This window comes from Furipterus horrens, unplaced genomic scaffold (assembly GCF_987537825.1).
Source record: "Furipterus horrens unplaced genomic scaffold, mFurHor1.1.pri manual_scaffold_2, whole genome shotgun sequence".
Taxonomy (NCBI): Eukaryota; Metazoa; Chordata; class Mammalia; order Chiroptera; family Furipteridae; genus Furipterus; species Furipterus horrens.
In genome coordinates, this window is record NW_028327172.1 from 44,986,703 (window position 1) to 45,057,197 (window position 70,495).

The following is a 70,495-nucleotide window of genomic DNA, read 5'->3' on the forward strand; positions in this document are numbered from 1 at the left end:
AAGAAACAAGGAACAGGATTCCAAGCTCCCAAGACCTGCACCCAGGCCTCCCCACTGAGCTGAATCACGTGAGTCAGGTCATGTGACCCATCTTCCATCTCTTTGCCAGCCCCACTAGCTGAGTCTGAGGCTGGGAGGTCTGCCTGTCTGCCCACTGGGCCCCTGGAGAGAGGCCGGTAATCAGACTAGGCAGAGGCAGGAATGTGGTGTCTGGCATCTTCCCAGGGAGTCCCAAATCCATCTCTGAACAGCTCCACTTGCCAGGACATTGTCTTCTTGGAGGACATGACCAGGAAGCGCCTAACGAGGACAGCTCCCTCAGTGGAAGGCAGGGCCCACAGGGGCCAAGAGTAACCTGAGGCCCTTCTTCCTACTTTAATAAAACTCCTGTGACCCCGTGACCTTGTGTCTCAGAGAAGCTGGTGAGGGGTTGCCCTGAGTCACTGACATGCCACACCTAGGCTTCTGTTCAGGAATAGGGGCTCAGCCCAGATGGGGATCTGTCTTGGTCAGGACCAGGACCAGCACAGGAGCACTGGTTGTGGCGTGGAGTCAGGCTGAGGCTCTGCCAAGAGCAGGGCCTACAGGCAGCAGAGCCCAGGTCCCAGGGCTGCAGGGCACTACACTCACTTCTGGGTCTCCCGACCTTTCCTACACTGGAACACCAGAAACCCCCAACCAATCACAGGCCTCACAGCAACATAGAATAAAATATACAGATATATTTATATTATCAAAAGGTCCCCAAAGTGGGCAAGGGGTACCAGGCAACCTGGGCCTTCCCAGTGAGCCCAGACCAGAAGGTAGGCTGAAGTCCCCAGAGTCCACCAGTTGGCCCTGTAGAAAATTACCCAAGAGCTCCCTTCCCACCCCAGCTGAGTGTTCCTTTAGAGTATCCACTTTTTGCTGTTCTGGAGTTCGTGGCAAGGGGGGGGGGGCGCCCTTCCAGCGGGGGCCCCAGAGCTTTGAGCCTCTGGAAGGATGATGTTCCCCCAGAGTTCCTGGCTGATGCCCATCTCGCCATCCTCCCCAACTTGAGGTGGTGACCCTGGTTGGGAGTAGAGCAGGCCTCCCGGGCTGAGCACCTGGACGGAGCAGGTGAGTGATTCCTCTGCAGTCAGACCACGCTGCACCCACTCCCCAGCCAGGGAACCCTGTGCTGCAGTCTGGATGTGGAATGTGGGGGTGCGGCTTCCTCATGTGCCCCTACTGGCTCACAGCAGGCATGCAGGGAATGAGGGTGTCTGAACAGAAAGGCTTCCAGGCAGCAGAATCCCAGAGCCAGGGGCTGGCTCCTGCACTCATGCGTTTCTGAGGAGCTGTAGGAAGACACAGAAGCCCAGATTTCATAAGCACTTTGTGAAGGCTCACAGGGGCCAGGTGGGGAGGGGGCTCCCATGACCCAGGTGAACCAAAGGGGCCTGTCAGGACTCCTACTGAGGACAGAGGAAAGGGGTCCAAGGGCATTCAGAGAAGAGAAACAAAGAGGTGAGTTGGTGAGTCAGGTGAAAGGAAGGCTCCAGCCAAGACCCTAGCCCCCTGCCCACAGGGGTGGAGGGCCACTCACAGAAAGGGGGTCTGCAGTAAAGGCAGCCACGCTCCGGCGCATTTCGTTCTCAGTGCCACGCAGGGGGATCAGCGACACGCTGCCCAGCCGGACCTCGGGCACCGCCCGGGACACACGCGAGGGCTCTGAGGGCCACACCAGGCCATCGTGCTGGGGAGAGGGGAGAAGAGGGGCACTGGGGCCTGGCCCAGATCCTCAGCTCCAGATCCACCCGCTCTTCCCAGAAATGACTCCAGCTAGGCTATGAGGTGACACCCTCAGCTTTGATCCCAGCCGATATGAAAAGCAGCTGTTAGGAGAAATGACTGTATTCCTGGCAAAACCCAGCCACTTACGTTACCCAGCAACTCTCATCTCCCAGTCCACAAACTGCCCCAGGAATGCAGCACTGAGACAACAGCCAGCCTCCTTTCACCAGGAACCCAGGAAACGACTGAAGCTACCATTTCCCTTTAGACCTGGACCATTGAAAGGTCTCCCTTTTCCCTAAATAATTCTGAGCTCTCATATAAAAACCTCTGTTTTAAGTCCAACCCCTCTGGCCTTGCTCGAAGTCCCCAGGCTGTGCCCGCCTGGCCCAGTGCAGCAGCCACTTCCCTGGCCTCATGTCCAGGCTCGGCCCAGATGTCCATCCTCCCCCATATGTCTCACCCAGAATGCACCCTCAAACTCAAACTGACAATATCACTCCTTCTTGCTTAACACTCTCCCTTAAAACTGCCGACTAGGTCAAGTTCTGCTTCCTCAGCATGGCCTTCAAGGGTCTTTGAGATTTTGCTCCCAACTCCCTTTCTAGTGCCAGCTTCCGGCACTTCTGGCTTTTCCCTTTACGCCCCAGGGGACAATCTGTAGTTCTCTTGCCATGCCTTTGGGTAAACTGTTCCCTTTGCCTAGAAGCCACCTGCTAGCCCCTATCTTTGCTTGAACATTCCCTCCTCCTCCATGACACCCTTTCCTTAATGCCTTCCCCCCAACCAAAGACAGGGGTCTGCACCCTGTGTTTCTAGCATGCCTGGCTCTGGGATGGACCAGAGTGGGCACTGGGAAGGGTTTAATGGGTAAAAAACAAACAAACAAAATGAATTAAAAGCAACTAAAAATTTCCTTGAAGTAATTGGTAGCCTCAACAGTGAAGAAGCAAACATCCCATTCACTACTATGAAGGCCTCCTTGGGACCCCAGCCCACCCCCCACCCTCTGTACTCTGCACCTGGTACCTGCACAAAGAGAAAGGTGGCGAACCACTCCCGGAGCTCCATCTGCGTCTCACAGCAGAGGTACCTGCAGGGTGAGGCACAGGCCTGGATGCTGCCAAGGGCCCAGTTAAGCAGGGAACACCCTGCCCATCTCCCCAGCCCAGGGTCTCAGGGCAGCGCACAGATCTGGGCAGGGCGGGGGTGGGGGGGAACCCACACATGGGGGACAGGCTATCATCTCTCCTTGGCCTGGGGTCTCAGGACAGGGCCCTCGCTCACCACTGCTGCTTCTCGTGTTTCTCTGTCTCGTGTACCACCGTGAAGCCCCAGCTGCAGAGGAGGGGTGCCTGGGGTCACTTGACAGCCCCCAGAGGCCTCAGAGCCCAGGTTCCCGGGTTGGAGCCCAGAAGCATGGGCCAGAGCTGGGGGCAGAGTTCAGTGCCTTCTTGCGAGGGTAGCACATCCTGGCTGCTACCTCTCCTCTCACAGCCCCTCAGGCCCATGGCTCCCCTACCCCCAACCCTACCCCATCCCAGGTCTGCCCTAGTCCCACACATAAAACCAGGCACAGCTAGTAGATGAGAGGAGAAAGAACACCAAGCCTGGTTATTGTTATTAATATCAATAATAACAGCTATGCATTACTTTTCAACTTTTTAAACTTACAGCCACCCTATGACACAACTATATAATTATTTTCCCCATTCTACAGACATGGAAAGTAAGGCACAGAAAGGCCCCAGTCAGTAACAGGGTTTCAATCCAGGCCAGTGGTTCTCAAACAGGAGCAAGCATCAGCGTTCCCTGAACGGCTTGTTTTGGCACAGACTGCTGACCCCACCCCAGGTCCACAAGTCAGCAGGTCTGGGCGGTACCCCAGAAGTGATGTTGATGCGGCTGGTGTGGGAGCCCACACCGTCCAAACCCATCAAGTTCAAAGCCCTAAGACGAGCCTTCCCCCATATGCTCTGAGCCCCCACAGGCCAAAGATGCAGACCTATCTCCCCAGGTCCAGCTCACCAGGTGGGTGGCCGGAGTTTTTTCTTCACTCCCAAGTAGATTTTGAGGCTCTTCACAGGCCACTCTTTCTCAGGTCGGTGACTCTGGAGATGACAGAGGATGGAGGGAGAAGGCACTTCAGTGCGTCAGGGTGGGTGTTGGGGCACTTCTCCCGAGGAGGGACCTGCCTTCCTCCCCCCTCCCCCAGCCCCCTTTGCATCCCAGCACCAGGAAGCCCTCCTGACAAAGCCCTCCTTGTTCACCATCCAGCCCAGGGAAGTCCCCAGGCCTCTCCCCCTGCAGAAGCATCAGACAGTCAACCCTCAGTCCCCCAGGCAGCCGTCCCAGTGGGAGTCCAGAGCAGTGAGACCACCTCCCACAGGGAGAAGTCTGCACATCAGTCCCTGGCACCAAACTGAACAATTGTGTGACATCCGGGAACTTCGGCTGGTTGCCTGTGTCCATCTGTCTCAGTTTATTTATCCCTCACCCCCGCCCCATCCCACGAAGGCTCCAGGGTTGACTGTGTGAACAGAAGGCTGTGGGGCCAGCAGTTACTAGCTCTTTGATTCCACGAGGGGAAGGCTAATGACTCAAGCTAAAGCGGAACAGCTGTTCAGTAGACCAAAGGAAGAAGTTCCCAATGGCCTAGGTCAGGATGCAAGAGACAAATGTACTGGGGAGGGGCTCCAGATCATTACATGCTCACCTCTGGCCCCCACCTCTGCACATGAGTCTGGGCTTGGAAGGAGCAGGCTAGCTCCGAGGCAAGGGGATGGGAGCAAGGCCTCCTCACCCCCCCAAGGAAGAGGTTGGTTGGAGGTCAAGCTAATGAGCCTTCCTCCTGCTCTGGGAGCCACTTGCTTGAAGCCCTGCCTCCACCAGGCACCCCTGGAGCCAGCAGTGGTGCTGGGGTGAATGGCAGGGGAAGCGGGGGCTCACTTACAACCAAAACTGGGGGTCAAAGATTGAGCCTTCTCCACTGTGTGCCCCACCATTGCTCCTAGGCACCCCCAGGCATGGGTCCTCAGCAAGGACAAAAGGAGGAAACTAGGGAGTGGCCAAGGGAGGTGGACAATTTCGGGAACCGACAGACTCCTGTGAGATCACAAAAGAATGGGCTGCCTAGGAATTGGTGGACTTCAGTGCTGTCATAAGTGATGACTTAAGAGGGGCTTACTAGGGATCCTTCATCCTGCTTTCACCCCAATGCCCCCTAATGACCACAGCACTGACAGAGAAGCTCTATGTCTCCTACACATGGCACCTGACCTGACAATGGTCATGTGCCGAAGAGGGCCTGGGCCAACCCGGGCTGTAGGCACAGGGCCATCCAAGCTGTGGGCCAGGAGGAAACTGGGCAGTGCGGAGGGACGTTTCTCCCTGTGGGAGAGACACGTGAGCAGAGAAGACAACAAGGAAGAAACCTGCAGGCAGGCAGGGAAGCAGAGCTGAGAGCACTGAAAAAATTGGACTGCAGGGTCAAAGACAGCAAGACGCAGCAGTGGAGAGACTGAGACAGGCTGTACAAGAAATCAGGCTGCAGTCACAGGCTCCAGGCATGACAGAGGCAAGGACGCAGGGAAACGGAGCTGCAGGTACGGAAGGCATCAGGACAGAGGACAGGGAACGCAGGGCAGGCTTCAGGCGCAGCAGTCAGGCTGTGGGTACGAGGGGAAGTGAAGTAGAAGCAAGGAGTGAAGTCAATCAAGAGTGAAAGGAACCAGCCCATGGGTGTGACAGGAATGATGGTTCCAAGAGGGTGTGGAGAGAACTGTGGGGATTGAGGAATTCAAGCCAGGCTATAGATCCTTGAGAATCTGAAAAACAATCCCCAGGCCTTGGCTTCCTCAACTCCGGTGCGTGCGGCGCATGTGTGGTGTGTGCGGTGCATGTGTGGTGTGTGCATGGCTGAGGCAGGAAGGTTGAGCGGGGTTGCAGGGGGAACAAGGGGAGCCTTAGTCAATGTAATCTTCTTTGGTCCCCAAGGAGTTCATTTCTAGTCAACCAGCTCATGTTTCCAGCATCTCTGAGGTCTGAGGTCACTAGCAGAGAAGGAAGTTCACCCTTTGATGCTCAAAAACATCTGCTGGAACCAAGATCTTTCCAGAATGTGCCTTTCCCAGGTGCCTGAGGGTCTTGAACAATGGGAGACTCCCAGGACAAGGCGAGGATTCACATATCCTGAATGCCAGGGACTGTCCCAAATATTCTGTCCCATTGCTCCATAAACGAGCAAATACCAAAATTACCATCACCTCAGTAGCCAAAACGCCTTCCTGGGGCTTCTGTCACGCCTGAGGTGCTGGCTGCCACGAGGGAGAGCACCACTTACCCCTGCACTTAGCCCCACGCTGCAGTCCTTGATTCCTATACTTCAAGGAATAGAAAGCTCAAGCTTGATGCTAACAAGTCTGGGTCTGAATCCCAGCCTACCACCTAGAGATGGCCTCAGCAAGTCACTGTGCCTGCTTTCTAACCTGTGAAATGAGAATAGTGCCCCTCCTTCCAGGACACTAGTGAGATTACATGTCCCGCAGGTGAAGGGCGGTTCACAAAGCCTGGCCTGACAATATATGTTTCCTTTTTCTAGTTCTCCTGCCTTCTACCCTCCATGCTGAGGGATCAGCTGTTGCTTCCCCAGGTGCCTCAGCCATTCCCCCTCCCCCTGTCCATGCTGACGGGCTTGGTCAGCTCCAATGGGCTAGTGCCCCTACCGGGAGGGGGACAGGGAAATAACATCCCAGAACCAAGGGGGACTGACTGGAGGGCTGGACAGACCCTGAAGTAAGGATGGGATCGTAGAAGAAGGCAAAGGATAGAAGAGGAGGCATTCCCCACAAAGGTCAGCAGAAGCCCAGGCTGCATTAATAGAGGTATAATGTGCAAAGAAAGGGCGGTGAGGGTCCTGCTCTATCTGCCCTGCTTCCTCCATGGCAGCCAGGACTGTCTAGATGTTCTCAGGAGATGAAAGGGCAGGAAGGGCTGGAGACACTGGTGGGGACGGCCGTGGGAGCTCAGGCTAGTCCTCTGGGCTTGGGAACACATTTCTGCTGTCTGTCTCTGCAGGCATCTATGTCCCGTGGCCCCTGAGGCACAGCTGGGACCCACAGGGGTGTTACAAGAGGCATATTTTCAGCTGAATCTGAGCAAGGGCCTTCTCCCAGGCAGAAGTACCCCTCTAGGTCTAGGACAGCCGCATGCGAGGCGTGGATAAGCTCTCCTCCCAGGGGTATGTAAACAAGGGCTGGCAACTGGCCAGGGAGGCAGACAGGGAACTCCTAAAGGTTGGGAATATGTCACAAGCCTCTGCAGCTCCACCCTGGCATTTCAGGATCAGGACAGTAGCAAGGACATTCTCACAACCCTGGGATTCTCTCCAGGGTTATAAAGAGGGTGGCTAGAGGTGATAGATGAGGATTAGTACTCTAATTCAAACCTAAGGGGCCTCCGTTACTGGTTCCACAGCTGCCACACTGAGTCCTTTGGAAAATTCTAGCACATCATAATGATTGGGGACTCCTACCTTGTGGAAAGGACTCTGGGACAGAGTTGGGGATGAAGGGCAGGAGTGCCGATAGGCAAGGGGGCAGAGAACCATGCCTGGAGATGGCCAGGAGCTCTGGCCGTGCCGCTATGCTCCCACCAGGCTCACTTGGCCCCCAGGCGGTGTAAGGCAGCTGGCAGCTGGCCCACAGCTACTCACGGTCTCAGGGACCCCGCTCCTTGGCCTCTGGCTCTGTTTGATAGAGGATCAGGGTTATAGAAGAAGGGGGCCCAGGTCCAGAGCCAGGATGGCGTGTGTTGTGGTGCATGGCAGGATGTGGCATGTGTGTGCAGAAGATGTTGGGGGAAAGGTTGCCAGGATGGAGTCTGGTCAGGGAAGACCCCAGCATGTGGACAGAGTGGGCCAAGGGGATATGACCTGTGAAGCTCCAAGACATGCATGGGCCACAACATGGGTTGTCACCATGTAGTATGTTCTTGTGTGTGCCATACGAGGGACAGGCACAGGTAAGAAGGCACATGCCTGATGTGATGACATCCAGGGGCCTACTGGGACTACAGAACAGAACAGGGTAGCCACTCAGGGCCACAGCAGGTGCATCCCTGAGAGACTGCAACTCTTCCCACTGCTGTGTTGGCCCAAGACCCCTCAATAGGGATGCTCCCACTGGCCAACCCAAGGGAACAGCTGTGCATGCGTGTCTGTGCACACTCAGGTACGGGTGCCCATTGCAAGGCAGGGCCCAGCGGGGCCACTTACCCGGACCTCCTTGTAAAGCCGTAGGCAGCTGGTGTTGAGAATGAAGTAGCGATCGTGGAAGCCACCTGAGGGCAGGCCCAGGCCCAGGAGGCTGCGGTCCTCTCGGAACTTCATCATGCCGTGCTTGGTGTCACCCACGTGGCTGGCTGGGGGGGTGGTAGGGGGTGGGGAGACTAGAGTGGGCATGGACTACACTAACCCCCTCCCCATGGGCCCAAACACCCAGGGTAGGGTCCCAAGATGAAGGGAAGCACCCCACCCAGCCCCAATCTCCAAAGAAGCCCACCCATCTGGCGCCCACTGCCTGAGCAGCTCTTCCCTGGCACCATCAGGTTCTGCCCCAGCTCTGGATGGAGGGACCCCCAGCCTGCCTGGTCCTGCAAGTACCACCTACCCATGCACACCACCTACCCAGATACAGCAGCATGGCCTCCATGGACTGGTGCTTCTTCACTACCAGGTAGCTGTCTGTGCCCAGCCCGTGTAGGATGGGCAGCACCTTCTCCGCAAAGTGCAGGGGGCGCTCTGGGGACAGGTCACATCCACTGTCACCAGGGCCACGAGGCCTAACAGCAGAGGCTGGCCCACGGCCGCACATCACCCACATGTCCACCTGCACCGCCCACTCTCGCCACCTCCTAGCACCATCACACATCACACCATGGCCACCTCCCCACACCCGAGCTCCAGGCATGGCACGTCCTGGGGGAACCGAAGCTGCTCCAGCCCAGCACGTCCAAAACCAAGCCAGTGAGCTTTCCTGTTGGCCTCAGAGGAAACACAGCCCACCCGCCAGGCTGCCCCAGCCCCAAACCACCCCTCTTCCCTCTCAGCCTCCCTCTACAGGTCGAATCTCTATGCTTTTGTCCATCTCCATTGCTGCTTCACAGCCATGCTACCACCTTCTCCACTCCTTCCAAGTGCTCCCCTGCACGTGTTCTCCTTCTGCTGTTCCCAGCTCTCTCTACTTAGCAGCAAGGAGCCATCTTTTTAAACTCCGAATGGCCAGCCCTTCACTGGCCTTGCAGCGTTGTCAGGCCCCAGGCCCCGAGTGGCACCCCCACCTCTGCATCACAGCCCCACTGGCTGCCATAACCCCTCACTGCCCTTATATCAAGGGCGCTGTCTCCGGCCATCACGGGGCCTTTGCCCCTGCTGTTCCCACTGCCTGGAAGCACTTTCCACCCACTCTTCACCAAGTAACCCCTTTCTTCCTTCACATCCTAGTGCAGGGACCCCAAAGCCAGAGACCCTGCAGTAAGTTCTGGTGGCGTGGCGGCCCTTGCCTGCACAGCAGTTGGCACAGCTGTAGCTGTACGTTTCTTGATGTGGTCACAGCATCAACGTGTCTATTCCATCCCAGACTAACCCCGAGGAGGGTAGGGACTGTGTGCCTGCCTCCCAGCCCAGTGCCTGGCACTCCACAAATAACAGAACAAAGGAACAGAGACCCTCACCCTCCACTGCCATCAAGACCATTCTTCACCCTAAAATGCCTTTACCTTCCCCTCTTCACTACATGGCCCCTTCACAACAGCATCACAACTATCCCTACCTACACCACCAGCCCAGCCACTGCCCCCATCACCACCAACGGGGTCACCTGCAATTCCATTGCCAAATTCAGCAACAGTACCCTTGCAAGCAGCACCATTTTTAAGGACACCTGAGAAAACATCCTCACAGTTGACACCATCCACCCACTTCACTGTCCCTCCCATCAGCAGCACTTACAACCATGACCTCAGGCACCACTGGTACACTGTTACTACCATTACTGAGACACAGTGTGACAGCAACATCTGTCATTGAAAGCCACATTCACACCACTGTCCCCACTTCAGGGGAGGGGAAGACAAACTGGGGCTGCAGTCCAGACGAGGACAGGCTGGTACCATATACTGCACCAAACATGGTAATCGCCCACCTGTCTCCTCCCTCTCATTGACCTCAAAGCAGGTCCAATAGTCCTTCTCCCTGGTGCTCACACTCCTGCGATCCAGGATCTCCAGGGTAAGCTCCTCTGCTGTCATGGATGCTGGGATCTGCAATGACCAAGGAGGGGAGATCAACCTACCCTATCTCCTGCCCCCACAACCTTGCTGTGTGATCCTACCCCTCTCAGGGCCCTCTGCAGTCTGGCATGCAGAGGGTGTCTCTCAGATGAGATGGGGAGGCAGGGAAGAGACAACAGGCCAAGCACCACCCAGATGTTGGTACCAAACCGGGCTCCCTTTGGGATAGAAGTTCTGCTCTCCCAGTCACATGAGCCTGGGCCTGGCGCAGCCTGACTCTTCTGGCCATTTGACTTGTAGGTTCCCAGCCCCCACCTTGATATGCTGCTCAGCCTCTGCCTTCTTCTCCTCCAGGTACACTGTGCAGATGAAGTCACCGGCATGCTGTAAGGAGATAGGGCTGGATACCTGGGAAGTGGGTGCAGGTGGATGGCCTAAGCTCCCCACCCCAGGCCCTGTCCTTCACCTGGGTCCCACTGGCAGCGCCAGCCACACGCATCTTTACAATGGCAGTGATCTCCTCCCGCTGCTTCCTCAGCTCCTCCTCGTCCACCTGGGAAGGGGGAAGGGACAGAGACAGATGGTCACTGACACCTAGGAGGCTCAGCCCTGCCCTCCATCACCCACTGGCTAGGGACGCACACTAAACACCACCACATAGTGGCTGATGAGGTCTTCCACCACACGGCCAGCCTTGTAGTCCTGCCCATCTGTCTGGAAGAGCGTGGGCCCAAACACAATAGCCAGGTTGTGTGTATTCATCTGGTTCGTGTCTGAGAAGCACTGGACGCTGGACAGAGGAGGATGGAGGCTCTGAGTAAAGAGTCCAGCCCAGAACTTCCCCACCTCACCTTCCCAGTTCCTGACAGGTCCATGACTGGAGTGAGCCCAGGAAAGGTCCTAGTCAGAGTAGACTACTAATTAAGGGGAAATGGGGACAATCTTTCTGTCCATGTCTTGGGTCCTTGGAAAGAGTAGGACCAGGAAACTGGGAGACCTGGCCAATGTCCCCTGGCCCCTAGCAGAAGTCTTTTCTATTCTCCCATTTGCAGAAAGTAAGTTGGAAGGCAAAGTGTCCAAGATTAGGGTACATGATACATTAACACTCAGTTCCTAGGCCTACCTGGTTCCCACGGGAGGGCAGCCAACAGGGCTGGGAGTAGAAGAATCTTCTCTACCTCATCCCCCCAGAGCCTCCCAATAGTACCGCTCCTCACCAGTACAAGTGGCTGATAAGGGCCTTCACTGTGGCCCGGTTGACTGGGGGCAGATGTGCCAGGAGCTCTTGGTACCTGGAGACCTTCTTCTCTTCATCCTCAATCTCTGGGAGGGGGCAGATAGGTCAGATCAGGACCCTCACCCTCACCCCATAATTACCTCCCCATCCCAACCCTCTGGCTGCTCAGCCTGTCGTCCTAGGGAACAGTACTCCCTGCCACCCTCCAGGTCAAATCCTACCAGCTACGCATGGAGTTGCAATAGAATGAGAAACAGGAGGGAGGTGGACTGGAGCCTGCCTACTGGGGCATGTTTAGCCCAAGTACATAATGGAGAGGGGCTAGAATCCTGAGATAGGAATGGACAAGTCAGCAGCACTGGCCTGGATCTCAGGCTAGACATGGGACACAGGGCCCACCTGAGGCCTCCAGCCAGGATAGTCGCTGGGCCCGAGTGAAGAGCCCATCGGGCAGGTCTCGCAAGAAGCGCTTGAGCGCCGAGGAGACGTCGTCCACATGCTGCTCGCCCTCCTTGAGACGCACAGAGCGGGCATCCTGCCTCAGGCTCTCCAGCAGCCGTTGTGTCTTTGAAGTCTGTCCACACTTGCGATAGATACCCTCGGAAGTCAGGCCTGGAGACGGGTTGGGGCTGAGCTGGGGGTGAGGCAAAACTGAGGGGCCTGAGGAACTGGTCAGGGGGTGGGGCCTTGCAGCTACTTTCACAGGGATCATGGGAAGGCGAGGCAGGGGATGAAGTCACCCTGGGCCGGCCAGAGCCTTTAACATGGGGGCAGGGCTCACCGCACTGCGTGATGTAGTCCACACAGCGGTACACGATCACTGGGATGTCCGAGTCTCCCAGCTGCTGCTCTGACAGCGTATCCCCCGAACTGGCTGCTGCTTTCTGGATGGCCCCCAGCCAGCCTGCGAAGTCCAGCCGCCGCTCTCCCTGGATATATAGTGTCCTGGGCCCAGGACAGTCAGTCATTGAGGGTCTACCCCTGTCCCACCCCTCCCAGGCCAGACTGCCACAGGCTTCTCAGAGCCCCTCAGGGAGGCCAGGACTCACCTCCTTCGCTCCACCAGCACCAACACCTGGTTCTCGCTGTCCCCTTGGACGGCTGCGGAGGAGCCAGTAGAAGTGAGGCCCAGGCCTTGTTCATGGTGCCCGACCTGCTCCCTCCTGAGTCTCTTTGAACACACATCCCTGGGACCCACCCACCAAGGGCAGGATAGAACATGAGAGGGCGGGCTGGCTATGTCTAGCCAGGCCAGGATAGCATTAAGACCTCTGCAGTGGCGGTGTGGGGGGTGGGGGGCTGGGGGCACGGGAGCCAGGATATGGTGCCCTGGAGGTTGGGACCCAGGTCTGGACCCACGTACAAAGTTCCTGCAGTTTCCGCAGTTGCAATGGCTCCTCAAAAAGCCCCTCTGGGAAGATGGCACGGAGCTCAGAGCCGGTGAGGGAGAACCAGCCCTCCTGGGCCTGCTGTAGGCTCAAACCAGCTTTGTAAGGTAGGCGCCCAAGCCGCTCAAAATCCCGGCCCAGCAGATCCTCAGCCAGGGGAGGCACAAACGCCTGGTGGGAGAGGCCAGAGACTGCATTAGCCATCAGCACTACCTGCCTAGACACCTCTGTCCTTGGCTTGTCAGTGTGTGTCCACTGCCCGCCCAGCTGCCTTCTCTCTTCCCCAGGGCAGAACCCAGCAGAGTAAATGAAGTCACGTATATCATGCCCCACATCATGCCCACTCAGGTGTTCCCTTCTCTGGAAAACCTTCCCAGACACCAGAGAAGGATGTCCCTTCTCTATGCCCCCAAGGTGCCAAAGCATTCTCGCCCTCTGTTGCAGCACTGATTATATTGTCATTGCTGTCTGGACCCCATCTGTCTCCCCCAACAACATGGGAGCTATTGAAGAGCCAGGGCCAACACTGATTCATCTGGGTCCTCAGGGCTCTGAGGAATGACCATCAGGAGCTGCACAGATGACGAGTGAACAAGGGAATGATAAAACAATCACAGGCCCTCATAGCCCAACGGACCCCAGAGGGCACCTGGCTCTGGTCCCTAGGGCAGAGCTCTCCTCTGCAGGCTCTTGCCTCCTTCCTCCAGGACAAGGAGATCATGGCTCCTGGAAGCAGCACTGTCCATCCTAATATGGCTGTCATTCATTATTAAACATGTATTGAGCACCCGTGGAGTGCGAGGCTCACATAGTTGAGATAGGTCTCCTGCCCTCCACCCAGACTGCTGCAGAATACAGTAGGCCCTTGGCCTGAGGGCCTGCACTGTGTCAACTGCCTCCATCCTGGGGGGAGCTGGGATACATGGGATCTGCCAGGAGGTCCCACCATATGCTCTGTAGGACTCTCTCCACACCCTCCTACTAAACCAGGCCCACCTTAGCAATGCACTTGACCCACTCACGAGCCAGATCCGCACTCTCCAGTCCAAATAGGTATAGTCGCTCTCCTTCTGTGTACACCTCAAAGGTGTGCTCAAAGCTGTAAATACACAGGCCAGGATTCAGACCCACTCCATCCAGCCCTGCCCTCCCCATCACTGCTGTTCTCTGCCCCACCTCCACAACTATCATTGTGAGTATCCTCACCTGGCCCCCTAAGAGCTGGTGGGGGAGCCCTAGGCTGGGCCCTCGGGGATACTGGTTCAGCCCCTGTACAGTCCTAGTTTGCTGTGTGACTCTGGGGAGGTCCTGCTCCTCTCTGGGCCTGTTTCCCTGTCTTCCCAATTGGGGAGGGGACAGAAGGGTTGAATCTTACAGCAATAATAGTCTGAATCTGCCCAGGGGTGCTCACCCGTGGAAGTCAGGAGGGGGCACTGCCAGGCACACGATCTCGTTGGTCCGAATCTCCCCGTTGGGGGTCACTGCCCGTTCATTCTCATAGTAGCTCAGGACCCCATCACTAAGGACACACCAGCGTCGGCTGAACTCTGGGGAGAAGTTGGTCAGGGGAACCATAAGGAAGCCAGCCACGCTCACCTGAAAACCACCTCTGCATCCTCCCTGGGCTCCCACACCCATTTGACCCGAGTCCTCTTCATTCTAGTTCACAAGCCCCAGCCCCCAGTTCTACCCTCCTCCCTGCAGCCCCGCCAACCCAGCCCAGTCCATGCCTCTCCCCTGAAACACTGCAGCAGCCTCTTCATTGCTCTCCCAACCTTGATTCTTCTAAGATTCAAAAGTGATCTAGCAAAACCAAATTCTGTTCTTCCTCTGCTCAAAACCCCTCCATTACTCACGCCCTTTGTCCTCAGGACAGTTTATGCCCCTCAGCCTGGCATTCAAGGCCCTGCTGAGTCTGTTCCTACCTCTCCAGCCTCCTCTCTGACCATTCCCGGCACATACCCATCCTCCCTGCTTCTGCTCACCCCGTTCCCTCCCCATACCCTTCATCCTTCAAGGCCAGTCCAAAGCCATTAGAGCCCTAGCTGAGTAGCTTAATTGGTTAGAGCATCATCCTAATACACCAAGATTGCGGATTTGATCTCCAGTCAGAGAACACATAAGATCAACCAATGAGGGTAGTTAAAAGGATTTCTGGTCAAGATGGCAGCATCGGTAAATATGGCTTGCCTACTCAACCACAACAAAAGTACAACTAAATTGTAGAACAATCATCACTAAGAACCATCAAAAATCAAGTAGAATGGTATGACAATTATGGAATTAAAGAAGCCACATCCATCAGGCTGGTAAGAATGGAAGAGATGCAGAATGGGCTAGTCCCACATTCACATGTGGTGATAAAAATTCAGGAGGGATATCTCGGGATCAAGGAACCCAGCCCAGGGTTCCAATGCCAGGAAGATAAGTCCCCATAATTTTTGGCTGTAAAAACCAGTGGGGAATGAGTTGGTGAAAGAAACTGGGGTCCCAAGCAGTTTCCCTTAAAGAAGCCACACACGGACTTATACAGACTTACTTCCTCTGAGCTCTAGCTTTGCGGCAGCAGCTTGAAAGGCACCAGTGGCATACAGGGAGGAACCAGTGTCTGGCGTCAAGGTGAGAGCTGGGGGACAGCTTTTTCCCAGACAGAAAGGCGGGGAGCGGGCAGAGGCCACTGTCCCTTTTCTGAAGAACCCTTCCCTGACAGAGCCACAGAGCCAGCAGGTAGGTGCCAGATCTGAGACTCCATCAACCTGGCTAACACTATTTGCTCTGCCCTGGATACTCCTGAGACTCTGTCCTTCCCACCCAACTTACAAGCCCACTCAAGCTGTTAACAGAGACTTTTCTATATAAATGGTTGATCTTGGCTCATGGTTCACAACTTCCTAAATCCTCTCAAACAAGCAATAGCTGGCCTCAGTGATTCCCTAAACCCCATACCACTTGTTAAGTGACCCCAGTCCTGGCACTAGCAGAAGCCAGCCTAGATTCACAGCTTGGCTTTGCCTGAGAATCTCCAAGCCCAGAACGAGTAGCAGCCATCTCTGACTGCTTTATAGCCCAGGCAGGGCGACCCTGGGCAAATCACAGGTGGGGGTTTACCTTGGCCTGCACCACCAAGGAAATGGGTACAGACAACAGTGGAGCACCACCACCCTGCCCCCACATAAATGATCTTCCACAGAGTGTGGAGGTTGCTAGTCAGTGGTCACATTAGTCTTTGCAGTTGACTAGTCTGGGTAAATCCCTCCTATTGACTTGCCAAAAGCAATCAAGGCTCAACTACAAAAGAAGGATGTACTCAGCCTCAAGAACCCAGCTTGGGGGATAGGAGAGACTGTGCCACTGGACCCTACAGGACACCTACTACATTAGGCCACACTACCAAGATAGGGAGTCATAGCAGTTCTACCTATTATGTAGAAACAAACACAGGGAGGCTGTCAAAATGAAGAGACAAAGAAACATAGCCCAATTGAACGAAGAGATCAAAACTCAAGAAAAAATAAATAAACTAAAGGGATATAAACAATCTATCAGATGCAGAGCTCAAAACACTGGTTATAAGGATGCTCAAGGAACTTAGCGAGAACCTCAACAGCATAAAAAAGATCCCGTCAGAAATGAAGGATTCACTAATTAAAATAAAGAACGATGTACAGGGAAACAACAGTTAGATGGATGAAGCCGAGAATCAAATCAATGATTTGGAAGTAACAAAAAAGTAAAAAACAGCCAATCAGAACAAAAAAGAATCCAAAAAAATGAAGATAGTGTAAGCAGCCTTTGGGACAACGTCAAGCATTCCAACATTTGCATCAGAGGGATGCCAGAAGGAGAAGAGAAAGAGTAAGAAATTGGAAATCTATTTGAAAAAATAATGAAAGAAAACTTCTCTAATTTGGTGAAGGAAATAGACATGTAAGTCCAGGAAGCACAGAGTCCCAAACAAGATGGAAGCAAACAGGCACACACCAAGATACATCGTAATTAAAATACCAAAGGTTAAAGATAAAGAGAGAATCTTAAAAGCAGCAAGAGAAAAGCAGTTAGTGATCTACAGGGGAGTTCCCATAAGACTATCAGCTGATTATCACAAAAGAAACTTTGCAGGCTAGAAGGGATTGGCAAGAAATACTCAAAGTCGTACAAAGCAGGGACCTATAGCCAAGACTGCTCAATCCAGCAAAGCTATCACATAGAATCAAAAGATAAAGATAAAGAGCTTCCCCAAAAAGAAGAAACTAAAGGAGTTCATTATCACCAAACCATTACTATATGAAATGTTAAAGGGACTTATTTAAGAAAAAGAATGCCCTGGCTGGTGTGGCTCAGTGGATTGAGTGCCAGCCTGCAAACCGAAAGATTACTGGTTTGATTCCCAGTCAGGGCACATGCCTGGGTTTCGGGCCAGGTCCCCAGTTGGGCGCATGTGAGAGGCAACAGATTGATGTATCTCTCACACATCAATGTTCCTCTCCTTCTCTTTCTCCCTCCCTTCCTCTCTAAAAATAAGTTAAAAAATGTAAAAGAAAAGAAGATAAGAACTATGAACAATAAAATGGCAATAAATACGTATCTATCAATTAATTGAATCTAAAAAACTAAGCAATCAAGAAAAAAAGACAGAATCATGGATCAGAGAGTGTTTTGATGGCTGCCAAATTGGATGGAGGAGTGGGGAATGGGTGAGGAGGTGAGGGGATTAAGAAGTACAAATAGGTAGTTACAGAATAGCCATGGGGTGTAAAGTACAGTATAGGAAATGGAGTAGCCAATGAACTTATATGCATGGACATAAACAATGGTGCGGGTATTGCCTGAGGGAGTGGGGATGCTGGTTGGATGGGGGCAAAATTGGAACAACTGTAATAGCATAATCAATAAAATATAATTAAAAAAAATATCAACCAATGAGTGCATAAATAAGTGGAAAAACACATCAATGTTTCTCTCTCTCCTTTCTTTTCTCTAAAAATCAATAAATAAAAAAGCCATAGGAAGCCTTCCATGTGCCCCTCTCCCTGCTGTATCCCACCCTCATTTGCCAGAAGCACCCACTGCTCTACACTCTGCCTCTTGAATAGAGACTTCTCCAAAGAGGACATACAGATGGCCAATAGACATATGAAAAGATGCTCAATGTCACTAATCATCAGAGAAATGCAAATTAAAACTACAATGAGATAACATCTCACACCTGTTAGAATGGCTACCATTAAGAAATCAACAAGTGCTAGCAAGGATGTGGAGAAAGGGGACCACATGTGCACTGATGGTGGGAATGCAGACTGGTGCAGCCACTGTGGAAAGCAGTACGCAGATACCTCAAAAAATTAAAAATGGATCTGCCTTTTGGCCCAGTGACCCCACTTCTGGGAATATATCTGAAGGAACCCAAAACACTAATTCAAAAGAACATAAGTTCCCCTACATTCATGTTAGCATTATTTACAATTGCCAAGATATGGAAGCAGCCCAAGTGTCCATCAATAGATGAGTGGATAAAACAACTATGGGACACTTACACAATGAAATACTACTCAGCCATAAAAAAGGAGAAAATTTTATCTTTGTGACAACATGGATGGACCTAGAGAACATTATGCTAAGTGAAATAAGCCAGTAAGAGAAAGACAAATACCATATGATTTCACTCATATGTGGAGTCTAATGAACAAACTGAACTAACAAGGAAAACAGGGACATACTCATAGATAGAGAGCAGGATGACAACTAAGAGGCGGAGGGTTAGGTAGGGGGTAGAGGGATTGAGCAAAAAGGAAAAAGGAGTCATGGACATGGGCAACAGTATGGTGATTATAGGGGGGAGGGGTGTATAAGGGGACTAAATAGTAATGGAAAAAAATACTAGACTCAAAAAACTAAAAATGGAACTGTCTTTTGATCCAGTGATTCCACTGCTAGGATTATACCCAAAGAGTCCTGAAACACCAATTCAAAAGAACCTATGCACCCCTATGTTCATAGCAGCACTATTTACAATAGCCAAGTGCTGGAAACAGCCTAAGTGTGCTCATCAGTGGATGAGTGGGTCAAAAAATTGTGGTACATTTACACCATGGAGTACTGTGTAGCAGAAAGAAAGAAGGAATTCCTACCTTTTGTGACAGCATGGATGGAACTTGAGAATATTATGCTTAGCAAAATAAATCCGGCGGCAAGACAAATACCGTATGATCTCACCTAATACAGGAAACTAATGAACAAAACAAATAAGCAAAATAGAACCAGAGGCATGGAAACAAGGAACAGATTGACAGTGACCAGAGGGGAGAGGGGAGAGGGAAAAGGGAGGAAAGAAGGGGAAGGGTCTAGTCAAGCAACTAGTATAAATGACCCATGGACATGGACAGCTAAATGGGGACTGACTGTGGGCGAGGGGGGAGATGGGCGGGGCAGGGGAGAGCAAAGGGGGAAGAAATGGGACAACTGTAATAGAAAACCAATTTTAAAAATACTAGAAGAAAATAAAACAAAGAAACAAACTCTGCCTCCTCTTATAATGGCTTTAAGGAGTCTAACAGGATTCCATAAAGAAACAGAAATAAGAATTCATGCCAGGAAAGGTAGGAGAAAGAACAGGATGTCAAGGCCATTCAGACTCCTTTAGTTCACAGCACTGAGGCCCACATTGGCTGAGGGCTTCCCCACACCCAGGACAAAAAGGATGACTCAGGCAATTACATAAATGACACCATCAGGTAGAGAGAGGTAGACTGGGACAGTGTCCCAGGGGCAGTGAGGTGATGCACAGCACAGAGTTCCAAAGAAACCTCTGGGAGTTGGAGGGCTTCGTGTATGAACGCTGAGGGATGCAGTGAGCAATGGTCCTGGCAATGTCTCCACAGCAGACACTGTCTCTCTCATCCTATCTATGAAAACCGATATTGCCCTCTGACAGTGGTGTGTCCCAGAACCTGCCCCTCATGCTGGGCTCTCTGTAGGAGAACCAGCCCTGCCCCGGTCACTCTTTATCCTGTAGACATTTGACAAGTGCCCACTGTGTGCTAGGCACTGTCCTAGGTTCTGGGGGCTACAGTGGCGACCAAGAGCAGCTTATGCTTCAGCGGGGCCCAGAGAATCAAACAGAAGTACAAACAGATTAATGTTAGGTAAAGGGTATGAAAGTAGGGTACATAGGGAGTGCTATTTTGGATAAAATGGTTGGGGATGAAGTCTCCATGGAGTGACATTTAAGAAGAGATCCGACTGAAGCAAGGACTAACCAGGCAGAGATTTGGGGAAAAGTATTTTGGGCAGAGGGTACAGTGAGTGCAAAGGCCCTGGTGGGAGTTAATTGCATGTTTGAGAAATAGCAAGGAGGCCAGCAAGGCTGGACTAGAGTGAGTGAGGGGAGCAGGGTCAGAGGGGTAACGGGGTAGGGCAGTGACATGGAGGTCCTTGTGGGATGTGGTAAGGACTAGAGTCACTCAGAGTTGGGGAGCAAATTGGAGGCTGAGATGAGAGAGGGGCAGTGCTTTCAGCTTAGTCCTCAAAATTCCTAGCATCCACCGCCTCCAAATACCACACTCCCACCCAGCACAGGGCCCACACCCAGTAGGTGCTCAATAAAGGCTCCTTTAGTCTAAAGGAAACAGGCAGTGATTTGTTCTGCAGTGCCATGCCCCACTCACATCCTGACCATCTCATTTATGAAGTGCCTACTATGTACCAGAGATCGTATCCAGGAAGCCCTCCAGGGTGACAGCCACAGTGTACATGGAACCCTCACGAGCCCACCAGCCTGGCCAGCCCTGGTTTCGCTGGCCCTGCCACCATGCCAGAATGCCACCTTCCCGGGCACCCACCTTCCCGAGCCCGACGGTCCTGCAGCAGCCTGCCAGCAGAGGCGGTCTTGTAGAGAAAGCCGCTGTGGCTCACGGTTGGCATGACAATTGAGTAGTGCTTTTCCAGGGGCTTCATCAAATCCAGCCGAGGTAGCTCTTTGGGGAAGGTGGGGGAAGAATGGTTGGTCATGCTTGCCATCCAAGGGTGCTTCCCCTCACCCCCACCGAGGCTGGGCATCCAAGTTTGCATTTAAGTCACCAGCCCTTGTTCCCCTGACTAGCACCCTCAGGCTCTCACTGCCACACCCAGGATTTGGCCCCCACCATTCTTCACCTCTCCCCACAGACAAATTCCCCCCTGCTCCTAAGGCCCAGCTCCAGTACCAGGAAGTCTCCCTGACTCCCTAGCCCAGCCCAGCCCACTCTCCCTACTGTCTATTGAGGCAGAGGGCCAGCACACTAGAATGAGGGGGGCCTTGGGCAAACTCGATAACAATCCCCAAAGGGAGGTTTACCCCAGATGATGCAAAGCCTAAGGAAGCAGTCTGGCTTCAGCCTTGCTCCCAGTGGTCCCAAAGCCCAAGCTAGCTGGGTGGTCTCATGTGCCTCCCTGGACACCTGGGCTCTCTCCAGCCCTGCGCACCCCACCCACCCATGGCCACGAGCCCAGAGCCCTGGCTGCGGGGCTCCACCCTCAGTCCGAGGATGTGGCCCCAGAGGCCAGCTCTGGGCCATGACCGGCACTGTTTGCTCTCACCCACCCCAAGAGTGGGAGCCAAATGCGACCCAACCTCAGTCTGTATCAGAGTCCCTCCCAGACAGAGCAGCGGATGGGGCTGCTATCATGGGTCACCTGCACACAGAGAAATGCAATACCCGGCCCAACACACACACAGCAACACAGACATATTCTACACACACACACACACACACACACACACACACACACACACACCCCAAAGGCCTCAACACCCCCAGGTGCAAAGAAACAGATGCATAGCAACTCAGGGACACACAGACACTGGCACACAGATACAACACTGAAGGCCCACACTGGAGGTCAGGGAGGGAGCCACACAGAGAGATGCAGAGACAGAGACACAAAAGGAAACACATTATGTAGGGGAGGCCGGATGCACAGACACAGACATGCAAACCCAAACACACCCCAAATCACACACACTGTCGCACCAGGACACTCAGGAGCTGCAATTATAGCTCGAGTTACAGTATGTAATCAAACCTCATAGGGCAAATACACAGCCCTGCAGACCCCCAACTGGCATCCCCTTCAAAGGGCCAAGCCCCAGCAGCAGGGAGGCCCCGTCCCTTAGGAAGGACTGTCCCACCAGCTGCTTACCCGTGGTCCGGTTGTTCCGAAGGAATTCCATCTGCAGTGCCTGCCCCGCCTGCTCTGCAAGAGCCAGAGGTGTGGGGGCCTCAGGGTCCCCTGAGAAGCAGTTGACCCCAGCGCCACAGCCCAGAAGCGCCTGGGTCTCAGCCAGGTCTGTGGTGGTGACTGCGGCACACAGGGCCTGGGAGGAGGGGAGAGGAGGGAGGAAAGGGTCAGTCCCAGCAGGAGGGGGGCCAGTGGGAACTGGAGTAGTGGAGGGGAGAGGTAGGAAGAGGAAGGAGGCACCCAGGTCTGGGGGCCCATCCTCACACTGAAAGAGGAAAGAGGGAAGAAGAAAAACAGGAGAGGAAGAAGAGAAAAGCCAAGGGGAGAAAGGAAGGGCAGGGGTTGCCCAGCACAGGCCAGGGTCCCAACAGCCCAGGTCTCACCCCTGCAGGCAGCCCCCAGGCCCCTGTCAGCTCCCAAGCCTGTTCTCTAGAGGATCTCAAGCTCCCTCTGCCTTGAGGAAGGGCAGAGGGGGGTGCTTTGTAACTAATTCCTCCCACATTTGAATTCCTCACTGCCTGCCCAGCCCTCCTGACCAATGGGAGTTGCCGCCCCTCCTAGCTGGCAAGTCAAACTGGGCTGGACTGGGGGCTGGATGCCTGGGGGTTCCTGGGAGGTGGAGGCCTGGCTCCCACTGGGCTTCTAGCTGGACTGAGCCTGCCCAGGCAGGCCTGCTTGGGGGGAGGGGATGAAGACCGACCAGAGGTCACAAGTGGCATCCCCCTGCCTGGGAGTAGGCTACCTCCCACTCAGGCGGAGCCAGCCAGGACCCAAGGCTTGGCTCCCAGCCTGTCAGGGCCTGGGGCCCAAACGGGGCCTCATCTTGAGTAGGGTGTGGATTGAGGGGGGGGGGGGGTCAGAGCAGCCAGCTGTTTTTCATGAGCCTGACAGGAAATAGCATCCCCATCAAGTTCACTCCTTTTGGCAGGATACAGAAGGAGCAGGACAGGGTGAGGGAGACAGAGGAATCAGCTGAGGAGGGAGGCAGACAGATGTTGGGGACATGGTCTTGGTCTAAGGGTCAGGCCTGGCTCCTCCTTGCTTTCCCCCAACTTCCCTTGTGGCTTAGGTAGGGCCCTTCTATTGTCTGGGCCAGCTCATCCCTCAGAGCTAGTGAAAATGATGGGCTGTGATGGCAAGGAATATGGGGACAGGAAGAGAGGGGGTGCTCTCAAGGGGCTCAGACAGTGTAGAGAAAAGGGGCAGCTATTAAGGGGCCCCAGAGGCCTAGTGACCTGACCTTGTCCAGTTCCTCCTGGCTGCCAAAGAGTGGGTGGTAGCGGCGGTACTTGCCCTCGAGGTATTTGGCCTCCAGGTGGCGCCGCCGGGCACCAGGGCTACTGCTGGGTTGCAGGGCCTCACTGGGGGGCACGCTGGCTGCCCAGAAGCGGTTTCCAGCACCATTGCCCAGCTGTAAGAAGAGCTGTGGATACGAGCAAGAGGTTAGGGGCCACCTATGACCAGAGAGTCCCCATGCCCTGCAAAACATTATGGCCAGGAAGCCATGCCACTCGCCCACTTTCCCATCGGAGAAGCCGAGGGGCAGCCTGCTTGTTGGTGGCCTTGGGTGCTCCCTCATCAACTCTGGGCCTGAGCCCAGTTCCTCAGTTCACTGACAGGACAAGAGGCAGACAGTCTGACAGGTGAACACCCCAGGCCTGACACCTGGTTGGGGGCCTTGCTATTTCCCCACCCAGTCCACATGTGGAACTCTGTATTCCTGAGGCTACCACAGCTTGGGGGTGTGGCTAACCTGTCAGACAATGGGGTGGGCAGGGATTTGGGAACCGGCTCCTCTCCCTGATATTCCTCTAGGACATTCCATGGGTCTGGGCCTGCAGCTCTACCCTCACATAGCTCCAGAATCCAGACACATACCCCTGTTCCTGGCACTACAGGACTGATCCCCACAATCATCACCTGGGCTCCTGCAGGGCAAGAGGGGCAGGAGCAGACTCTGGAGGAGTGCACTCATCCAGCATTCAGGGTACTGGTTTATTCATTCTTTCCCTCCGCTGATTATCTGTTCCACTGCCATTTGCTGCCCCTACCCCTGCCTTGTCAGGTCCTGTGTCGGGTGCCAGAGTCACAGCAGAGAACAAAGCAGAAGCAGCCCCTGTCGCTACTGACTCACTCTGTAACTTTGGGCAAGTCATTTTATTTCCCTGGGATTCAATGTCCGCATCTGTAAACTGGGAACTCTAACCCCAACTCCAGGGGATGTGACACTCAAATTGCTCTGGAGCCTGCAGCTTGGCTGGGGGAATGTGGAAGGCGCTGGGTCTAGCCTCCTGTTGCAGGTTCTCCCTGTAACTACTACACACATGAGTACCTGGGAGCCCCATGTACATGAATGTACATGTGAGCGTGTGCTCCTGAACATATACACTCACATACTAAACCTACTGGTGCATGTGAGTAGACATGAAATGAAGTAAATATTTTAGGTTTTGTAGGACACAAAGTTCCTGTTGAATAGTCTTTTTACCCTTTTTTAAAAACAACCCTTTAAAATTGTAAAAACATTCTTAGCTCACTAGCCAGTTTGCTGACTTTGCCAAAAAACAGCTTTTCCAAAATCCACATCCACTAGATGATCCCAAAGGTCTCTTCTAGTTCTAGGGTGCTAGAGTCTGTGAGATGGGGGAGATGAGATTGGGAGACCCAGATAACAAGTAGACCCCAAATATAGGTGACAAGCAGGGGCCTCCCCACCTCGATGAGTGTTTCCGTCCACACCTTCCTGTCCATCTTCAGGCTCCGCACCTTGGAGATGCTAGCACCCATGCCACGGTGCTCCCCTGTAGACAAAGGGCCAGACTGGGTTCTCTGGGCCCTCTCCTTCATATAGCACTTACATCCTCCCCCACCCCAACCCCCAGTGCTCATCCAGGGCCAAACAGGGAGAGGCCACAGGCAGGACCCAGGGGCTAGGCCTGCAGCTCCACCCCCACACAGCTCCAGACACCAGCTACACATCACTGCTCCCTGCACCGCAGGACTGAGTCCAGCAGTCATCGCCTGGACTCCTGCAGCAGCCCCCAGCTGGCCCCTTATAGCCAGTCTTGGCTCCCTGCATGCCACTCTCCACACAGCCCAGCCAGTGATCTCTTTACAATGCAAATTCCAGCCCTGGCCAAGTAGCTCGGATGGTCAGAGCATCTTCCCACCCTGATATTAAAACACAGATCTGGTTAGGGCACATTCAAGTATCAAACACTAAATGCATGGACAGATGGAACAACAAATCTCTCTCCCATTCCATCCCTCTAAAATCGATTTTTTAAAATGCAAATTCCCTTGCTTCAAATCCCTTCAGACCCCCTCAATGGCTCCCCAAAATTAGATCCAATTTCCTTACCTGCTTTTTCTCCAGCTTCATCTCATGCTTCCCCTATCCCACTCAGCCACACTTTCCTCCCTCTTCTAATCTTCTAGGCTCATTCCTGCCTCAGGGTCTTTGCGCTCACTGTTCTTTCTGCCTGGACTTTCTTCCCCCATCTTCCCAGGGCCCCCTCCTGATATTCAGATCTCAGCTGACATGGTTACCTCCTGAGAGGGCTTACCACAAACATATTCTCTGCTTAGCACTTGTTCTTACCTGATACCTCTATTGGTTTGTATATGTATTTTCAGCCTCTCCCTTCTAGAATGTAAGCTGTCTGAGAGCAGGAACCTTGATTGTCTGCTTTAGGGTCTAACCTCAGAGCGCAGGACAAAGCCTGGCACACAGTGAGCATTTAACAAATCTCTGTGCAGTGAAAAGGGAGGGGGAGTTGGAGCTGAGGAAAATGCAATCTTGCTCGGCTACAGGACCCACAGAGGACCCGTAGAGAAGGGAGGGGAGCTGGGGGCACCAGGAGTGCCTAGAACTGCCTGGATCTGGCTTTGGCCTCACCTCCTTCTGCATCCTGCCCACCCCAGTCGCCCTCACCCCCCTGGAGGTGGTGCCTTCCTAAGCTGGTCTCCCAACCAGTCATTGCTCTTCTGTACCTAGACCTCACAGCCCAAGGCCTCCTGGACATCTGCCCACCCCACAGGCTTCAGTGTTTTTCACTGAACTGAGAAAACTTCCCCAAACTGTTCCTCCCCCTAGATCTCTATCTCTAGCTGCCCAAAGCTGCCACATGGACACCGTCAGCTCCTAAGGGTGCCACATTCTCAGCACCTGACTCAGTGTCTGACACATCACAGACCCTCAGTAAGTGCTGATTGAATAAATGAATGAATCTTGAGCTCCACTCTCTTTCTCCTCTTTCTCATCTCATCTGTCACTGGGAATTTTACACTATAGACTCTAAACATCTCTCGAATGCTCTCCATTGCTTCCCTAGACCAGGCCTCCTCTCTCTCTTGTGGAACCAGTAGCCGCCTCCTTACCAGTCTCCCTCAAACTCAGCTTCCAAACAGCCGGAGTCTGATGCACAAATCTGACCAATCCCCCAGCCCTCACCGCTATCTCCCATCCCCCTCTAGATAAAGTACCAGCTCCTCCCTCCTCCTAGCCCCTGCCAGCCCCTCCTGCCTGGCTTCCTTCCACCCTTCTGATGGGACAGGGATGTTAGACCACAAGAGGCCTGGGCTAAAACCAAGACTCACTTACTTGCCAGATGACCCTGAACCGGCCATTTTCCCTGTCTGTGCCTCAGTGCCCCCCCACCCCCCCATGGTGTGAGAAGCTAAATCCCTGCCCTGCAATGTAAGGATGTAGATTAAGTCCCAGTGGGAAAGGCTTGGCACCGAGTGCAGCTTCACAATCTCTACTATCTTCACTCTAGTGCCTCCAGCCAGACAGACCACCCAGCCCCGACACACCAGCCCTGTCATGCCTCGGCCCAGGCCCCACCCACACACACCTGCACAGCGCTTGCAGATGACGACACAGAGGTTGATGGAGGCCCAGTCAGGCTGGGCAGCCCCACAGTCGGCACAGAACCGGTTGGGGGCCACGGCCCAGATGCGCTCGGCCACCTCCGAGGTAGACAGGGCCTCAGCAATGGCTCCCTGCATGGTCTCCAGCCACTGCTCCTTCTCTAGTTCTGATTCGGCTGAGAAGCTGGGGACACAGGAATGGGAGGAGGGAGGCTGGTGGACAAGGGCTCAGAGGGATTTGGGGGCAGCATAAAGGGGAACAGCATGAAGTGGGGGGCAGGATGTTGAGAGCTCATAGTCAGAAGAGGGAGGCAACCTGGGTCTGTGAGGAAGGTGGGCATGAACAAAGGCAAGGATATCACGAATCTGAAAGACACGTGAGGGCCAGGGGAGTCCCACAGGGGTTCTGGTCCACCCAGGACGTAGAAAAGGCTGCTGGGAGAAAAATGATACCTGGGCCAAGACTTCACAGATGGCAAAGGTTTGGCCAGGTAAAGAGGTGGAAGGGCACTCTAGACAGAGAGAACAGCAAGTGCAAAGGGGCAGGATGGCACATGGGAGATTGCAGAACCCATCGGCAGGATGGGCAGACTGGCAGAGAGGAGGCTGGGAGAGAGACAGGGATAAGCCTGTGCTAGGCAGAGAAGGTCAAAATGCACCCAGAAGACAATGGTGAAGCAGTGCAGGGTTTCAGTGTGAAGGACAGAAGAGAACAGAGATGTCTTCCCTTTGGCTCTTTCTTTCCCTGTCACCCTGAGTTGCGTGTGTGCATCCAAGATGTGACACCATCTGTAACCCCTCGCCATGGCCAAAGAAGGTATTGCTGCTGCAGCTGTAATGGATGTTAATACTGCTTTACGAGAGGTGCTGAAGACGACCCTCATCTATGAAGGCCTAGCAGTGGCATCTGCAAAACCACTAAGGCCTTAGCCAGGTGCTAAGGCTGTCATCACGTGCTTGCCTCCCACTGTATGAGCCTACGTATGTCCGGCTGGAGGAAGCCCCTGGTGCTGAACAACAAATCAACCTAATTAAGGTCGATGACAAGAAACTCGGTGAACAGGCAGGTCCCTGTAAAACTGACAAAGGAGGAAAACTCCGGAAAGCAGTTGAGTGCAGCTGTGTGATAGTTAAGGATGATGGCAAAGAATATCAGGCCAAGGACGCCATCAAAGATTACCTCAAATGCAAGAAATGAACAAATAAAACCGCAAGAAAAAAAAACCCTCTGGTAGTCACAGGGAGGCAGGGTGAGAAGGCAGGCACGGGGCCAGAAGGCTCACAGGCCTAGTGAAAGAAGGTGAGGGGCAGAGGGGAGGGACCAGATGGAGGTGAGAGCGATGGAGGCAAGACATGGTGATTATGGGTTTACACAGGGATGAGTAGGAGAGATGGAGGTCCCCACGGCTGGGATGGGGGCCCAGGAAGAACAGTGAGTTATGGAGGAAGTTAAAGGAGAAAAATGTCCACAGAACTATTAGATATGCACGTCTAGACCAAGAGACAGAGATGTGAGCTAAGAGCAAAGGCAATGATGACAGGCTGCGTGGGGGAAGGGCAGGGGGTGATGAGGTCAGTGTTGACTCAGCAGTTGCTGCACATCAAGTCAGATAACAGCTTTACAAAGACTGGCAGATCCTACACACAGAGGAGGCAACTAAGACACAGAGAGGCCAAGTGATGTGCCCAGATCATACAGTGGTGTAGCTCATGCTAGATGGTGCAGAATGAATCGTGTCCCCCCTAACCCCAATGTGACTGCATCCAGATATGGGGTCTTTAGGGAGGTAAAGTTAAATTTATGTCAGAAGAGTGGGGTTTTAATCCCACAAGACTGAAAGGGAAACCAGACAGCTTTCTGTTCCCACATGCACATAGAGGAGAGGCCGTGTGAGGACACAGTGAGGAGGCAGCAACCTACCAACTAGGAAGAGACCAACACTGCCAGCACCTTGACCTTGGACTTCCAGCCTCCAGAACTGTGAGAAAATGAATGTCTGCTGTTTAAGCCCCTCAGTCTGTGGCATTCTGTCATGGCAGCAGAGCTGACTAATACATAGGATACTGAAGGCTTGGGAGTGGTGAGCCTGTGCAGGGATGGGACAGAGGACAGAGACAGACCAGAGAGACAGCGGAGGTCAGAGGAAACTGAGATGGTAGAGTCTTAGAGGCTTTGGGGAGCAGTACCCAGGACAGGTCCCAGGAGACAGAAAGAAAAAGCAGCCTTTGATCTCAACCAAATGCTGATGACAGACCAACACTTTCGAGGGAGCAGGGCAGACTAGAGGGGACAGCAGGGTGAGTGGGCTGTACAGAAACCTAGTAGGAGCAACTCTGGGAGCAGTGTGGCAGGGGAGGGGGGACAGTGCTGGCGGGGGTGGGGGTCAAGAATGGTGAGAGAAGGCGAATGACCAGCAGGGGAGGGAAGGCCTGGGAAGGAAGGGCAGCTCCCCACATGTGCGAGAAGATAACAGTGGGAGGAAGTGAGGGCAGGTGAGCGACAGAGGCTCACCTGAAGATGCGGTAGGGGGTGGTGAGATCGAAGCTACGCCGGTCCACTTCCTTCACGTTCCCCACACTCATGTCAATGAAGGTGATGCCGATGCCTAGGTGGTACTCCTGGCAAGCAGGTGGGAAAGAGTGAGGGCAAGGCCTGCAGGGGGGAGCTCAAGGCCCAGGAAGGGGAAGTGAGGAGGGGGAGGTGGTACTTTAGTGACTAGAAAGAGGCTAGGAAGGAGATAAGGGAGGGTTCAGGAATCTGGGCATGTGTAAAAGGACCCAGGCTCAGAGGCCATGTAGCAACAGGATGAGAGAGTAATGCTCAGGGACCAGGCAGGGGATGGGATCAGAACTAAGGGGAGAAATGGGGGCAAGCAAAGGTCTGGGCTTGGTCGGGAGTAGAAGGAAAGAAAAAGGACAGGGCTAAAAGACCAGGTGGGCAAGGGAGAGACTGAGGGACCAGGAGGGCAAGAGAAAGGCTGAGGGACCAGGTGGGCATGGGGCGGGGGGTTAAGGAACCAGGTAGACAAGGGAGAGGTTGAGGGACCAGCTGGTATGGGGTAGGGTTAAGGGACAAGGGTGGGGATGGAGCAGGGAGAGGTTTAGCAGGCTAGCCCACCCCTTCGCACCTCCAGGTTCTTGTAAAGCTGCACTTTGTCCCCAAACACAGCCACATACAGTTTATTCTTGAAGCCACGTAGCTCCAGGCTGCCAGCATGGTCAGGCAGCTCTGAGCCTTGAACGCCCAACAGAGATGCACTAGACAGACGGGCCTGGGCACGCTGCTTGGCCACTGCCTGCTGCAGGGCCTGCATCCACTCCTTTCGCTCCACTGCGGGCAAAGGGGGAGAAGTAAGCTGGAGCTCAGCTTGGCAGGAGGCCCCTGAAGAACAAGAAAGTCTGCCCAGACTGGCACACCTATCTCTGACTATATCTGAGTTCTCTGACTTGAACAACCTCAGGCTCTAATCCCAGCTGTGATACTTAAAACTGGGCAAGCTGCTTTGCCTATTTGAGCCGGTTTCCCCCCGGTAAATGGAATGTGGTTCTGAGGACTTGTGTGTCTCAAGCAGAGAACCAGCCAGAGGGTACCCCTTTTCAGCCCCCACCTCACAGAGGGTTGACTCCTCTCTGGGTTTGATGTGTGGGAAGCAGACGTGCCCCAGTTCTCCCAGCCCTTATTCAGCCAAACTGCCAGTCTTCTTTTTGCCCCGCTCCCCACCATCACTCTCTGCCCGGAAGGCAAAGGTCCGGTTGTTCGTGATCACTTCAAACTTCTGGTCCCCAATGGCAGCCACGCGGGAGATGCAGGCCACAGAGATAAAGCGCTTAGAGTAGGCATCCTGGGGAAAAGAGAGAAGCTGTACTGCCAACTCCCCTTGAGTCCTTCAGCCTCAGTTGAAATGAAGGCTAGAGCACCATCCCCCACAGGCAGTCAGGGACAACCCCTATGCTGACCCTGACCACAGTCCATAGCTGGCCGGTGGGCCAGAGGAACATGGTTTAGAGTCAAACTGGAGCTCTGGTGAGGCCTCACCTGGGGAGGGACTCTGCCTGGGTTCAATGTTGGGCCAGGCTAGAACAGGGGGTTCACATCAGGGACCAACAAGGGCCTTACCTTGTTACTATCAAAGTATTGCAGGTAATCGGGATCCAGTCTCACCCATCGCTTCTGATATATATATGATCTGGAGAGGCAGAGGCATAGGACAACAGAGCAAAGGACTAGGGATTAAGGAAGAGAATCCAGGACTACTCCAGCCCACTCTGGCAGCCACATACAAAGTTAGGAACAGCCAGGTCCAAGAGAGGAAGGATCCCAAATGGTCACTGAGAAGATGGACTTTACCTACAGCAAGACTGACTGAAGTTGGACTCAAAGTAGGACTTCCCAATATTAAGGGTAATAAAACACAGGTCTCGTGGCGATCATCAGTGGCCATAGTCGGCATGGAGGGAGTCCTGCTCAGATAACTTTGACCTCTCTGGTTTTTGAATCCCTGATGCCAGTATACTAGAGCAATGCACACCCCATGCAGAGCACTAGCAGGACCCAACAGGCCTCACTCACCCCTGTGGTGGGTTCTTGTCCAGCCAGCCAGCCTTGATGACCTGTGTGATGGGGGTGGGACCCCCAGGCAACCGATCCATGGGGTAGGGTGGGAGCTGGGGGACCAGGAGGCTGCTGTGCAAGGACAAGCTCAGGTTGCCGGGGTGCCATCCACCACTGCAGGAAGAGGGAAGGCAATGCGGGGGGCCAAGGTGAGGGCTCCGGGGAGTGGGAGCTGAGGAGATGGGGGTGCTGCATGGGAGGGCCACCCAAGAGAGGGAGACACTCACTTGGGGATGCCCTCGTAGGCATGGTCATCCTCTTCTTCATCCCCTTGGTCGTCCCCGGACAGTTCCTCCCCCTCGCTCAGCAGACTGGCCACACGCACGGCACGTGGGACCGGACTCACTGGAGGCTCCTCCTGCACCCCGCAGACCCACTCAGCATCATGCTTTCCATCAAGCCCCAGATAATACCCACTCAGGGGCTCCCACAGCCCTCCTCTCCACTCCATCTTGGACCCACACTTTCACTTCTGTTTCCCCACACTCCCTGCTTCCCGCTGGCAGCCTGCACAGGGGGCCAGGGAGACAGGGCCACACCAGCCCAGATCAAAACAAAACAAACCCAGAAGACTCAGGGATGGAGAGTTAAGACACTCAGAGAGGGTGCCATGGGAACACAGAAAGTGAAACAAAGACAGTGGAACAGATACTCTAAAATAGCTATGCTCAAAACACCAAGGGAGAGAAGAGGCCACACACAGTCATCCAGATGCAGCTGAAGACTGAAGCTGAAGCCACAAACCAGACCCCCCAGATTTCTGGCCCAGCACTGGGACTTGAGACCCTGTGTCTAACCCCTGACCTTTGCATGGTAAGACAATGAAGGGGGAAGGGAACTCTCCTGGAACAGTTGGCCATTCTCTATCTAGTGGTCCCCAGGGCCTGAAAGGCAGCTAGGCAGCCTGCCCTCCACACTGACAGCAGACAGCCCAAACCCTAACCCCGGCCTGCCCCACCTTCTTGGTCATCACGCCAGCTGGGGCTCCGGGCCCCTCCTCTGGGGCCTCATAGTAGTCAGAGTCATCTGGGGAGAAAGAGGGGTGGAAGGGGACTCAGAAGCAAGGAGCCTGGCCTCCCCTCCTGGGCTCCTGAGACCGGCATCACAAAGGCCACCTTCTGCCCAAGAGAGACACCCCCACAGCTTGGCTTGCTTTAAAAAAAAAAAAGGCACAGGGACAGGAAGTGCTATTTATACTCTTGGGGCTTAACAGGACGACACAGGGTGGGAGGGGGTTGGACACCACGGGGAAGTCTGAAGAGGCGGCAAGCTTGGGTGTCAGGGGTGGGGACTGCCTAAAAAGGCTGTAAAATGCAACATGAATTGAGAATCAAGAGAAGTAGACAAACTGAGGGGCAGCAAACCAACAGTGACTGTGGAAAATACCCCCCAAGTTTAAACCATGGGCAACTCAGAAAGTTTGCCACGTGCCCACACCTAACGGTCAGTAGTTCAAGTAAGTGGGTGCTGTGTCTATTTTGAGAATGAAGAGAATGATGCTTGCCTGTCCAGGGCCACAGAGGGTCGTTGGCAGGGCCCAGCAGAAGGAAATGCAACCTTGCACCCTCACATACACCTTGAGGACCAGACCCCAGGCCACCCGCCCAGAGCCCCAATATGGCTATGGCACTCACCAAACTCTGGGAGCAGACGGAGAGGCTTTGGGGGAATCTCTGGGGGGCTGGGAGACAGGGGCGGGGGAGGCTCCCGGGTGAAGGTGTCTGGGGGCTCCTCCGGTTCTGGCTGGGGAGAGGATGACAGTGGTGATGACAGTAATTCCTCCTCCTTGTACGGAAGGCTGGGAACAGACCAAAAGGTGGGCGACAAGGGGTCAGCCCAGTTGTCACGGAGTCACTGTGTGGCAAAGCCAGGACTAAAGCTCATTGGGCCCCAGCTCACTGGAGCTCAGCAAAATTCACCCATTCCACAAACGCAGACAGGAGCCCCCCTCCATACAGCCCTCTGCAACTCACCACCCTGTTGCAAACGCTGCAAACTCCCCAAAGCCTAACATTTGGCTGCATCACTGTGACATGGTCACCTGTCCCCAGAGCCCTAGCTCTTAGCCCCGCGCACTCACTGAGAAGAAAAGGAGTGCAGACCAGAATGGGGTGTGGGTGATTTACACCCTAGCCTGGGGAGGCAGGGGAGGCTGGAAGAGGTGAAGCCTGACCTGAGCTTTTAAAGACAAGAAGTCATTTGTTGGCAGATAGCAGGGGTGGCGGGTAAGGAGGATGAAATGGACGTTGAAGCCAACAGAGCAGATCAGACCCTCAGAAACCAGGTCTTGAGGCCCTGAGTTGTGGATCTCTCACTCAAGACCACCTCCTCTCTTCTCGCAGACACAGACACCCACCATCCCCCAGGTGCCCTCAGACCCCTCAAGCTCATCTGATCCCAGCACACTCCTCTTGCACACCGGCTCCTCACCTCTGCCTGGGAAACCTTGCCTGACTCTCCAAGGACAGGTTCCCCTGGGCTCTCAAAGGCGCAGTGCTCCTGTCTGTCCGTCTCAGCCCAGATCACACTACTCCCCGCAGGCTGAGTATCCCGAAGGGCTTTGGCATCAAGACATGTGGCTTTGAACCTTGCCTCAGTCTTAAATTCTGTGTGTCATAAGCATCCAGCCTCTATGAACCTCAGCTTCCTCTTCTGTAGAGTGGGGACTATATCTCCAACCCGGCAGGATGGCTGGAGGATTTACCAAGACAAGGAGTATCATTTGCCAGCACACAGGATGTACAGGGACCACCAGCTGGAACAAGGCATCTGAGCCCTACAGCCCTGGACCCATTCATTGTCTGCAAATAGCCAGCCAGGGGCCAAGGAGGAGCACCATGGTCCACGGGCAACATCCCCCTCCGGTTATTTTCAGCCTGGTCTGTTGCCCAACATTCCTGGCAATGACTGACAGTGTGACTACTACAAAAGCAAGGAAGGGCTGGGGTGTGATCATGATGTCAGCCTTTGCTCCTGCTGCTGCCTCTTCCAGAAATATCCTTCTCCTTGGCCCCTGACTAGGGAACATCTACTTACCCTGTTAACTCCAAACTCGGGTCCCCCTGCTCTGAAAGTCTTTCCTGACATCTCCTTCATGCTCCCCCAGGCCCTGCCCATGTTCAAATCAAATTTTTAAGCGTATCCCTCCTTTGTGCCAGGTTGTGTAGACATCTAAGCCAGAACCTGAGCCCTGAATCCAATCCATGTGCTTCTAAGTAAGTACACATGGCTACTTCCATATCACCCTGTGTTCTAATGGTCTCTTCTCCATGTGTGGGCAAAGAATGAAGGAAACTCTCCCTTTCCCTGAGAATCTGACCTCCGGCTAGTTTCCTTACTCTGTTCCCCAAGAAACCTGCTACAGGTGGCACGTCAGCCACGTTCTGAGGCAACACTGCCTTGGGCAAAAGCGGCCCGAGTGAGGAACTGCACCTGGGCTGGGAGAAACTGTAAGTGGTCTCCACCCGGTGAAGAAGCAGGAGCTTTGGGCTTCTCTAAGTGTGGTGGCCTGTAGCTGGGCATACCCCATGCAAAGACCTGAAACCACACCCATGGGGATTTTAGAAGATGTATTGGTCTCTCGGGGCACATATTTTTAAGTCAAGGTGGCTCCACTGTGAGCCTCAGTCCCTCACCCCTGAGCTGTCCCCTACAGGCCCACACAGAAGGCTTCTGGACAGCAGTGTGGACAGTGGCATTGACTGCTATAAGGACCCCGCAGCAGAGGAAAATCCGCCAATGACCTGGTGGCCAGCTGATCCCTCCCTATATGCTTCTCAGGGGTTCTGATGCCAAGTGGGTCTTGAGGGCATGAATGTTTAGCTGGACCTAAGAAGACCCCCTGGTAGGTACTGCACCAGGCTCTCGCCTACTCTGAGTCTCTTTAAGGCAGGGGCAGCACTAGATTTGATTCTTTTATCCCCACAGCCCAGTACAGGGCCTGGCTGAGTCAGCAACAAGAGCACGTTGAATGGATGGGTGGTGGGTGGGCAGATGGACAGACAAATGGACGGATGGAACAAGTGGATGAATGGATGAATGGGTGAATAGGTAGGTGGATAGGGTGTCCATGAGGACCGGGAGGAAAGCAAATGAAAGGGTGAATGATGACCAAGACTGAGTGAGTCCCTGTAGGCATGATCTGGGGTGCTGGCCCCCAGCTGGTCAGGTACAATGCCCTTGGAGATCTCTTGACAGGCAATGCAATCTGTCACCCACAGCCTCCCAGACTCCAAGAAGGGGCCCTTGAGGGCCTGGCCTGATCAGCTGAGAGCAGAGCTCCAAGCTGTGGGGCCAGACCAGTCAGATGGCCCAGAGAAGGTGGGGACAGGTTCCGCCCCTTCCAGCCAAGCAGGGCTGAGTGGGCTTGGCTCCCTGACCTACCCCAGGACTGAGGGCCAGCACTGAGGGTAAGGTAGTGGCAACAGAGCATCCTCAGAGCTCAAGCAGCCTCGGCTCTCCCACCTCTGGCTCCCAGTCCTCTCCCACTACTGTATTGATCATCTGCAAGGGATCTGACCATCATGAGGCCCAGCATGTGAGCTCCCTGAGGCAAATGCCACACTACCTTACTCACTATGGTGGGCCCAGCACTCAGCAGGGATTAGTAAATAAGTGGAGACCTAGATTAATTCATTCTTACTAATGTGTGTATGTACTCCTAGCCGTCTTCTAAATACTTTGCATGAATTCATTCACTTACTCATTGCGAGGGCTCTATAAGGTATGGTTTACTGTTCTCCCCACTTTACAGAAGAGGACTGAGGCACAGAGACACAAAATAATTTGCCCTTCATCCCACAGCTGCGATTTGCACCCAGGCAGTCTAGCACCACAGCCTGAAAGCTCAACCACAGCCAGGACTTGAGGGCTTCTCTGAAGCCAGCCTCCTCACACCCCACCCTTACTCAGGATCTAGGCAGCTCTGGGGCTGAAGTTCGATCCTAGAGGGGATGTGATCACAGCTCTGATGACTGCTGTGACCTTGGAAAGAAGGGAGAGGGGAACAGATGCAAAGGGCTCTTCTTCCAGCACAGGCTTCACAGGAAAAGGACTATGTGCCAAGAAGGTGGGAGCAAGGGGGCCATTCATGAACCTCCAGACTTTACTCTAGCTACCTCCTCCAGGAAGCCTCCTGGCTGACCCCTGCCTGCCTACCACAGGGGACCAGGCCATGCTGAGTCAGGGCCTAGCTCACAGAAGGAGAAGTGGTGTCAGGAAGGTATAGCAAGTGGGAAAACCCCAGGGGAAGGGGAAGAAGCCACAGAGTGCTCCCTCATCAGTGGGAGTCCTGGCCTCTCAGTGCCTGCACCCGTAAGAGCAGTCCCAGCTACAATCTGCAGCTGAGGCCCAGCTGGGATATTTCCCACTGACCTCTAGCCCAACTGCAGGAGATCAGCCCCAATACTAACTAAGCATGTGTGCAGTGGCCCTACCAACAAGCCTTTGCTCAAACAGCTTCCTCTTCCTCACTGCCCTCTCTCTACCATCTCAGCCCATGAAAAGCCCATCTGTACTTCAAAACACAGCTCAATGCACCTGGCCTCTAGGCAGCCTCCGAGATACCAGTACAGAGCTACTCTCCCCTTGCCCCCACCCCCGGCTCCCCTGCTCCTTTGGCCTCTTTCTCCTCTATGGAAGTGACATGCAGACCTATCTGCTTTCCCCACTATACTCACATTGAGACTGGGCACTCAAGGACAGGAGCTGATATACTCTGGCCTGGGCCTTCACCCTAAGGTTTGTCTTACTGGCTTAAGGCAAATACACACAACCACCCTTACATCTAGGGGCTGGAGCACATGTGAGGGTCCCATGTGAGGGTCCAAAGCCAGAATGGGTAAGAGTAGTGAGACCATATAATTAATTGCATAAACCACAACATTTCTGAGAGTTAAAAGAGGCACTATTAATAACTATGTCAGGACAACAGGTGTAAACAGAGCCTGTCCCTGGCAAAATGAGATGTGTGGTCCCTCTAACTAACAGAGCTTTGGAGCCAGGGCAGACCTGGGCTGGAATTCTAGCTCGACCACTCATCAGTCTGGGACCTCACAAAGCAGGTCACTTCATCTCTAAGTTCCAGTTTCCTCTCTGATCCGCATCCAAGGTTACTGATTATTCAGTAAGGAGAGTCGCTCCCACATGTCATCAGCATGAATTTCTACCCCTGGTTGTGGCTGAAGAAGGCTCAGGCCCCACAGGCTGGGCCAGGAACCCACCTGCTTCATAGCCTTCTCTTCCAGGGTGGTCCTTGGCTCTCCCTCCATTATCTTTCTGTCTATAGCAATCTCTGGCAAAAGAAACTAGGTCTCACTGTAAGAGCAGGTGGACCACAGAGCAGGGCAGTCTGACTGTCTCAGGCTGGCCTTGAATTCGTCTCCCACTCACATTCCAGCCATCCTTGACTGAGCCGCATTCCAAAAATACATACCTCCAGGTCTTTGCAAATGCTGTTCCTTCCACCTATAAAACCCTTCCTGTCCAGCCACCTCCTACTCCTCCTTTAAGAGATTCAAATCCTCCTCCGCTCTGTGCCTCCTCTCATACCCCAGGCTTGGTTGGGGCCTCCTTGGGGCTCCTCTAGTCTCCACACTTCTGGTCATTCAGTACAGTTTTGTCTGTCAATGTTTGCTCCACTGAACTGACAGAGGACCAAGGACCCAGGCCTATACCCTGTCCTATATTCAGGACCTTTCCCCTAAAGTCTCACACAGGACTTGGAGGGACCCAGGCCAATCCGAGCTCCTGGACTCTCACCAGCAGGGCCAAGAGTTGGGGTCAGGCCCAGTGATCTGAATACATTGTCTCCTACCCTGACCCCCGCTTCCTACAAGAAAACCTTCCCAGCTGCTTGCTTCCTCATTTGTTCCCTGGCTTCACAAGGCCCAGGCCTTAGTCCAATGCTTCTAACTTCCTCCACAGCTACCCCTGTCCTTCCTTCTCCATTATGAGGCCCATAGGTCACCTCCTCCAGCAAGGGTATGCTCTGTTTACTTCTGCTCCGGCCATAGCACAGAAAACCCTTCCTGGTGTTTCACTTGCTTAGATGAAGTATCTGTAGCTTTTGCACATGCTGTGAGCCCCTCAAACCAATCCCTCTCTATACCACAGCATCACCCTGCATGGAGAGGGGCTTCAGCGAGTGTGCTAAGTGACTGAATGATCACCACCGCCTCACGTCCAAATCACTGGAGACAGTAGGCAGTTCCCTCACTTCTCCACAGAGCAGTGCCCAATTAACCTGGCATCCACCTTCACAACTAAAGCTTCACCCAGCTTTTAGCACTTCTCCCAGTAACAAGAGCTACCACTTGCTAAGTATCCATTATGTGCCAGGCATTCTGCTAGGGGCCTTTTTTCATTTAATCCCCACAATGATCCAGATCATTAACTCCACTGTGCTCAGACATGCCTCCTCCTCCAAGAAGTCCACCCAACTGCTCCCCTCTCTAAGCTCACACAGCCTATTGTGCCTTCCATGGCTCATCTACCACCAGGTCTACCACTGAGCTTCCTCACAAGCCAGCCTTGCTGTCTGCGGAGGAGGAGGCAGAGGCCTGGGTCTCCCATGGAGGCTCTCCGTGCTTCCCAGGCCTGACCCTGTGCTGACTCTAGAGGGTAGCAGGGGGAGGAAATTCAGCCCTCAGGGAGCTCATACAAACTGAACCCCTCCCCCATCCAAACTGCCCATCCCAGGGCTGGCCTGGCAGGACAAAGTGCAGACGCCTGCTGAGCCCTATGGAAGATGAGCCAAGGATGCAGGGCAGGGCTGGGTGCACCAACAGCACCTGGTTAGAGGCACCTCTATGTCCCCAGTGACCCAAGCACAGGCTTGTTGAGTTCATTAGAGAACCATAGCAACTGGGGGGAGGGAAAGCCAGCCCTGCCCCGCAACGACATAGGCACTTACCACACCACCAGCCCTGGGGTGGAGGGGTAAGAACCTGGCCAACTAAGTGCCAGCCCTCCACAGGTTTCCCTATCATCCTGGACTCAGGGGTAGGGGGGCTGGGAAAAGCCCATCTCAGCCTGAGAGAATCATCAGTGGGGTGCTGGGAGCTAGAACTGAGGAGATCAGCCCCAAGTCCCTAAAGGTCAGAGACCCCACAGAGGAGCAGTCTGTGAGGCCTAGCAAACAGGTACCATGGGTGCCCAGCGGACCCAGGAGACAGGCTTATGGAGAGCTGGAAAACAGGAAAGCCCAAGGCAAGGCGAGGGAAGAGGAAAGGGGAGAAAAAAAAAGAGCAGGAGAAAAAACAGGAAATGCAGAGGAAGGGAAACAAAAATTCTAAGAGCAAAAAAAGGGAATGGAGAGAAGAGCACCACAGAAAAGAGCCTAGAGGAGACAGGCAGACAAACAGGGACCCCTGTCTTCCCAGACCCTCAGGAGGAGCCTCCCCTCCCCCCAAGGCTGCACCTCGCTCACCCTCAGATGCCTGCTGGGTCCCGAGCCTGAGTACTCCCACAGCTTTGGCCAGGTGGGGCCAGCGTGTGCTCAGGTGTTGTGTGCCTGTCCCGGCAGCTCACATCCAACCTGGGCTGGTCTCGCTGACAGCCTGGCACCTGTGTCTGATACTAAATCCGGGCCCAGGTATGGCTCTGCATGCCTGTGACTTGTGTCTCTGAGTGCCTCTGATCGCTTGTCTGAGTGTGTGTTTCTGTGTATAATTGTGGATCTGTCCCAAAGAAGTGAGTGAGTGCATCAGAGTGTGTGCATGTGTGTGTGTGTGTCTGCATCCAGCCCTGGCTTCCCCCTGCTCTCCGCCTCCCCCAACCCCTGCAGCCCTGGCCAACACACACTTCCTGAAAACACTGACTGAGAAAGAAAGAAAAGTCACCCAGAATCCCCTGGGGCAAACACTTCCTCCTGCCCCTAGACTGCCCCCCGCCTCCACGCCCCCAATCCTCACTCCAAGCTGGAATGGGACAAACCACCCCAGTGCCATCTAGCAGGGACTTACTGAGTTGATGTCCAGGAAGCCCTGGCCCAGGCTGGCCCCTCCCCACCATCCACAAAGAAGCCTAGAGAGGTTGGAAAAGAGGTTCTTTGAAGGGAGCAAGTTCTGCCATGGCAACAAGTGATCAGTCTTCAGAAAGACCAGGGATTGGCTGGGCTGCAGGGCACTCAAAGGCATAGGCCAGGAGGCCCTGCATTGTGATTCCTGCTGATGGCTGCCCACTCTCAGCAAATACTCCATCTTCCCGAGCTGACTCCAGGCATCCAAGTATCAGAGGAAACCGAGACCCAGATCAGTCCAGGAAAGATTCTGTGAAGTGACCATGGAACTCTGGATGAGAAATGACCCCTGTGCCACTCTCAGGAAAGCAGGCTCAGAAGGTTCACATCTATGACACTTGGAGCTGGGTAGGCTGGGACCCAGGCCAAGAGCAGAGTCTGAACATCGGCTTCCAGCTGCTGGGCTACCTAATTCTGAGAAAATCTCTCAGCATCTCTGGACTCATCAACAAGTTCCCTACTACAGCCTTAAATAAGGGTGGGAGTGCAGATCCTTTGGGGTAAAGTGGGGTCCTCCCAGGCCAGACAGAACGGTGAGCCTGGTTCTAAGAGCCCTGACCCAGCTGAGGCAAGGTGGAAAGGACGCCATCCCTGCTGGTTTTCTGCCTGTCTCCTCGGAAAGGTTCTCCCTTTCTAAGACATCTGGAGTGATGCAGGTTGGGTGGTGGGAAGGGAACGGGGATGGTGAACTCAGGGCCCTTTAACCCTATTGTTCAGTGTCCAGGGGCACTGAGGGCAGCAGTACAGAAGCTCACGTAGGCTCTGTCTATTCACTCACACAACAGACACTTTCTCAGTGTCTATCAGGCACCTGGCACTGTTCCAGATGGTAGGGATTCAGCAATAAAGAAAATCAAAAAGGCTCTCAGCCCTAATGGAGTTGACATTCTAGTGGACTCCTCTGGACTTCAGCTGCACACACACATACACGCACTGGCTCACAACTGACAATACGTAAGTACCACACCCACCACTTCACCACCCACCCAAAAATGAGGATTTAAAAGTGGACTCATTCTGTTGGAGTCCCCACCCCACAAGCACACATGGGCACATGTATGTGCACAGGGTCCTGGTGAACTCACAAGTCACCACTGAATTGGCATATCAGGAGCACAGATCACGTCCCTTAGAACCTGTGCAGATGTATAAATACACACTACTACCCTGACAGCTTGCACAAACATGCACACCTATGGGTGTACATGCACAAACTGGCCAGGCATGCCCTCACATGGAGTCACTATTTCAAGAAAATACACATGTACACACAGCAGATAATCCCAAATTCCACTGGGGAGCCTGGTGATAGGCTGGAGTCAGGCATAAATGTTCACTCTGCCACCACATGATCTGGTGTACGAGGCCCTAAGACTGAGAGTGAGAACCCCATCACCAGAGGGTGCAAGCAAAAACAGGAAGGTCATATCAGGAAGCAGGGCTGCCCCAACAAGGGAAGGACAAGACAGGCAGAGCAGTCTCCCACCATGTACCACGGAGCATGGGATTACAGGAATGGGATATATGAGGGGATGGGGTAGCCAATCAGGCTCCATCCTGGCTCCTACCCTGCCCACCTTTCGCCTCATACATATACGCGAGGCTCCATCGGCCGTGAATGTTTCTACCACTGGACTTTAAAGCCCTGTACGCCCTGGGAGCACTGGGACTACAGATGCCCACAATTCCAAATGTCAAAGGTCCCAGAACACAGGAAGCCAGGCTTGGCAGCCCACCACAATATGCCTTGAGGAATAGTTCCAAATTGTGAGGAATAACTGTCTACAGATTTTCTCAGCATGGAATGGATTTCAAGTCTTCTCACTACAAGGGGCCAGATTCCTAACCATGAAAGCAAGGCCTCCCCCACAGGTTGACTATGCGGCTAAGTTCAAACTGGCTCTGAGAGCAAAGGCTGGTACCCTGGGGAGTGTGCAGACTTTTACTCTACCCACCAAGTTTCCTGAACTTAGCTATCAGCACCAGAAGGACCATAACAGGCCAAGGAGAGTACCTAACGGGGAAACCAGCCCAGAGGATCAGCTCCTCATAGAAGTCACAAAGCTAGCTGGACCTGCCCCAGGTATCCTGCCTCCTAAGCAGGAATCCAGACCTCCAATAATCCTGCCTCCTCAAACTTTGTGAGCTCCCTGTGAACGGGGCCCTACCTACTGTCCTTGTTTACCCATTCCTACACACACATACACCAACACCCCCACCCCCACCCATATTCTGATGATAGAGTTAAAAGGAAATAGAAAGTACTCCCGCTGGCTGAACTAGGTGTCTGGGTTGGTGAAGTATGGGGTGGTCTGTGGGCTTCACTTTAAAACTAGTTTCTCTTTTCTAGCCTGATTGCTTGGACAGAAAGGGTCTGGAGGTCTGAGGAGGGGAAACCTAAAATATTCCCCTCAACCCAAATTTAGTGAGCAAAAGGGATTTGGACAGGTGTGACGTGCCTTGAACACCTTCTGCCAAAGAAGCCCTTTTTTCCCCCAATGTGGGACATTGAAAAATTAATACCTGCCTTCTGTCATCTAGTGGTTATGGAATGAATGATGCCTTTTAACCCTGTTGCCAAATCTGTTGCCCCCAGAATACAACAAGGATGCCAGCCTGTTAAACCAAGCATTCCGTTGTCCGGGGACAGCCACTGACCTGGAGTCTTCAAGATCCTTCCCCGTGTGGGAAGGCCACCCTCCCCTCCACACCCCTATTCTTATTAGGGATTTCTGGACCCAAGAGTAAGTAGGACAACGACCATGTCCAGCTTGAAGCAGCTAGAGGAGCATGAGACCTTCACCCATTGTCTTTTATAAGATTATAAAGGGTCTTAAGTCTGTGAGGGGGAATTGTTATTCTTTAATGTTATAAAAAATTCATTCATTAATTATTTTTTTTTTAAAAAGACTAATATAGGAAAGGGTGAAGCCGGGGAACTTACATGCATGACCCATAAACATGAACTAAAGGGGGTGGGATTGCTGGGGGGGGTGGCGTGCTGGGCAGAGGGGAGCAAAGGGGAAAAAAAATTGGAACTATTGTAACAATATAGTCAATAAAATATACTTAAAAAAAAGAAAGAAATTACTCCTACGTGTAGGACAATAGCCGCCAGAGGGCGCAGTAGCACCAGGAAACTCCCATCTAGGCTGGGAGAGTCAGGCTCCTGGGGAATCTTAGCACTGTCCCATTATAGGAACCCAGGAAAGGCACAAACCCTTTCTGTGTTTCCACCAATCAAACTTCAAAATGCCACAGCCCAGGCTTGCCTTCAAGGCCCGTTACTCAATGCTTCTCTCTGAACAGGGAAAACCTCCCAGGCCCTCCTCACAGGGGCTCCCTAAGCATATACTTGGTTAGCATATATCATCAGGGCTTCCTTCCCTTCTCTGAATCTCAGTTTCTCTGCTTGAAAACGGGACACAAATACCCTCAGAAGGCTTGCTGCAAGGATCAAATGAGATCATGTAAGCAAAGCACACAGCAGTGCCCAACAATAATATAGGGGCCAGGAGACCTCTCTCTGCATATCTCCTCCTTCTCCAAGAAGTCTTCCCAGATTAGGCTGACTAGGTCTGAGTGCTGCAATAAATCTCCATTATTCCCCTGAACACATATCCAGCCCTACCCAGATGGAAATGCTCCCTCCTGGCTGGGCACCTCAGCAAAGGCAGAAAGGGAGGGCACATGTGAAGGAACTTTAAATGGAATGTCCACAGAAATAGGAAACTCAAGAAAACAAGAAACACTAGGAGCCAGGAGAGGAGAAAACAGTTCGAGGAGGAGGGCCAGTAGGATGAGGCCAGAGAAGCATCCCTAGGATTTGGTGACATGTGGCAGGAGCAGTGTAAAGGGGAAAGACAGAGCACAAGCACCAGACCCTGGGCACTCCCTGATCCCCCACAAGCTCATCATCTGAGGCTCCCTGTTTCCTTCACATGTTACCCCCCGATTACAGAACGTACCCTGATCACCCAGTGTTTCATACATACCAGGTCCCAACCAGAACTCTAGACTTGTTCCCACACTAACTTATGTCTCTGGGTCTTCAGATCAGTGATGGCACCACTGTCCACCCAAGATGGAAACGTGGATACTACTGCAGCTTCCCATGCCATGTTCACTCACCCTGGCTGTCCTTAAGTCCTGTCCACTCTAGAAACAACACCTCACTCCAATCTGCGTACTTCTCTCACACAGCCTGAGTGGGGGGCCCCTCACTTGGCCCTGTGCCTCCCTGTCTCCCAGACTCCTCTCCCATCAACCTCATCAGCAGCCAGAATCATTCTTTTAGCACTGAGCTTTCATCAGATCATTCTTCTTAGCACCTTCCAGGCTGCCCACCTGGGCTTCACAGCAGATCCCACCAGCACCACCCACGAGCCTCACCCTTATTCACCCAACAGTTCAGCCACACTGTCTGCCCAGAGTAACCCAGTAGGTGCTTTCTACTTCTGAGCTTTGCACATGCTGTTCCCTCCACTGAAGTGCCTTTCTTTCTAGTGCCAAAAGCCACAAACTCCCCTTCCATCCTCTAGGATCCTCTGCTTGTGTACCTCCCACCCTGGATGGCATCCACTCACCTCACGGGTGGACGGGGGGACCCAGTACGAGGGGGCACAGGTGGAACACTTAGCTCTGGCAAATGCCGTTTGGCAGGCAGCGGTGGCAGCACAGGGTTTGAGGCGGCTGTAGACGGGGCAGAGAAGCAGATAGGAGGAAGGCAGCTCCTCCGAGGAGGGATGGGTGGGACAGTGGGTGGTCCCTCATCCTCTCCAGCTGTGGGCAGTGGCTCAGATGGAGTGGTGGGTGCAGGCAGTGAGCGGAAGATATGACGTTTCATGGGCACCGGCCGTGGGGTGGGGCGGGGGGCCAAGGGCGGGGGCGCATGGGCACGGAGCAGGCCAGCCAGGATGCGACGGCGGTGCCCAGGCAGTAGCACGCCCATGTCCACCAGGCGAGCATCGCTGAGGCCTTGGCACTCTGTGGCCCGCAGCAGTCCGTGCTGCTCAAAGAGCCCAATGTACTGCTCCAGGTGCAGTGCCTGCAGCCACTCAGCCACCGACAGTGCTGCATCCCCAGCCTCTGCCATGGTTCCCGGGAGCAAAAGCCAGCCAGCAGGGCTCTGTGCAGACCTGGAATAGACAGATGGGCACAGGTCAGAGGCAGTGGCATGGCTGCCCAGGTGCAGTTCCCCAACCAGCCTCCTTCTGTGGCTTTCCCATGCCATGGGGTCAAGCTTTGTCCTTGAGCTTTCTCCCCTGTGTCCCATGTGCCAGGCAAGACCAGGTACTGCCAGGTGTCTGAACACATAGGCTTTTCCCTCTGCCTGAAACCAGCCACCCCCTACCCTTGTGGCTGCCTAGCACTCAGTTCCTGTCTCCTCTAGGAGGCTCTCTGGGACCTCCAGAGTTGGTACCACCCCTCACCCCCTACCCACAACCTCAGCCATGCTTCGAGGCTGGCCAATGGGGGTATCTGGCATGCGCGCGCGCGCACACACACACACACACACACACACACACATCCTTCTGCCTCCTGCAAGCCCCAGGCAAGGGATCAATTCCTTCTGAGATACCAATTTCCAGCTGAGGGCCAGGTACAGGGGCTTAGCAAGCATAGATGGGATTGAGAAATACCACTGCTGGTCCCCCAGGAGGCCTAATCTAGGGGTAGAGCCTTACCCCATCTGCATGGCCTTGGAGGAAGTAGAATGCTCCAGGAGCCGAGTCAACCCAGCATCACATAGCCTCTGGGGTCCTGGCCCTATGAGTGAGTAACCCCTCCCACTACCAAGGAAGAAAAAGAGTAATGTCTGGGAAAGCCCACTCATTCATTTGTTCATTCAAAAGGGCCTTGCACTCAGCAATGGGGACTCAGGTCCCATTCCTGCACTCAAGGGCTCCTGGCCTGGCAAGAGCCAAGAAATAGATGACGTCAAGAGAAGATGATGAACAGATCCAAAGGGAACAGTCATCTGATCACATCCAAAGGGAACAGTCATCTGATCACCTCCACAGACAGAGAAGAGGCATACGATAAAACTCAACACCCAGTGTACTTATAAACAATAAAAATAAGACTGATACTTCCTTAAACCAAAACCACCATTGTGCTTAGTGAAAAAACAGTAGAAAAGCTTCTGTTAAAGTCAAGAATGAGACAATGATATCCATTTCCCTCCTACCACTACTTTTATTATTGTTATTCACATTGCTCTGAAAGTTCTAGAGACCAAAACTACATAAGAGGATATAAAAATTGGGATGAGATAAACAATCTATTAGCTACCGATAATATGAATTTTGAGTTGGAAAATCCAAGAAGCTCAACTGAGAAACTATTACAAACAATAAAATACAGTAAAATAGTTGGGTTCAAAGTAATATAACAGAAATCAATACTTATAAGCAATAACCAGGTAAAAACCAGGATGAAAGACCTCATTTACAATAGCATCACAAAATGTAATGCCAATAAACTTAATGAGACGTGTGCAAGAACTGCAGGAGGGAAAATCTGGAGCGTCACTGAGTAGCAAAAAGAACACCCAGATAAATGAAAGGACATGGTATGCTCCAGGACGGAGGGCAGCATAAAGATATCAATTCTCTCTCATTTATAAATCTACATAATCCTATTAAATACACACACAAAATTTTTTTTTGAGTTAGACAAGCTGTCTTGAAAGTCAATGTTGAAAAATGAACAAGCAGGAAGATCCAAGAAAAGTGTAGAAGCAGGGGGTGAGAGAGAGGAAAGTAGGTGTAAAGAGCGACAATCAGCCTCACTACATATTAAAACATATCGTCGTCGTCGGCGGCGGCAGCCGTCCGTCTCGAGAGATGGTGTAGCTTCTTAAGAGTCTATCTGCATCGCCGAGAATGGCTGTGCAGTCCGACTCGGGAGTGACATGGTATCTGTCTCCTCCCGTGTTGAATCGACATCTTGCGATGACGCTGAAGCTACAGAGCCTGGGCAGGGTAATATGGAGGGTCTGCTGTTGCCCATGCAGCAGACCCCCCCTCTCTTCGCAGCTGAAGGGTCCAAGGGAAAGACGGAGTCGATACAGCTTGGGTTCAGGTGCGCCGCAGGAGTTGCCGGTATTGACTACAACGTCAAACCGCCTTAGGGACTCCGGCTCCGGATTTTCTGTCGGGGTTTACTCCCTTAGCCTTTCCCCTGAAGAGGTATGCCGCAAGGCACCGGAGGTTTTTTGGAGTCAGAGTTTTCCTTCTCTGATGTACCCTGACTGGAAGATCGAACCAGCGACACTTAGCTCGCAGGCCGACGCTCAATCCACTGAGCTAAACCAGCCAGGGCTATTAAAACATATAAAGCAGTGGTAATTAAAACACTACAGTTGGCTATCTGTATTTTTGATCCACAGTTGCGAGTCTGCAGATGCAGAGGACTGACTGTATGCATTGCTCTACACCATTTTAAATAAGAGACTTGAGCATCCATGGATGTTAGTATCACGGGGTTCTGGAACCCCACTCCTCATGGATACCGAGGGATAAGTGTGACTGTACATGTTACCAGCACCTGGACAGATCAATTAAACAGAACAGATCATTAAAAAATAAACCCAAATACATATAAGAATTTAGTATATAATAAAAGGAATTCAAACTAGATGGATTATTAAGTTGTTGGGATGCCTGTGGAGCAATCTAGAAAGAAACTAAGTTGAACCTGTACTTTATAACTTACAAGAGGATACATTACAGAAGGATCAAAGATTTGGTTATAAAAAGTAGAACCGTAAAAGGTTCTCAGAGACAAAAGCCTTTTGGAAATGACACAGACCTAGGAGGATAAAGAAATAAGTGAAAAATTCAACTGCATAAAAATCAAACATTCCTGCATGGTAAAAAACACCATAAGCAAAGCCAAAAGATAAACGACAAACCAGGGGATAACATAGGAAGAAGCTTCCTGAAAACTGAAAAGCACCTAAAAATAAGAAACAGGTCAATAACCTAAAAGAAAAGTGGGCAGAGGATATGAATAGAGAAATTCAGAGAGGAAAACAGAAATGGTTCTTAAACAGAAGGGAAGAACTACACTGCCCGCACTCAGTGGGGCTGGGTGAGGCCCTTCTCTCACTGGCCAGCCAGAAGGTCTCTGGAAAGGGCAAGGCCACAACAGGTATAGAAATCCCAAAAGCTTCTGGCACATATTCAAAATGACATTTATAGACGGGGTTATGGCTATAATGCTGTGTAAAATAACAAGAGGATGGAAATAACCAAAACATCCATAAATCAGAGAACAGTTAACTAAATTACAGTACCGTCATACAGAATACTGAGCAGCTGTACAGAATTAGGGACCTCCTCCAAAATATGTTGTTGTCAAGTCACTAAAGAAAGGTACAAAACAGTATATATAACATTTTGCCTTTTAGGTGGGGAAAAGCAAAAGGGAGAGGATAGAGCAGTATGCATCTACGTACAGGTAGATGCATAAAATATCTCTGAAAATATACACAGGAGACAAGGTGATGCTGGCTGCCTCTGAGGAAGAAAAATGAGGGCCAAGAGGACAGGAAGGAACAAATGCAAAGCCAGACTCCCTGGGCCTGAAGCTTATACAACTCAGATGTTGTCTTAAGAAAAAAAATGCAAAATATCTTACTTATAATTTATATATATCTCAAATCATTGTTATAATGCCTGAACCTAATATAATGTTATGTGTCAATTATATCTCCATTAAAAATTCTTTTTATTAAAAAAACCAAAACCTTACTTTTGTAAAAATTTACAAAAACACATAACTACAGACCCACACTTCCCAGGACTCTCCCTGGCAACCCACCTCTGACTGGTGGGGGAGCTTTTCCACTCCACATCTTTTTGTATCAGCTAAATGTTGAACTATGTGAATATTTTTTAAAAGGTTAATGAGACACCCAAAGGAAGATACAAACAGAAATACATTGGATGCCTCAGACAAGCCAGCTCTCAACATTATAAAGCCATCAGTTTTTCCAGAGTTAAACTACAAGTCCCAACTAAAATTACCCACCAGCAAAGTCTAAAGTACATGTAGCCCTGACTTAGGAGGTTGGATGTGCTCCCACAAACCAAAAGGTCGAAAGGTCGTCAGTTTAATTCCTGGTCAGGGCTAGGTTGCGGTCCAGGTCCCTGGCTGTGGGGTGTGCGAGCGGTAACTGATCAATGTTTCCTCTCCCTGTCTTTCTCCCTCTCTTCCCATCTCTCTAAAAATAAATAAAGTATTAAAAAAAAAAATTTTTTTTAATAAAGTGGATGTAAAATAATACTAAAGATTTATCAGTAAGTGAAAAAGCAAGATGCTGAAAAGTGTTTTATGATGTAAACATCTAGTAAAGAAAAAGAAAGCGCAGCGCAGAGAGAGGTATGATTCTCAGTTAGGGCACATGCCTGGGTTGCGGGCCAAGTCCCCAGTTGGGGGTGTGTGAGAAGCAGCCATTCATTGATGTTTCTCTCCTTCTCTCTCTCTCTCCCTTCCCTCTCTCTAAAAAAATAAATAAATAAAATAAAATCTTAAAAAAAAAAAAGAAAAAGAAAAAAGAAATGAAAAAATGTTCAACATCGCTAGTTATCAGGGAAATGCAAATCAAAACCATAATGTGATATCACCTCTCACCTGTTTGAATAACTATTATCAAAAAGACAAGAAATAACAAGTGTTGAAGAATATGTGAAGAAAAGGGAACCCTCATACATGTACACTGCTCGTAGGAATGTAAATTGGTGCAGCCACCATAGAAAAAAGCATGGAGGTTCCTCAAAAAATTAAAAATAAGACTACCATATGACCCAGCAATTCCTCTTCTGGGTATTTACCCGAAAATATGGAAACACTTATTCGTAAAGACATAGATACCCCTATGTTCACTGCAGCATTATTCACAATAGCCAAGACATGGAATCAACCTGTATGTCCACTAATGGTCATAAAAAGTATGAAATATTGCAATTTGAAACAACATGGATGGATCTTGCGAGTATTATGCTAAGTACAAAAAAGTCAGACAAAAAAGGACAAAGATTGCACAATTTCACTCATATGTGAAATATAAAATAAGCAACAAATGAACTACAAAACAAACAAAAACAAACTCATCGATACAGAAAACAATATGGTGGTTACCAGAGGAGAAGGGGTGGGGAGGAACTGGGTAAAGGGGGTCAAATATAAAGTAACAGAAAGAAACTAGACTTTGGGCAGTAAGCATGTAACAGAGTATACAGATATCAAAATATAATGTTGTATACCTAAAATTTATATAATTATAAATTAATTATACAGTTAACAAATGTTACCTCAATACATTTAATTTTAGAAGAAAAAGAAAACATAGAAACAGCACACATATACACAAAACACCTCCGATGGGTTTAGAAGAAACTGCCTTTGGGGAAGGAGTGAGTACTGGTAGCTGGGAGGGCAAGAGAGGGAAGGTTACCTTTCACTACATCCTATTTCTTTCATTTTGTACCATTTTTCAAAAATAGAAATACAGTTTAAAAGACAATGTGATCATATGGAATGAGAGAGAGAGACGGTAACTCACCAGGCACAGAAGGAAAAAAAATAAGCAGATACACACACACACACACACACACACACACACACACACACACACACACACTCACCGCCCCCCCAGTCAGCTGGTCCATCCCTGCCTCAGCCATCCTTCAAAGCCCTCCTGGGAGGCTCTCCTCAAAGTCTCTGGGCCTCACCCCTCTCTCTGCCTCTCAACCTCAGTTTTCAAAATGGGAAATGGGCCCTCAGGTCTTGCCTGCATGAAGCCTATCCCCCACCTCAATTTTGGGACTTGCCTGCCACACCCAGCTCCTCCCTCTGCCCATCTCCCAACTCACCTGCTGGGCTGCCCAGGGCGCTGGTCCTCCCAGAGCGAGCAGCTACTCCAAACAGCAGCTCATCTTGGCTTGAGGTGGAAGCTGCAAGGACAGGAGTAGAGGGGAAAGTCCATGAGGCACGGCCACCTGGAACAGAGAAATGCCAGGAGAAAGAGGAGGGAGGAGGGGAGGGGAAAGGAGGATGGAGGGAAGAAGGCAGAGGAGGAAGGGAGAGAGGCATGGGGGAAAGGAGAGGGAGGAAAGAAAGTGAGAGATGGGGAAGAGGGCAGGGGAAGGAGGGAAGAGAAGGGGAGGGCTCAGGGAGCCTAGTGGAAGCTGGGGCCTTCGTTTCGGGGGTGAGGAGGCAGACAGACAGACAGACCTACCCAGAGGTACAAGCCTGTGGTAAAAGGAGTCAAGACTCCTCATTCCCCTACCCTCCCCCAGGACCAACAGCCGGGATGTGTAGGGTGGGCTGTGATAGAAACCACTGGCCTGGCCAGGAGGCTGCACACCCCTCAGGGAAGACACTGGGAAGGAGATACAGGCAGCTCCGTGACTGAGGCATTCCCCCCCCACAACACAGAGCCTGTCAGAGAGAGGTGGCGGACCCTTGGGAGACCCAAGGAGGCAGAACCCTCTCCACTAAGCCTGGGAGCCAGGGGGTAGAGTGAGAATAGAGGGGCTGCAACTGAGGCAGGGGCATGACATCCCTAGGGGGGTGTTCCTAAACATGGGTGGGGATCAAAAGAGGTGTTCCCAGCCAAGAGAAGAGAACCAGCCATCCCAGTAAGCACGCCACTGCCACAAGCAAGCTCAGATGCTCTGTTTGGGAAGGGGTGGAATGGGCAGGTCTTGGGCAGAGCCACCTTTCCTGCCACTAGGGTAGGGTCAGTGGCAAACTGCTAGGCTCTGCACTATGGCTTTTTAATTTACTAGTCGGTAAATTTATCTCAAGTAGGCTCAACAATTATTTCTTAGGATGGAGCTAAAATAGGGATATGTTTCAAAAGTGAGTTTTTAAAAATGAATTTTATTAGTACTTCAGAAAAAGTTGGCAAAAAATGGCAATGCTACTCAAATGATTTTAAAAATAGACAACATAAATAGTCCTTGCTGTATGCCATGTACCTAAGCACTTTTTATCAATTTATTTAATTCTCACAGTAACTCTATGAGATACATACCTCATACCTTCAAGATAAAGAAACTGAGGCACAAAGAGATTAAATAAGTTGCCCAAAGTCACACAGCTAAGAAAGGGGCAGCTCAAATATAGTACAGACCTGCAGAACAAAGTGTGCTGTATAAAATACACACTGGAGACATCCATCAAGATGTAGGCATAGGTAAACACACCTCGCCTCCTCGCACAACTATAGCAAAAAATACAACTAGACTACAAAATAAGTATCACCCAGAATTGTCGGAAATGTAAGCTGTGTGGAAGTCCGACAACCAAGGATTTAAAGAAGCCACATTCATCCAGACAAGTAGAAGGGGTGGAGATGTGTGGAGAGACCCGGAGAGGCTTAGAGACCGGAACGGGCAATCCCACATCCATGTGTGGTAGATAAAAATCTAAAGGGATACCTTGGGAGCGAGGGATCCAAGCCCCAGACCAGACCACCCAGCCCAGGGTTCCAGTGCCAGGAAGATAAATCCCTATAATTGCTGGCTGTAAAAACCAGTGGGTGGTTGGGGCAGGAAAGAAACTTTGAGATTCTCAAGAGACTCCTCTTAAAGGGCCCACAACAGACTTAGGACTCACGCAGACTGATCCCATCTGGGATTGAGCACCAGGGCAATAGCCGGAAGGGCACCAGTGGCTTACGGGAAGACAGTGAAGTGACTGGCAAGAGGGAGAGTGCCGGGAGACAGCTTCCTCCCAGGCAATATTCCAAAGGCCGGGCAGCAGCACTGTCCCCTATCAGAGCCCTCCCCCAAACAGAGCAACAGAGCAGTAACATAGGTTGCCCCACCCAGGCAATTACCTAAGGCTCTACCCCATACAACTAACAGGTGCCTTTTCTACAATAGGCCATGCTATACTAAGACAGGAAGTCAAAACAGTTCTACCTGATACACAGAAACAAACACAGGGAGGCTGCCAAATTGAGGAGACAAAGAAATGTGGCCCAAATGAAAGAAAAGAACAAAACTCCAGAAAAAGAACTAAATGAAATGGAGATAAGCAACCTATCAGATGCAGAGATCAAAACACTGGTTATCAGGATGCTCCAGGAACTTATTGGGTACTTCAACAGCATAAAAAAGACCCAGGCAGAAATAAAGGTTGCATTAAGTGAAATACAGAAAAATCTATGGGGAACCAACAGTGGGGTGAATGAAGCTGAGAATCAAATCAACAATTTGGAACACAAGGAAGGAAAAAGCATTTTAATCAGAACTGCAGGAAGGAAAAAGAATTTTAAAAAAATGAGGCAAGCCTTAGGAACCTCAGGGACATCTTTAAACGGACCAACATTCAAATCATAGGTGTGCCAGAAGGTGAAGAGGGAGAGCAAGAAATTGAAAACTTATTTGAAAAAAGATAATGAAAGAAAACTTACCTAACTTGGCAAAGAAAATAGACATTCAAGTATAGGAAGCACAGAGTCCCAAACAAGATGCACCCAAAGAGGACCACGCCAAGATATATCATAATTACAATGCCAAAGGTTAAAGATAAAGAGAGAATCTTAAAAGCAGCAAGAGAAAAGCAGAGAGTTACCTACAAATGAGTTCCTATAAGCCTGTCAGTTGATTTCTCAAAAGAAAAATTACAGGCTAGAAGGGACTGGCAAGAAGTATTGAAAGTAATGAAAAGCAAGGACCTACAACCAAGGTTACTCTATCCAGCAAAGCTGTCATTTAGAATGGAAGGGCTGATAAAGTGCTTCCCAGACAAGGTAAAACTAAAGGAGTTCACCGTCACCAAGCCATTATTACATGAAATGCTAAAGGGAATTATATAAGAAAAAGAAGATCAAAATGATGAACATTAAAATAGTAATAAATTCACAACTATCAATACTTTAATCCAAATAACAAACTAAGCAAACAAGCAAAACAGACACAGAATCATAGATACAGAGATCATTTATTTGGAGGGCTATCAGTTGGGGGAGGTAGGGGGAGAATAGGGGGAAAGGTGCAGGAATTAAGAAGTAGAAATTGGTAGGTACAAAATAGACAGAGGGATGTTAAGAACAGTATAGGTAATGGAGAACTTATATCCATGAGCCATGGACAGGAACTAAGTGAGGGGATTGCTGGAGGGAATGGGGTTGCCAGGTGGAAGGGGGCAAAGGGAAAAAAGTTGGGACAGCTGTAATAGCAAAATCAATAAAATATATATTTTAAAAATACACACTGGTGTGGCTCAGTGGGTTAGGCATTGTTCTATAAACTGAAAGGTTGCCAGTGTGATTTCCATCAGGGCACATTTCTGGGTTGTGGGCCAGGTCCCTGGCTGGGCTATGTGTGAGGTGCAACCAATCAATGTTTCTCTTGCACATTGATGTTTTTCTCTCTCCCTTCCCCTCTCTCTAAAAATAAATAAATAAAATATTTAAAAAACAATTTAAAAATAAAATACACCCTGGACTTAGAAGACTTTAGTACCAAAAAACCCAAGAGCATAAACTATCTCAACATTTTTCCTATTTATTACATAACAGCATCATATTTTGGCTATTTGAATAAAATACATTATTAATATTAATTTCATGTTTCTTTTTAATGTATACTAGAACATTTTAAGTTGCACTTACCTCGAATTACATTTCCGTCGGACCGTGCAGCTCTAGACTCTTAACTACTTTGCTCACTGCCTCTCAAAAGCGATCATTCACACTCAGCAGCTGAGGCCCCTGCTGTACAGCTCAGGCCCTGTTCTAACCGTTCAACATGGATTGCCTGCTGACGACCCCCACCACCCTACAGGAATGACCAGGGCTGGAAAACAGGAAACCACTTCTGATCCTGCAAAGGGCCCAACCCGGTCCTGGGCCTCTCTCAAGTTCTTTCTCCTGCACTAAAGGCTCCAGGCCAACGTCAGACTCAGGGACTCCACACCTACAACCCTCTAGGGCAGCTCCATTCAAGGCACTGGAAGCATGAGCCTGACCTTTGACCTGCCCTCCAGGAACCTTGGGCCGGGATTGGGGGGTGGGGACGTGAGAGACCACCCAACCAGTGAAAACAGCCCACATGGCCCTCACCAGATGAGGGGTAAAGGAAGGCTTCTTGGAGGAGGCAGTTCCTTAAAAAAAGAAGCTTGGAACAGTGCCCTGCTGAGCCACGCCAGAGCCTGAGGCAAAGAATCAGCAATATTGAACTTCTTTATTTAAAATTTGGATATTTTGTTTATTCTGGACTTTTATCATTAATATTGATTACTCAGTTTTTGTGACACACCACCCCCCCCTTCAGAAGCCCTTCAGCTGCTGTGACACATCACAGAGTTTCCACCACCAGCGACCCAGTCAGAGGGGGGTGCTATCCTGTTGCGACAGCATGACCACAAGTTTGGGGGTTCCCCTCCTTCCCCACCCCAAAGACCCAACTCAGGCTTCAATACCCCACCACTCCACCCTGCCCCTGCTTCTCCCCTGTCACCCTCCAGCACCTCCCTGCTGTGCGAACTCCTGTCGCCCCACTGCTCAAAGCCTTCCACAGTTCCCAGCGCCCTCAGGTCCAGCCCTGACATTCACTGATGTGGAAACAAACACCCACAGGGAGGAAGTGCCTTGCTCAAGCTGCCTGTGACATACCCCAAGCCCCAGCCAGGCTGAGCTGGCCCGCAACTCACTCCATTTCGCTTTTTTTTTGGCATCAGGCACCAGCTTGGCACATAGGGGCCCCCCAAATTTTCCCCACTTTCAGGTACTGATTCCAGACTGCTTCCTCCAGAAAGTTCTCCTTGACGGCCCTCAGGCTCTTAGGCCTTGGAAACAGCCATGCAGCTCAGAACTGCTTCTGTTCTATCTTTGGTTGTTCCATTCGTGGGGGTCCATCTCCACCCAACCCCTAACCTGGCCTGGGGTACTCTGTGAGTCTGCACCCCTTTTTTGTGCCCCCTGCCCTCCACAGTAGAGCTCAGGGCCTGACTAGGCTCATGGGGCATGCAGTCCAGAGGTAAGTAAGGGTCACCTGGAATTTAATCCTTTTTCAGGTCTGGCCTGAGTCTCTCTCACTGGAGTCAAAGCTCTCTCCCTTCTGTCCTCTATCATTTCAGCCCCCAAGGGCAGTTTAAATCTCATCGCCCCTTCTATGTCCCCGTGCAGCATCTCCCTCGTGCCATCCCTGCCCACTACTGATTAGAGACACCAATTCCAACAGTCTAGCAGGAAGGTGGCCCAGAGTCTTCCTCAGTAACAGGCAGAGACCTGTTTTCTTCATTTACTAAGTGCCTACCTCGTGCCCGCCCCGCCACTGCCAGGTTTCCACCTTCATGTCAGTCATCCTCCTAACAATCCCAAGACCTGGTATTTTTACCCCATTTCATGGAGGCTATGTGAGATGGAAACCTGCCCAGATCACTTGCTAGGGCCAACGGGGCCTTCAGAGGGTGTGACCACTTCTGTCCGGTGAGTTGGTAAGGCTTCCAGAGGGCATTCCTGAACTGGGCCTTGAAGGACACATAGGAGGTTGCTCTTCCCACCAAAGAAAACTGCATGTGTCAGGCCCAGGGATGAGTTAGGAGGCGACACATGCAGACCCCGGAGATTTCCATGGGGCAGGAATGGAATGTGAAAAGACAGCAGTGACACCCGTAGAAGTTTGGAGACCCTCCCGCGGTGCGTACAGAACCTGCTGACTGCGGGGACGTGAGCATCCACCGCATTCTGATGTGCATGAGCGGGTCAGGCCAAGGCCGGGCAGCCCTGACGGCCCTACCTCCTTCTGCATGCAGTGCCGAGTCCCCTTAGCCAAGACCCTTCCTCTACAGCATCTTCAGATCCCCCCTTTACATGGAGCCAGGCTCTGGGTTCAAGGGAAGGCCTAGAAGTGTGGGGCAGTGGAAGGGGGGAAAAGGCAGGCTCAGGGGTCCAGGCCTGAGGCCTGAGCTTACCCACTCCGCACCTCTTCCTCCCCTGCACAGGCCCCCACCCATGGCAGACTGGGCAGGGACCCCAGTGTCTAGATCTCAGGAAATCCCTCAGAGCTCCCCACACAGGAACCGAGAACCCCACCCTTCAGCTTTGGCCAGGCCACACCCCACACATACCACAAATGCACACCTAATACCACCAACAGGGATACATACATCCCACCAGACCCAGTAGCCACATGGATCTGCCCCCCACCCCCAACACACACAGCCTTCAGTCCCCACACTCCCCACCAATAACTCAACTTCGTGCAGTGGCGTCAGAGCCCCCCAATGCCCAATACCCCCCACCCTCCAGCCCAGTCACCAGGGGATACCTATGGCAGGGCCACCCTCAGTCTGCAGGGCGTTCTCAGGACTCCACTTATGAAGGCAAAGGGCCTTTGGGACACTTCCCTTAGATATGAGGAACTAGGCGGGGGGTTGGGTTCCCAGCCCAGAGGGTGCAGAAGTGGCTCCCGCCCCTCTGCAGAAGCCAGCTCCCTCCAGCGCCAGGCAAGGAGCAAGCGCACAGCTGACTGATCTTAGGGCCGAGAAGCCTATGTTCTGTCTCTCAGGGACTGGTGGCCACTGCAAACTAGTCCCAAGGAGGCACACTGGAGTCTCCTGTTCCCCTGCAGGGGTCTAAGGCTAGACACCCCACTATCCCCTGGACCTCTTCCTGGGCGGCCCCAAGCACCACATACTCCCCATCCCACACCGAATTTACCAGCTCCCCTCTCCAGATAAAGCAAGTCTGCCTCCAACCTACACTGGGCCTTTGAACAAATCAAAAAATGCTTCTTCCCTCAGGAGCCCCCCATCAGGGCTCCCAGCTCTCCAGCTGCCCGCACCTAGCAGGTACCCTTAGGCAGTGCACAACACACACATCCACACACAGTGGACCTGGTGACAGGCAGGATATTTTAACAACCTCGTTGGGGCAGTAAATCCAGTTTTATTAATTATCAAAAGACATTAAAGACTAAGTAAACGCCCTGGCTGGTGTGCCTCAGTGGATTGAGCACCAGCCTGCTAACAAAAAGGTTGCTGGTTCGATTCCCCACCAGGGCACATGCCTGGGTTGTGGCCAGGTCACAAGAAAGGAAACCAATTAATGTTTGTCTCGCACATTGATGTTTCTCTCCCTCTCTTTCTCCCTCCCTTCTCTAATATATAAATAAATAATCTTTAAAAAAATAAAAAAGACTGAGTGACTGTGGACATCCCTGGCCTCAACTTCAGGCCTAGCCTTAACTCCCACCCTAGTCTTGCAAAACTATCACTTTCTACAACTCTCATGTCTGTACTGTTTAAAGTTTAACAGTTGGATATTACCTTTATAATTAGAAGAAAAAATGATAAAAGTATTTAAGTCTATTAGAATTGAGTTTGTTCCTCAAACTGTCATTATAAAGTAGCTATGAATAGAACTACTAAGAGAACTACTGTAAACAAAACTGCTGATTTCCTGGGCCATCTGGACTAGAGAATGAGAAACTGAGACCCAAAGCTCGCTTCCTCCCCCGACGGGCTTATCCTCTCAAATAAGGTCCCCTCACCAGGGACCCAGAGGGCAGCAGCAGAGTGCAGCTCACAGACTTTCAAATGGGAAACGACGGAGATCCATTAGTAAACACAAGAGACTCCAGGGTCCCTGTGGTTTGTCCCCTAATAGCATCTGACCCCACCCTAGCCCTGACCCTCACCCCACATCCCCCCCAACCTCATGCAGGAGTCCCTCATGCCCAAGTCCCACCCAGGAGAGGGTCAGATAGGGAGTAAGGTGTGAGGGTGCGGTGTGAATGCCCTAAGTATCTCACTTGCAAATAAATGAAGCTGAAAGCCAAGTGATTTGGCTTCTAGGCCTTGTCAAAAGTCAGTGACATACAAATCCCCCTCCGCCCAACTATGTACCCCCACCTCCAAATGGATCACTCTGGACCACTCCCTCTACTTCCCTCTAACTGCCTCATCATTGCCATGTTTCTGACACATCACCCTCCTCTCCATCCCCATTGCCCCCATCCACAGCAGGCCTCCCCAGTCTGCCTGGACCTCCCAGGCCTCCTCCCTGCCTCCTGCCCTTACCCCACCTGCAGCCCGGGCACCCTCTAACCTACACTTCTAACCTGCCACAAGGCAGAGCTCCTAACCGGAACCCTAAAGCCACAGCCCTGACCAACATTGACCTTCCCTACTCCCCCAACCATTCCCTCTTCAGGCCTCACTCAAGCGCTCCCACCTTAAAGGGTGACCCAGCCAGCTTCGCAGCGCTGTGGAGACCTGGGGCACACCCACCAGGAGAACCCAGGCCCTGGACTGGCCTCCTGCCCCTCAATCATAGACACACCCTATTGGGCTGGGGACTTCCCAGGCAGGGCAGGGAGTGCCTCCCCAACCAAAAGTGCCGGCCAAAGGAGGCCTGAGGTGTGCCAGGTAATTGCGGGAAGATCCTCTTCTGTGACCACTGCCCCCCTTAACCCTGTAAATGAGGCAGAAACAGGAAGAAACAGGATAACCACGAGGGGGGCTGGCGTGCACAGGGCTGACAACAGACTCCCAGGCCACAGGAGTGGACAGTACCAGAGTCACATGCCAGGACCCTCACCACACATCAGAGGAGCTGAGGGCCATCCCTGGCCGTGACGGGAAGGGGACGAGAAGACTGTCGGACGCTGTCCTCTGAGTTGAGCAGGAACCTGACATGTGCCCGCCCAGGAGGAGAAACCTGGAGACGCAGCCTAGGAGAAGAAAGACCTGAACCTGCCCTCTCCCGAGGTGGCCCCTGAAATGGAGAAGCCGGAAGGCAAGTGGCCCCAAGTTGCTGGCTCCAGAAAGGGGAAGCCGCCTGTGTTGGTGGGTGGAGGTGACCAGGTGGGCGGGGTAGGGGCCGGAAGGGAAAGAGGGAGATGGGACCAGCCCCACAGACTCTGGCCTGCAATCTGATGTGTGATCTCAGCCTCCTCCACTATAGAAGCAGATAACAGACGGTAAAGACTCCTGACAAGGCCTCTCCTCTCCACCTCACAGGGGACATTCTAACCCACTTATCTGACCCAGCCATCCCTGCTTAAAGGTCATGTTCTGGGGTGCTTACCACCTACCAGGCACTGTGCCCAACTTGTTACATAGGTTATTTCATAGACTTCTCTAGACAATCTAGGAAGTGGATGGCTTTAGCCCACTTTACAGATGAGGAAGAAACAGAGCCTCAGAGAGGTTAAGTAACTTGCCCAAAATGACAGGAGCCAGAATCTGAACCAAAGGCTGCCTGGGCCCCTCCTTCCACTCCAGCTCCTCAGAGTGCACAGTGTAGAGACAGGCAGGGAGCAGGGAGGTCAGGCAGGAGAGGAAGGATGAGAAGGGCCTTGAAGGCCATGCTAGGACACTTGCCCTTCCTGACCAGGCAACAGAAAGCCATGAAGGGCATCAGGGTGCTCCGGGACCAAGCCGGGGCAACAGACAGGCAGGCAGGGGTTCCTACTGCTGTGAGACTTGGAAATTCACAACTTTTCTGAGTCTGTTTCATCATCTGTGCAATGGGGATTATCACAGCTCCACTCTGCAGGCTTGTGAGGAATAAATGTATGCCTTCAAAACAGGCTCCAAGTCGGACCAGTTCTCACTCCCAGTGACTTCCCACCTACCTCAGAGAAAGCCAAAGCCCACACATGCATGGCCCACCAGGCCAGCATGGTCTGTCCCCGCCACCTCCTGCCTCCCTGCTGTTACTCCAACCTCCTCCACCTTGCAGGTGGGCACTGGAGCTCCTTCTGCCTGGGAGGCTCTTCCAGACACCTCCGTGACTCACTCCCATACTTTCAAACTCAAGGCCTTCCTTCCATGACAACTCTACCTAACAAAGTGGCCCCATCAGTCCCTATCTCCTGACCCTGTGTCATTTTTCAGCATCCTACTTATCACTACTGGGACACTGTATTATAATAAATATTCATTGTTCATTGTCAGTCTCAACTGGAGGATCAGGACATTGTCTCATTCCTAGCTCTATCCCCAGTGGCTAGAAACATCCAGCCACTGGGAGAATGGAAAAATGGAAACCTACAAAGGCCTGGCTCACCAGGGCCAGGAGCTTGGGATGGGACACGGGCCTGTGACACAGGTAGGGAGACAAATGGTTGGCTGAGGCAGGTATCAGGTTCAGACCAGAGGTCTAGGAGTCAATGATTCAATTCTGAGAATCCTTTGCACCCTCCATGGCTGAGCCTGACAGTTCTTTCCACCTCTGAGGCTGCCCCAGCCACTTCCAGCTGTGCTGGTCCATAAACATTGCTGGGTTGGGGTGACCTCATTCACAGGACAAAGTGCTGATTCAGACACCCAAAGGCTGCTCACGTCTAAACTGCTCCCCAGAGCAGGTCAGAACCATCCAGACTTCCAGGAATCTCTGAGACCAAGAACCCCCACCTCTCCTTTGACTGCCTGCCTACTCTTTCCATGGCTCCCCATTATCCAATGGGGTTCATAGGCCTCCACCCTCTGCTTTCTGCAGCTTACACCTCCTCTCTGGCTTATTACCCCCAACCCCACTGCCTGATACTTTACATCCAAGACTTTGCTTATACTACTCTCTCTGCCTGGCACCCCCAACCCCACAACCACCTGCTCCTTAGGCATTTAGGAGACACCTAATCTAAACTTTACCACTTCCAGAAGGGGAAAGTGAGTCCCGGAGAGGCAAGAACCAAAGCAGGGCCACACAGTAAGTCAAGACCAAGGCCCAGCCTGAGCATCCACCCCCTTCCACTTGCCTGTTCCTTGAAAGAACTGAGAGGGGGAGTTCCTCTCAGGTGACTTCACAGATACTGAAGCAACCCCCCTCCTCCAAGTGAGCCGGCTAAGCTGGCCCTGCACTGACAAATGTGGGTTTTCAGGCCAGAGGCAGTAGAGGCAGATGAGTGTCCTGGTTCCTGTCCTGGAACAGAACCACTAGACAGTCCCTGAATCTTCAGCCTCCCCAAGCTTAGCAGGTCCATCTTTAAAGCCAAGAAGAAGACATGAGGAGCAGGAACAACCCCTTTCTGAGGGAAGAGGTAGGCCTGTCCCTGGGGCTCTGGCACTAAGCAAGAGGGACCCCACCCCAGAGCTGTTCTGTTGTTATCAGACAAAGCTCAGTCTCCAGCCCTGCCCTCAGAGAGGCAGGCCCCTTTCTCCCCACCAGGCTGGGGAGGCCTTTGGGAACAAATTCTTGCATTTTAGCTACAGACTCACAAAGCAGCCCATCTGTATGAAGAGCCCCATTCAAGTGGGTGAAAGCTCCACCCAGCTCATAATATCAAGGGGTGCAGAGCCAAGCACCTCCTACCTCAAACCAGTAGGACATTGACTGCTGATCACATCCATATACAGGTAAAAGCACAGACCTTCAAGGACGCATGTGGATCCAAGAACACATAAGTATATACACAAGCACACTCACAGTGGAGCAGGAAGGGGCTTCCAGAGCCAGGAAGACTTCCAGGGTGGGGTACCTTTCCTTCATAGGAGGCAACAGGCCTCCCCTCCAGGGGCAGGTCCTGCTCTGTGCCTGGGGCTCATTTTGGGCCGCTGCTGTGCCCACAGGCTCAGATGGGTACCAGAAGGAGCTGGGGGAGGCATTGTGAAACACTTGGAGGCTGCAGGGCTCAGAGCTCTGTTCGCTACTCTAACCCTCCAAGACTGGCCTGGGCCTGCTGTCCCCAGAGGACCTGTTTTTGGCCAGCAGTATGGCCCAGATCTTGTTCTGTGACCTGGCCAATCACCAGCCCTCCTGGGACCTCCTGTCAATCCTATTCTGGTATTCAGGAAGACAGCCCACTACCATCAAATGAAAAGGAGGCCTGGCTCCATCTGTCCCCACCCTCCCACTCCCCACCAAGTCCCTTGTAGGCCCTGGTTCTCAGATCTCTTGAAAGAGGGCGGTTGGGCATGTATGCCGGGGTGGCGGGTGCACAGAGCACACAGAGCCTAGGTACCAACTCACCCACCAAGCAGCCCTGAGAAACTCTCCAGCCTTCATCTGTCTGGCGCCAGCTGGCCAAGAAGGTATGGCATAGAGTCTACCTAGCTCTCCATTCAGGGTCCACCCTACTTTATTGGAGGGTTTGCAGACTCTTAGAACTTAGAATTTTGGAAATTTGGAGCTGGAAATCACAGGTACATAAAACCTTTAGAATCCCTGAACCACTAATGCCTAAGATCTCAGACTCAGAATCCTAAAATCACAACTGCTCAATAAAAGGAGAGGGAGGGTGAGAGTGGAGAAGCACAGAAAAGGTCCCCACTTCAACCTGCCTCACCTCTCACCTGCCCTGTTCAGTTGGTTTCCGTCCACACCTGGGGCTGATGGACCTAGCAGGTTCCAGGAGCTACTGCTCTCTCCCTGTAGCTCCAGGGAAGCTGAGTCCAAGGAAGATCAGTGACAGCACAACATCCGACAAGATGGAGGCGTAGGTAGACATGCTTCGCCTCCCTCCACAACTGTAAGAAGGATTACAACTACCTCAAAACTGAAAACAACCAAAACTACCAGAAAATTGAACTGCATGGAAGTCCAACAAACAAAGATATAAAGAAGAAATACTCATCCAGACAGGTAGGAGGGACAGAAATGGAGGGAACGCAGTGTGGTGGCAACAGCAGTGGCGGCAGCAGCAGCAGCAAGGCAGTGGCTGTAGCCGGCCAGTGGAAAGCGCAGTCACACATTATAAAAGTCGGGAGGGACACCTGGGGAGTGACCCCATACCCAGAGGAAAATAAAGCCTCATTGCTTCTGACTGAAAACCAGTGGGCGTTGAGGCGACGAAAGAGATGCCAGTGTCTCTAATGAGTCTGTTTGTTTAGAGGGCTCCAAGGGGCCTAGAATGTCCACAGATGCACACACTCTGGGAACCACAACCAGGGCAACAGCTGGAGGGGAGCCAGCCCAATACGGGAAGTGGGAGAAGTGCTTAGAAAAGGGGCAAGTGCTGAGCAAGCGGCATTGTTCCCTCTCTGACCCCTTCCCCACATACAGCACTATGGGTCACCCCACACTGAGGAATATCTAAGGCTACATCCCTTACAATGTAACAGGTGCAACAGTTCTAAGACACAGTGGCAGACACAGGACGCTGTCAAGTTGAGGAGACAGAGAAGTATAGCCCAAAAGAGGGAGCAGATCAAGGTTCCAGTGGGAGAGCTAAGTGACGAGGAGAGAGCCAATCTAACAAATGCAGAGTTCAAAACACTGGTGATAACAATGCTCACAGACTTGACAGACATGCTTGAGTATGGGAAATGCACAAGGGAAGAAGTGAAGGCTATGCTAAGTGAAACGAAGGAAACCAATGGTGAAGCGAAGGAAGCTGGGGATCAGATCAACAATTTGGAACATAAGGAAGAAATAAACAGTCAACCAGCAGAATGAGGAAACAACCAATGAAAAAGAGGAGAGGCTTAGGAACTTCTGTGACAACTTTAAATGTACCAACATTCGAATCATAGGAGTACCAGAAAGAGAAGAGGAACAGCAAGAAATTGAAAACTTATGTGAAAAAAATAATGAAGGGAAACTTCCTTAAATTGGTGAAGGAAATAGAAATACAAGTCCAGGAAGCACAGAGAGTCCCAAATAAGCTAGACCCAAAGGGGACCACACCAAGACACACCATAATCAAAATGCCAAAGGTTAAAAATAAAGAAAGAATCTTAAAAGCAGCAAGAGAAGAGAGTTACCTGCAAAGGGGTTCCTGTAATACTATCAGCTGATATCTCAAAAGAAACCTTGCAGGCAAGAAGGGACTGGCAAGAAGTATTCGAAGTGATGAAAAGCAAGGACCTACAAACCAAGATTACTCTATCCAGCAAAGCTATCATTTAAAATGGAAGGACAGATGAAGTGCTTCCCAGAGAAGGTAAAGGTAAAGGAGTTCATCATCACCAAGCCCTTATTATATGAAATGTTAAAGGACTTACCTAAGAAAAAGAATATCAAACTATGAACATTAAAATGATAAAGTCACAACTATCAGCAACAGAATCTAAAAAATAAAAACAGAAACAAACTAAACAAACAATCAGAATAGGAACAGAATCATAGGTATGAGGATCATTTGGAGGGTTATCAGCTGGGAGGGGGGACGGGGAGAAAGGGGGAGAAATGATGCAGGGATTAAGAAGCATAGTTGGTTGGTACAAAATAGACAGGGGAATGTTAAGAATAATATACGAAAAGGTGAAGCCAAAGAACTTACATGCACGACAACCCATGGACATGAACTAAGAGGGGTGGGATTGCTCAAGGGAAGGCGGGTACTGGGCAGAGGGAAGGAAAGGGAAAAATAGTGGGACAATTGTAACAGCATAATCAATAAAATGTACTTAAAAAAATTTTTTTTTAAAGCAAAAATTTTAAAAAGGTAAGTGGCAGCCCAAGGCTTCTCACTGAGCCGAAGATCAGGGACATACCATGGGCTCCCAATCGCAGACCTGACTAGAGGCAGAGCCCTGGCCCTGCATTTTGGTAGGAAGGAGGGGAAGAGAGAAGGGGATGCCCAAGGGTAGAGAAATGCCCTCTGGAGTTGTAGGGAAGGGGACAGAGAAGACCCAGGCACCTGGGGAAAAAATACGCAGCAGTAGCTCAGCCCCGATATTGCTCTTCCTGTCCTGGACACTGACTGACCCACCCAAGCACTGCGTGGCCAGAGGGAGGAAGGCCAGGCTGCCCTGAAGCTTGGGCAGCTGAGATTCCAGGTTGACCTCTGGCTCCCTGCCCTGAGAATGGACACAAGAAGTGGCTGTGAGAGGTCCCAATCATGCTCTCTGTATCTCCCTTTGGCTCACAATCTTTATCCCCACAACAATGAAGACAATGGGGAGGTGGAAGATTTTGCCACATCTCTCCGTCCTGGGGCACGTTCTCTGATCCCTGAGTCCTCCTCTGGACCCCTGTGACTCTGAGCACCACACTCTTGATCATAGCTGGTCTTTGCTTTTGCCCTCTTAACTCTAGAACAATTTTTTCCAGGTTTGTTCAATTAGTCGCTGACACCCAGCTCATCTCAGGCACCTTGAGCAGAACAGGTTCCTGGTTTGGTCAGGAAGAAAGGCCTTACAAGGAAGGTAAGCAGTGTCTGAAGGAACCTCAGGGTGTCGGCGTCCCAGGAGGCTCTGACCAGGCCTGAGGCAGGGAGGTGGAACGCAGGCCTCAGAGCCCCCTGCCTGGGTGCCCATCCCAGTTCTCCCCTTCCTTGTAGGCAAGACCATATAGGCAAGTCACTTAATTCCTACTGATGTCAGTTTCCTCATCTGCAAAATGGGGTCTGGGAGAACCAGACCAAAGCCAAGCAGACAGGATGAGAGCAGAGAGCAGGCCTCAGGAGGTGCTCATCCTAGGGCCGGGCCCACAGGAGCTGCCCCTGCAGGCTTCCCATCACCATAGCAGGTCACCAGCAATGTCACTTGACCAGGTGGCCCTCCAGTCCCTGCCTGCCACCCTGACTGGGAATTCCCAGGGTAGGACAGGGTTTGGATGCCCTCTGGGCTGCAGTGTGTCACTATGGAACAAGAGAAGTTCAGACTCCCAGCTCTACAGATGGAGTAGATAATCTTGGGCAAATCACTTAACCACTATGGGCCTCAGTTTCTTATCTGTACAATGAAAATGGTGCCTACTCCACAAGACTACTGTTGAGGATTAAATTAAATCACTACATAAAATGCTTAGCTCAGTGCCTAGCACACAGTAAGCTTCCCAAAACAGTAAGAAACAGTAGCTACCACTACTATCATTACTACTATTTCATAATTTGGTTATAAAGTTGGTCCCTTAAATCCACATCCCCTCCCAGCCACTCTGACTGTCCCAATGATTTAGGACAGAGGTCCTGATTATGGAGTAGACTTTTCCCTTCTGAACATAGCCCAAAGGATGAGCCAGAGAGAAATTCCACAGGATGGTCATGCAGAAGACCAACTATGCACTGTCCCCCACCCCCAGGCTGTCCCTGACACCTGGGGTCATCTGCCTCTTTGGGCTAGGACTGCCCGCTCTGGGGGCCTGACAGGGGTGAGGTTAAGTGGACAAGATGTCCTCTCTGATCAGGGCTGGGGGCACTCAGGAATCAGCAGCAAGCCCTGAGCTTTATGAGAAGTGCACTTACAGGGGATCTCTGTTCACACCCTTAGAGTGGCCACCCTTAGTGCAGAACCCCTTCCTAGAACATCAAACACCCCTCTGCGCAGGGCTGTGGAAGGGAGGAGTCCAGCCTGACTGAGACCGGAGGAGAGGGTGAGAGGGGCCGCCCAAGCGACTAGACTCTGCTTCTGAGAGAGAGCCAGGTCTGCTTGGCTGAGGTCATGCCCTGCTGCTTGGCCACCGCCCAGGGGAAAGCCCCTCACTGAGTGAGACCCTGGACTAAGCTCCAGGCATGAGGTCAGGCTACAGAAGGGGAAATCAGGTCAAAGGGGCAAACAAAAGCCTAGATCCTGACCCTGTCTCTACCACTTCTCTGCTGTAACCTTGAGCAAGTGACTTTGCCTCTCTGCCTCAGTTTCTTTCTCTGTAGATTGAAACCCAACTTCTAAGGATGTTTGGAGGATGAAACTGGTTAACATACATAGAAGTGCCTGCAGCCTGGCTGGTGTGGCTCAGTGGATTGAACACCGAAAGGCCGCTGGTTTGATACCCAGTCAGGGCACATGCCTGGGTTGCTGGCCAGGTACCCAGTTGTGGGCACGCAAGAGGTAACTGATAGATGTTTCTCTCACACATCAATGTTTCTCTCCCTCTCTTTCTCCCTCCCTTCCTCTCTCTCTGACAGATAAATAAAATTAAATTAAAAAAAAAAAAGTGCCTGCCACAGTGTTGTGTGCCTGTTTACTGATGCTGTCATTCTGGCTGATGTCATTATTAAGCTCTGAGTTCCTTTTCCCTCTTACTGGAGGTTCCCTGAGAGGGGCCAGACTAGGAGTCAGGGTCAGTCCTGACCCCCACCAGGGCTCTCTCTGTGTGATGCTGGTCCAATTTCTGGCCCTTGACCTCAGTCTCCTCATGAGTGAAAAAAGCTGAGCCAAGTGGTCTATGACTGTCCATGGCCATATCCGCTCCAGTGTCCCTCCCGACTCCATTTCCTCCTTCCTTCTCCATTTCCAACTCATGTCCTACTGCATCACTTCCTGCTGCAACAGAACCCTTGGAAGCGTAAAGTGGGCTGAAAGGGACAGCTGGTGGGTAAGGGGTACCAGACCTCAAGCAGCCCAGGGCCCATCCCAGGCCTCCAAGGGTTAAGATCCAGAGTGAAGGGGGGAGGGGAAAGAGGCAGGGTCAGGGCTGGAGCCCAGGGCCTGCCTCCCCTCCCCCTACCCTGGGAACAGAAGCTACTTGTTTGGGCAAGCGGGCTGGCTTTGAGCTTGGCCAAAGGGAAAATGGGGTGGGGAGAGGAGAGGGCCCCCCACCCCCAGAGTAGAAGGGACTCCCTTCTTCCAGCTGATGCCCTAGGCTTAGTACTGGGCCAATCCACCACTAGCCCCTAGGATTCTCAGAGGCCCCTTACCCCTCTGAACTGACCCCTTCCCCCAAGTTCTGTCTTTTCTTCATTTAAACATTTGCTGCTGGAGGCAGGATTTAGACTCAGGCCCAGCTCTTTCCCCAAACGAGGCTCTTCTTTGGAGCATGGGACCAGGGTTTATCACCCCATTCTGCAGATGGGGAAATGGAGGCTCTGAGGAACTGAGAAGTCTGGGGATGTGCAATCATATGGGGCGTGGTGGCAGCACAGGAGCTGACTGTCCCAGGTACCAGACATTCGCATAGCTCTGCTGGCCCCTTCCCCACAGAGCTCCAAGGAGGCCCTGGACAAGCTGAGTCACTACACAGGACTGAAAAGCTAGGTGGCAACAAGCAGCCCACTTCTGAAGTCCCAAAGGATACAGGACATTTGGAGGGGAGAAAACTTTTGGGGTGGGGAGAGACAAGCACCCTGCACAAAGGGCTGGGAAAAGCACAACTGGAACCTGACAGGTAATGGGCGTGAGGCTGGGGCCATCGGGAATTGCCCCAATGAAGCTTGGGTACAATCTGGGCCCCTGGTGGCCTCCACCAATTTTCACCTCCCCAGTTGTCAGGACTCTCTCTGTATGGGACAGCCCCCTCTTGCCCTACTCCAGCAAGCATGAGGCAAATGGGAAGGAACAGTCCCCAGGCCGGGGTCTGGACAATCCCAAACCAGCTATGGGACAGGGGAATGAGTTCTCTCTACACCTTGCCCCTGCTACCCCTTTATGCCATATCCACCTCTGTGCCATTCCTCAAATATGCCATGCAAGTTCCTGCCCGTGCAGAAGCTATGCCCTCCTTTGGAGGGTCCTTATCCTTGGGAATTGCTGCTTACCTGCTGAGGCCCATTTCAGTACTCTCCTCTCTGGGCCTCCAAGAGTTCCAGTCTCTGATTCCATCTCAGTGCCTATCTGCATCTGTCTTTGTGACTCTGCTGGTCCCCTCCCACCTGTAATGAGCTTACTGGGAGGTCTTCCCTGCCTGGGTACTATCTGCTCTCTGAGGACAGGATTCCTGGTTGCCTCTGTCTGGACCTCGGTGCTCGCTCACGCAGTAAACCTCTATATATCTGCCTGACCCTGCAGCCCTCCCCACCCCCCAAGCCTGGGAATCAGGGAAGGTTCCCAGGGCAGGAGCTTTGGGGGACGGTGTGCATATGCCAGGAGACATACTGTGGTGGCTTTTAACCAAAGGTCCCCCAAAACACCTCTGAAGATCTGGGACCAAAGACCCACCCCATGTTCCCCAGGCAGAACTCCAAGTGTGCTCTCTCCAGTCCCAAAACCCACTCCAGGCTTGACCTCATTCTCTGTGAACACAAACCTTTTTCCAGTAATTGGGCCAGGTAGGGGCACTTGGGAGGCCATGCCACCATTTACTGGTGGGGAACTGGGGCGCAGAGACCGGAAGTAGTCTTCCCAAGGTCAATGCCCAGTTCCTGGGCATAGGGTCGTTGCAATGTGCAGAGCCGCAGGGGGTCTCCGCAGTCAACGAGGTGGGAGCCTTCGTTTCACAAATGAGAAAAGACAAGGCATCCGAAGAAGGGCTGGCTCCTGACACCGACAGCCTTCATGCGAAAGGGCTGAGGGCTGGAAGCCCCCTGTCTCGT

General features: G+C 52.1%; 1 protein-coding gene, 1 long non-coding RNA gene and 1 pseudogene across 5 annotated transcripts; 2 read left to right on the forward strand and 1 right to left on the reverse strand.

Moving 5' to 3' along the window:
- Positions 1-1,081: 1,081 nt before the first annotated feature.
- On the reverse strand, positions 1,082-51,334 carry ARAP1 (ArfGAP with RhoGAP domain, ankyrin repeat and PH domain 1). 4 transcript variants are annotated; one of them, XM_090265105.1, is made up of 34 exons: positions 51,272-51,334; positions 44,975-45,526; positions 33,004-33,167; positions 32,328-32,395; positions 31,597-31,727; positions 31,328-31,483; positions 30,875-30,944; positions 30,479-30,599; positions 29,886-30,088; positions 29,270-29,376; positions 26,742-26,941; positions 24,601-24,686; positions 23,126-23,308; positions 21,847-22,021; positions 20,508-20,642; positions 14,081-14,216; positions 13,666-13,768; positions 12,645-12,840; positions 12,331-12,382; positions 12,063-12,226; positions 11,681-11,893; positions 11,262-11,367; positions 10,687-10,834; positions 10,511-10,597; positions 10,360-10,428; positions 9,957-10,074; positions 8,441-8,554; positions 8,030-8,175; positions 7,469-7,501; positions 3,784-3,866; positions 3,043-3,093; positions 2,785-2,848; positions 1,568-1,717; positions 1,082-1,319 (listed from the first exon to the last, which is right to left on the reverse strand). In XM_090265105.1, the coding sequence occupies exons 2-34, from the start codon at positions 45,481-45,483 to the stop codon at positions 1,302-1,304; spliced, it is 4,359 nt and encodes a 1,452-aa protein (XP_090121231.1). In that variant the 5' UTR covers positions 45,484-45,526; positions 51,272-51,334; the 3' UTR covers positions 1,082-1,301. The 4 variants fall into 4 exon arrangements, with proteins under 4 accessions (XP_090121231.1, XP_090121235.1, XP_090121239.1 ...); XM_090265109.1 differs by lacking the exon at positions 51,272-51,334 and adding an exon at positions 48,691-48,707; XM_090265113.1 differs by lacking the exon at positions 7,469-7,501.
- Positions 27,562-27,955, forward strand: LOC150018441 (small ribosomal subunit protein eS12 pseudogene; annotated as a pseudogene).
- LOC150018442 (uncharacterized) lies at positions 32,042-43,230 on the forward strand. Its single transcript, XR_016508649.1, has 3 exons — positions 32,042-32,182; positions 38,483-38,568; positions 42,985-43,230. It is a non-coding gene; the product is annotated as an uncharacterized LOC150018442 (long non-coding RNA).
- Positions 51,335-70,495: the final 19,161 nt, after the last annotated feature.

Coding starts and splice junctions, on each gene's coding strand:
- ARAP1 (XM_090265105.1), bottom strand. CDS start 45,483: ATGGCAGAGGCTGGGGATGCAGCACTGTCGGTGGCTGAGTGGCTGCAG. Junction 33,168..44,974: donor TCCCCCCGTCCACCCGTGAG/GTGAGTGGATGC, acceptor GTCTGTTCCCAG/CCTTCCGTACAAGGAGGAGG. Junction 1,718..2,784: donor CCACCTTTCTCTTTGTGCAG/GTACCAGGTGCA, acceptor CCCTCTCCCCAG/CACGATGGCCTGGTGTGGCC.